Here is a 72,089-nt window from a genome sequence, read left to right on the forward strand (position 1 = left end):
AGGTGAAAGAATAGGCTTCGACTTATATGTCATGCTACAAATTTGCTGGGAAACTGCCTACTAATTGATATATTTGGTAAATTATATTGATCCAATTGCCCAGAGTTGCAGTTGATATCAAACTCAGTGGAACAAGTGAGAGAAAAGGAGATAGAGGGGTTGAGAGTGTGTGTGTTGGAGAGAAAGAGAAAGATGGGAGAAAGAAGACATACATGTACATGTTTTTCTACAGTCAAAAGCACACACAAAAAGGGACAACATACACTGAATTTTCCCAATTATTATTTAATCCTTATGCCAACAAAACGAGAAAAAAGAACAAATGATTAAAAGAAATAATGCTTGACAGGTAATTTGAAGTAGGTTTCAAGCTATATTTCCACTTACACAATAAGTGTACACAGTCATAACTTTAGTTTACTGAAACTGATTTTCTAAAATGAGAGATGTTGCGTCGTGTGTAGGGTTCTTGACTAAACGTATCTCTGTCCCAGTTCACTGTCTAACAGCTTATGAACATGTAAGATGCTATGTGCCAATCTATCAGCATTTGAAGCGTTATACGAGGCATCCTCTGGGGTCATTTAGCAATCTTTTAAGAACTTGTCTTATCCTGTTGACTAATTCAAACAAGCCTGTGGATATATAGACCACATGAGCTATGAGTCCATTTCACACCTTGCAGGCCATAGAATTGAGTAGCTCCAAAATCGAGCTTACTGAGCCAATTACCGGTACACATGTTATCAATCCTTTTCTGAAACAAGTACCGGCCTTGAAAATTGAATATGTATTGCAATTACAGATCAGATTCATTTAGGGATCAACTGCATTTTTCCATTTCTCTTGAATAGGTATTCATTGTCTGACTTCTAAAGAAATATGGTCAGTACATGACTGCAATATTTCATAAGAAATCACATTTACATGCATGTGGAAATGTAGCTTGTGTGGTCCATGATCATGTTACATAGCAGCAAGGTATTTTGCTGTAATCTTTCAATTTGCAAGATGTAATCTGCAAGCTAATTGGAATGGGGGTGGTGGACTTTACTACCAAATGCAGTGTACGACAAAACATGGCATACTTATTGTTTAAATGAAATAATACTAGAATATAAGTGCGGATATGTAAGGAGTGAAGCTTGACATAACACAGCAACACAGATGAAACACTAGCCCAGCATGTCAGTGAGGTGTCATTGCATCTACTTGCCAAAACATTTGTAATTGTATCAAGAATCTGCATGCAGCTTGTCTATGTGGATAAGGTGATCGGACATTGTTACAATTGACCACAGTACATGTTTATTTCTCCTCTTCTTCTCAAAGTCTGCATTATCTTCTGGATTTCAATTCTAAATGGGATTCTTAGTTGAAAGGTGGGGGGGGGGGGTAATAAAACCTGTTGAAATATCTTTAGGGATTCCGACTTTCGAGCTTTTGTCCGACCTCCTGGCCCTATCACCATTCTGCTACAGGGCTTTTTATTATGCAGAACATAAGGGGTTCCGATATATATCTGGTTCTCATTCCAGGCTATTCAGGTATAACCCCAACTGGCATCCCTGCTCTAAGTAGTAAAATGATCCTCACAAAAATACACTGCATGACACATTGCAGGGTCTTGAATTTACATCTATAGTCTCGTGAAGAATGAACATGAGAAACGTCCCTTATGGTGAATGATTACAAAGTGAAATGACGAGCGGGGCATTTTTGTTAAAATTGTACAGGAAAAGATTCTTTCAATTTCCTGTACGAAGTAGTTGCTTGTTTACAGCACAAGTATGCATGATGCAATACACATGTAAGGTGGAGGTGACAATCACTACACTCACAACGTATAACATCTTTGTGTTTTATTACTAAATTGCTTAAAATTTTGCACAGCATTTTGATGGATGATTTTTCTCCCACTTTACGAGTTACCTGACAAATTGCAGATCTTACATTTTATGCAGATTATTGGTTTCAATACTCTTGTGCTATTTTGAAATGATGTAAATATTAGCATGTGAAAACTAAAACTAAATATAATTGACTTATAAATACAGTATTAAAACAAAATTTTAAAGTGCCTATGATAAAGAAATTGAGCGAAAGTTCAGGAAGATAAAACATTGTGTAATATGGATTTAACTATCTTAAAAAACAAATGTACTTATAAAGCTTGTTTCTAACAAGAAGTTATTATATTTTATCCACTACCATTGCAGTCAGAACAAAAAAAGGGGAGATTTCGAGGTATACATATGCCTATTACATTAGGTATACTGCCATGAATCTATGCCTTTCCACTGATGTGCTAATATGAGAATACGCTATTTATAGCTTAACATTTTAAAAATATCTGAAAGTAAAATCAGTGTACATGTATAACATTTCCCCTAAAAATAGATTCACTGCTAGATTCTAAACCCAAGTACCAAATAAAAAAATGAAAAATAAAAAAACCTCCCATTGGTTCCTGAATAAGGCAATATCCTGAAACCAGATTTGCAGCTGTTTTTGCTCGTTTTCTCCAAACCACATGTTGACAGCTGCATTCTTTCTCCAATGAACACTACTACTTCTGCCTTTAAGGTGTGGAGTTATCAACAATAAAATAACAAAACTTTTGACCATGAAGATAACAATTTATTCAGCTATCGTAAAAATAAATGCTTGTTCAGATATGGTGCGTTGAACCGCCGCAAAAAAGCTGCTGTGTTTTCTTTTCTCCATGTAAATGTGTGACGACTGCGCACAACTTGTGCGTATCACTGAGTTCTGTTTTATGGGATACAGAAATGATGCGTATTACAAATCCGTCATGAAATACTGCCCGGGTTTCACCATGTCATAACGAGCAACCACTCATTTTAAACACACTTATTAAACACTACTAAAGTTCTTAGAAGGAAAAATATGAGAAAAAATAAGAAAATAAGGTTTTAATTTCTAATATGTACAGCAGTTCTGCTGATGAGCTTTAAAAAAAGACGGCTATAACCGACGACTTGTTTAGCAGCTCTGTCCCACTTAAACTCACTGGTTGTTATGGCGATCCATAACGTCAGTGGGGCTGCTCAAACAAACTTCCCTTTCTTTCAACTGTCTTTTTCTGACAGTCTCTCCTTTCTATTCACTATCAAGTCCTTAACAACGTTGTGATTTGGCCTATAGATGGTGGGCGTCAGAGTTAACTCTTAACTCTTTTAGAATATAGAATTCTTCTAGACAGTGTTTCATACCTAAGAGAAAGACAGAAAGTGTCTTACCCATATCCACAACAGGCTTTAGCTATATGTAGAATGTATTCATACTCTATCATATAGTCCCCTTGAAAATTTTGAAATTTGAATGTAGAACTGCCATTGGCCACTGTCTCTTTTCAGGTGTGCATCCTTCTTTGACGATACACATCCTGTATTTTGTGCAGCTGAGAAGTCTCATGAACAAACAGATAAGCAGTCTAGCTTGGCAAAAATTTCTGTCAAACAATATCATTTCTGGTTACCAACACCTGACATAGTTTTAGATACCAGTCATGTGTGCGTCTAGAACTGGGATTCAATGTCTTGGGCAAAAAGTGGGGTACCATACAATACTCTTTAAAAATACCACACCTCGTAAATAAGTGTCTACAGACCAAATCACATCATGATGAAAAGGACGTTACTTGATTCTCTGACCCTCGTAACACATTTCTAGTCTGGAATCTAACAGGGCTAAGCACAGGACTTTAATTGACCCATTCTGTCATATAACACTCCATAAGGATTCTTTTCTGAGCCCTTAGTTTTTGTAATAACTTTTAATTATATCCATTAAAGGCATGAAGGCGGTTGGAGACCTACATTTATCGTAAGCCACTTCCACATGGTTTTGAACCCTCTATAACGTGACATGTTTATCACCTTGCACATGGTTTTTAGAGGAACGATATAACAGCAACAGCAGAATTTCTATAACAATACACCATCATACAGGTCAGATTTTGGTACTGAGCATACGGTACGCTCATAGCCTGTTGACTGGTAACCATCATATAGGTTGTCTACTGCTACATCCGTTAGCTTAAACTGTTTTAGCCGTACCACTTCACGGCTCAGGCTCAACATTAACTGGAGTTAATGAGCCTAGAAAAATATGAATGTGCTTGTTTTCTCGTACAAGTTGTGTACCCATTCATGCTATTGTGGCTGATTTTTCTTAGAAGTTTTATTAAAGACTGTTTCTAGCCACCGGGAAACGAGCCTTGCCCAAATTTCATGGAGCAAGTATATTGATGGCTTTTATGTATCTCATGGCTCATATTTTAGCCCTTGTAGTTTGCTGATATGTACAGCAACATAGCCCTACAAGATATTCCTAGAAATGGCTCAGGATGGTTTTCTCCTCTTCCTCCTTCCCTTCCATCTTTTCTACCTTCCCTTCCACTTTTCATCTGTTCTTCTTCTGGCTGCTTCTTTGCCTCGTCGTCTCACATTTATCTGCCGCTTATTTTAATCATTTTTTAAACAAAACACCAGCGCTGCCACTTGGTGAGAGTGGGCATGTCTTTCGTAGACAATTCCTGACGATGTTGATTTTTGTTCTCGCGGTTGCCTCTTACTCTCCTCCGATCTTGCGGGTGATGTTGGTAGATGAGCGATGATTCCTTTGCCTCAGCTTGATGGTATGCAATTCTCTCCGCTATATTCGGGGGGACTCCCCCCTTTCTCTCTAGGAACTAATAGCCGAAACCCTGCATGTAGTTGCGGTCTCCCTGGTATGTGGAGTCCTGGGAGAGGGCGGCATCTAGCTGAGACTTGAACTCAGACTCGCCCATAAAGCTTTCCTGTAAAACATAAATTAATTTTAATTTCAAAACTCCCCTGTAAAGTGCCCATATTATCATTATTTTCATTTCAATTCAATCATCCATTATCTCTTTTTTATATAGGAGCAATGTAAAATCTTCCTAGGGAGGAAAGCCATCCAGAATAATTTCCTCCGGGATTATCTTTGGAGGTGAAAGCTGAGAAATTATACTAAATATTTTTGAAGTGAGGCAACAATTGTATCTCTTAACCCATTCTTTAAAGCATGTATAGACAAATTTTGGAAATTGTATATATGACATGTTTGTCGATAATTTTGTATCTGTCAAACATTTTTATTCAACAGTATTATGTATGAAGACGATACCAATGCATATCAATGGAAGAAAGAGAATGTAGAAGAGATAAAATCATTAGAAATAATAAAAAGATTTTTAAAATGAATACTTAATTTGTAATATAGTATACTGAAAGTTATGAAAATAGCATTCTATTAAAGCCTGTCTACACTAGTTTGGCCAGGAGGGATTAGACCTCCCTGCAAGGTCACTGACAGGTGGTTATCTCATCAAATCAGCTCTCACTTAACATAAGAAAAAGAGGATCATGGGGGACCAATGGTCACCGATTAGGCATTGTTTGCTATATAGAGGGCGCAAGTAGCGATAATTAGTGCAGTGGGGGCTTTAAATAAAAAATTTAAAAGATAACACTATTTACCTGCGAGAGCTCAGGCTGGGATAGTCCCGGTTGGGACAGACCCATTTGAGAGAAGCCTGGTTGAGAGAGTCCCGGCTGGCTCATAGGCTGAGACATGGACATGTTACCCTGGGTCAACACACCCTGTGAGAAGGACTGTGATACGTCAGGCTGTGTGTGGAGAGAGAGGGAAAATATATTCATATCCATGTTGAGCAAAAGATAGTGTACATGTATGCATGACTTGGTAAACAGCTAAGTTGTCTATGATACAGTCAAACCTGCTTTAGTGACCACCTGCCCACAAGGACCCCATTTTTTGTTTCCCTTGAAAATGTTTTCTCATTGAAACATGTACGAAAGGGACCTGTCTACAAAGACCACTTTTTGTGTTCCCTTGGGCAGTCGCTGTAGACAGGTTTGACTGCATTACAATGGATTACTGAGTAAATCAGATATTGTTCAGAGATCCTTCTATTGGCAACAAGTCCTTGCACAGCATATTTATTCTGTTTACTCTCTTGGTTTGGTTTAACAAGACAGGGAAACTATCATTTGATTGTTCAAGGTAGGCTTTGTAATTTAAGAGGTAATGTACACCTTTTAGGTAATGAAAGATTAGAGTTTGAACAAATCTACACCCTAATACAATGTTGAACAAATGATATATATATTTTTAATTATCCTTCTTTGGTACAAAATAAAGGTCCACTTGTCGGCTAATATCACTCATTGTCATATTAGGCAAAGCTTCAAGTAATAAAAAGAAAAATGGGACCCGTTTCACAAAGCCTTTTTTCAATGACAAATGACAAATCTGCTGATAACCAATCGGAAGCAAGGATTTCAGTAGCTTATAACAACTACTGTCATTTGTCACTGATGACAAGTTTTGTGAAATGCCTCCCTGGTCAGTATCAATGTATAGTTACCTGACTGTTCTGGGTGCTGTTGAGAGAGAGGTTGTACTGTGACATGTTCTGACTGCCACTGGTACCACCAGGTTTGCCATGTCCATTGCTAGCTGCGTTATTATGCTGCTGACGAGGATGCTGTGAGCCTTGGTAACCACGCCCCCTCTTACGACCACCTCCTCCTCCTCCCGGGCTGCCAGAGAAATTGGGGCCCCTGTTGGGACCCATGCCACGGGCGTTTGGTGGAGGGGGCTGGTTGAAGAAGCCGGGGGCACCTGGGATGGGCGGGGGCATGAACATGTTGACAGGGATGGGGAAGTTGGCCGCAGCGATGCGGGACTGGTTTGGTTGGATGTACCCCATCTGGTCATGGACACGTCCAGGGTTGGCTGGGAAGTGAGATGGACCTGTCGAAATGGAGAAAAAATGTCAATTTGTAATATTCGGTTGTGCATCTCCTGCATGAATGTCAAGAAAGTCTTTTTCAAGGAACGCACAATGCTTATAATATAAGGAGCCTATCCACAACAAGCTTTGCTTTTCCATAGGCTCCGCCACTATATCTCTTAAATTCAACTCAGGGACAATATCCTGAATAGTGTGTACCGGTATTGTATGTACATGTATATTATAATCATTGTCAATATGATGTTACCCTCTTTGTAAAATGAGATATTGTGGAAACCAGTAAACTATCAATATATATATATAGATATATAAATATATATTTCAATCATGATCATACATTTACCTCTAATGGACTTGGAAATGGCTACAAAAATCTGTGAGACTGTGATCAAATGTAAGTTCCGATATGAAACCAGGGGCCCATTGCATAAAACTTACCATTAATGGTAACTTTGCCATCAATGGTAACTACCATGGAAACCTTGATTTTAATTGGCTGTTGAGCCCTGTTACCAGTATAGTTGCCATTGATGGCAAAGTTCGCATCTATGGTAAGTTTTATGCAATGGGGCCCAGTACAAGAAACATTCTAAACTATTACCTCCATTGGACATCCTGGATCTATCAAAGACACCACCAGGAGCTAGGGCCTCCCTGGCATCAAACATGGCCATACTCATGTAACGACCTCCCTGTACATGGATAAGCAGAAGGGAGAAGAAAGAAGTCACAACAAACATTCATCAGCATAGCAACTATAGCTCATAATATAAAATACAATATGACTGACACCAAATGTTGTAAGAAGTCAATTTCAGGTTGATCCAAATTGTAATGTAGTTCTAAGTGAAAATCCAGTACAAAATATGAGTACCCAAGCCACAGGGTATGAAGTAAGCCTTCAAGTGGTTAAAATGACGAAATGAGGAGCTTATGTTTCTTCAATCGAGAGAATTGAGATTCCCTACCGTACTATCAATTTGTAGGACCAGTTATGAGTTTAACCTACAATATATAAAATTATACTTCTTTTAAAGCCTATCTGCACTAGTTTGGCCAGGCAGAATTAGACCTCCCTGAGTTGTCACTGGCAGGTGGTTTTCTCATCAATTCAGCTTTCAATTAACATAGTAAAAATGGGACCATGGGGGAGCAAGGGGTCACTAATTAGGCATTGCTTGCTATATAGAGGGCGCAAGTAGCTATAAGTAGTGCAGTGGGGCTTTAACATAACTGCAATAAGTGACTAATTTTCACTTTCCCGTTTGCATAGTTGAATAACGTGTAGTAAGCTTTACACCAGCAACACACATAGAGAGTTAAGAGAATCACCATCACCATCACTGCCTTACCGGGTTAGATGGGTTGATGAGCTTGCGAGGTTTGCTGAACTGGATCAAACTCTCCTTGAGGTTGTTTAGCGGACCTTCGACCAGGACCTTCTGTTCCTTGTAGTATGACAGGAGATGGTTCCATAGAGGGTGACGAGACAGCACCTTGGGGTTACCAACGATGATCACTCCATACCTGCAGGACAAGATAAATATTTGTTTAGAAATATTGAAGGGATCCAGCAACTTTGTCTCAGATTCTGAAACAAAATCCTGGATTTAGCTCATGCTGCAATCAAATTATAAACCTTTGGGTCATACATGAATCCCATGACTTTCAAAAGCCAATCGCATGTCTGATTATCAAGATATTTAAGATTGAAATTCAAAATCAAATTTTGCGTTTTGCTAACGGTTTTTGTAACACTACAGTCTATTGTGTAAAATGAGTGTGGTAAAACCAGTCACTCAAAGATTTTTACTTTTTTGAGGCACTTCATGATCATTTTGAAGCGCAATTTTTTTTTAGGGCTTCAATATCACACCATATCACAGACACTGACCATGCATCTCAGATTTAACATTGTTAAACGATGCCTTAAACAGCTGTAACAACTGTGTAAGAGTTATTTAGAAAGAAACACTGGCCTGCAAAGAGTTTAACGTGACATACATTATTTAGGTAATATGAAAAGATAAAAATGGTAAGAACAGCCTCACTTCTATCCAGGGTCATGGACTTTAACAAGATTTTGCTTTATGGTATTATGACTACAGTTCCAAGGAGTGAAAGCGATGGTTCTTCAGAGCTAACGACAAACGAATGAAAGAGGCTAGTAAGGAAGCAGCCCCTGATAAAAGTATTACCTTGTAATTTCATCTTCATTCAATTCTCCCATATACACTGTGGCCCAAATTCACAAAGGAGGTTTAAATTTAACCCATAGTTTAAATCTTCATTCACAAAACCCATGGTCTAAAATTAAGCGCGACACAGTCAGGGGTCCTAAATTAGACGCACGCAAGGCAAGGTACGCTTATTTTGCGCTTATTCGGGCAGTTATGGCTGCCATGAAAATTTAGCAGAAATTCCAACCTACCTTCCTCTAGTGAGGGCGACATTGAGACGTCTGGGATCGTTAAGGAAACCGATGCCTTGATGATCATTAGCCCTGACGCAGGACAGGATGATGTAATCCTTCTCACGTCCTTGGAAGGCATCCACGCTGGCAATCTCCACCTCCTGGTAGAGCTTGACGTTGAGGGGGCCGCTGTACTGCATGTACTGGACGATGAACGCACGCTGGCCCTCGTAGGGCGTGATGATGCCAATCTGCTCTGGCTTGACTCCAGCACGCAGGAAACGGGTAGTCAGCTTCTCAACGTTGGAGGCTTCAGTCCTGGACAAGAAAAAAATGATGGTGCTAATTAAGAGCTGCAGTGTGAAACAGATATTAAAGGGATTGGGTCTCTTTGTCTCAGAAATCCCTTATGTAGCTCATGCTGCAATGATAATTATAAACCTTTAAGTCCGTCAGGAACCCCATGACTTTTACAAGCCGATCGCCTGTCTGGTTATCAAGATATTTATGGTTGGAAATCGAAATTTCAAAATTTGTTTTCCTAACAATTTTTATAACACTACAGTCTATTGGGAAAAATGAGTATGGTAAAACTGGTCACTCAAAGATTTTTTACTCTTTTGGGGCACTTCCTGATCATTTCGAAGCATGATCTTTTCAGAGCTTCAATATTACACCATATCACAGACACTGGTAACATGTAGGACCGTGCATCTCAGATTTAACATTGTTGAACGATCCCTTTAAGCAGACTGTAAACTACCATATGGTGGAAATTGTAAAGCGCTTTGTAACTGCAAGAAAAAGGGTGCTATATCAGATACTCTGTGGACTGAATTAGATTGGATTGGATTGGGCTTTACCTGTTGAGATAGGATGTACCAGAGCTAGCAATCTCTTCCTGGCCAGTGGTAGCGTAGAAGAACATTGGCTTGTCAGGTTGAGGGAATGGGAAATCCACTGCACGGTTTATCCTCTCAGCTGTAGGAAGAAAAAAGAGCACAATATAACAACTTTTTCCTTATATTTATGTTGATCCAAAGTGTCAGAGGATGCTTCTACAAAACCAGTGCAAATACAATACAATACAAAAACCAATGCAAACACAAATACATACATTTCTTTATGAGATGAGAAGAAGCCAATCATAAAATTAATAAATTTCTTTATGATGGCCCATCATAAAATTTATTTATGTCTTTATGGCAGCCCGCTTTTCAGGATTTAGCACATAATGAAAGTGAAATTTGAGGACAATGGCTGGACCTATACAGCAAAAACAACTTTATCTGTGAGCCAGAAGGGTGTTAAAGCATTTCTGGGTCTTAAGAGATGGTATCTTGTAATGTCCTGTCATTGATCATTTATTGGGTTATTTATTAATTATGCAATAATAATCCTTTTAGTGACAATCAAATATCATGAACATTTGACATGAACATATAATGGACACGTAACATGACCTATAAAATGAGAAATTTTAAGTGCATGATAAAGAATTCATGGTATGAAATATGTCAATCACAACGGACACAAAACACAGAAATTTTGCATTCACAAAAGTTTCTTGAAGTAAAAAAAGTTTTAAAGATCCCCATAGTGTTTGGTTTTAGAATATTTTAGTTTCTTGAATTGTTAATGATTGATAAACTGCAAGAAGAATACCATTTGTATCTCCAGCTTACCTGCCGTGACCCCATTCTGTAGGGAGCCCTCATAGAAGATGTTCGACGGGAACGCGCTGAGGGAGGGGTGCATACGATACTGCACCTGCAGCCTGATTGGTCGGATGCCAAGCACGACCAGACGCTCAAAGAGAGATTGGCACAGGCCTGCGTTAGCTGCCTTCTTGCACATGACGACGGGACCAAGCTGGCAATGGTCACCAACTAGAACAAGCTGGAAAAGAAGATGGTGAAAGAAAAAAAAAAGGGGGTGCCATAATTCTTTCATCTTTTAGGTGATAAAAGTATGCTCTGTGCTTGGATGAGAAAAAGCATGCTAACATTACACCTGATAAATATCAGTCTCAAGATAAAATGCAACTTTGGAAATTCATTGTTACTGCCTTTCCATTGAGAATGAAATGGGGTATAACAGGTTAAGAAGAAGTTATCGAAATGCTACAGGTAGAAAATCCTATCAATTAATTTTTTTAAATTGTTATTTTCTTCAAAGATGTCTAAAAAGGGGGCTTGGTTTTGCTTGGTTTGAGCAGATGTTGTGATCATTGCAAGAACAACGTATTTGAATTAATTTGTGACTTTCAGCATTAAACTTCAATAAACAGCGGCTCTTTGTCATACATGTTAACAGCCCCGTGAGAAAAAAAAAAAGGAGTAAATTCGTTTAGATCTGTTGAGTCACTAAGATTCCCTTGATGACTCAACCATTGAGAATGAAATGGGGTATAACAGGTTAAGAAGAAGTTATCGAAATGCTACAGGTAGAAAATCCTATCAATTAATTTTTTTAAATTGTTATTTTCTTCAAAGATGTCTAAAAAGGGGGCTTGGTTTTGCTTGATTTGAGCAGATGTTGTGATCATTGCAAGAACAACGTATTTGAATTAATTTGTGACTTTCAGCATTAAACTTCAATAAACAGCGGCTCTTTGTCATACATGTTAACAGCCCCGTGAGGAAAAAAAAAAGGAGTAAATTCGTTTAGATCTGTTGAGTCACCAAGATTCCCTTGATGACTCAACAGCCAGGGTTAATTATAGAATTGCACCCCCCTGCGTAAACAAGGCATGTTGTTGTTACTGTTTGTTGTTGTTACACCTAGTAAAATCAACATGACATTAATTACCTGTCTAGATCCAAGCACAGCTGGGATGAGACACTCAGGCTCGGTGGACTGGGTACTCTCATCAATCAACACAGCACGGAACCTGAAGCGTGCAAAGCGTGGGTCACCCGCTCCAACACAGGTACAGCAGATCACATCGGCATTCTACAACAGGAGAAATAACAATGTCATAAACAGTGTCATACTTGGATTCAAACAAGCTTGGCTTCATGGCTCATGAAATTATATATTTATCCATTAAATAATAATAATAATATTTTTATATAGGGCTTAATGCGTCGGTTTTGTCTGAGTTTCTAAGCGCTTTACATTATTACCCCGGTCATTGGATTTTGGCTTGCCCGCACACAATGTATGCACCTTCTCCACTCCCTGGGGGCATTCCATTAAGAGCTACTAGGCTCAAATTGCTAAGCATACCACATTGGCTTTCGCATCCTACCGGGTACCCATTTAACACCTGGGTGGAGAGTGGCAAATGTAGATCAATGTCTTGCCAAATGACATTGATGCCGCGGCGGGACTCGAACCGCGGACCTTGTGATCGACAGTCCGGTGACGTATCCACTCGACCACAACACATCTACCAATCCTTTATTAAAGCGAGATACATTTGCATAGATGAACAAACATTTACTCTAGGAGGAAGCAGTAAAATGACTGGTTGTCGTCTATGTAGATGATATCTACATGTATGTTTAACAAACAAAATCTTTTAATGATTTAAGGATACTTTGCAAATTTCATTTCTCTAACTAAAAACAGCAAAATAAAATGGGGAAAAAAAGGATCCATCATTCTTCTATTAAGGATTGACAAACACATATTAATTGGTTGAAACATTTAGATGATGTTTTTTTTAACCCTTCCTGTCTTTCTCTTAGTATAATTGAAACTTGAAACACAATATTTAACACAGCCCTACAAATGCATAGGCCTGCTCTGACAAAATATTCACATACCTGTAGCAGCTCTCGCTCACAGTTTCTCTTGAGAGTGCGGTACCTCTTCTCGTCATTGCTGGACAGTTCTCCCATCTCGTCCTTCAGGGCTTGGAGCTTCTGCATCTCTTCTGCACCCTCCATGTTACGCACCTGATGGCAAAACAATGAGCAAAACTTTTAATCTTGAGGCAATCATCCCACATTTATTCCAGTGACTCCAGTCTGCTCTGGGTCCTTATGGAAACTTGATATCAATAACAAGCCAACAAGCTACTGTTATAAGCTACTGAAGTCATGGCATCTGATTGGCCGAGAGCAAATTTGTCATAGAAATTTTTCAGTTGTTATAGATAATCATTTTTATGAAACAGGCCCCTGGTGTGTGTTTCATCAGTGATATACGATGGGAGTTTAATAAGTTGTGACCGGGGTTTGGGTTAGGTCTAGCGTATGCTTTTGGTGATATGTTTTCATGTTAGGACCAGGGATGAAGTTAAAAATTTGACTTGTCCTAGATATTGGCCCCTGGACAATGGACAAATGAGCATATATCATACAATCTCCACAATTCCATTCAAATTCATGATCAGTGATTCTTAAATGGTCTGCATCTCATCTATCTGCAAATACCTAATTAAATATAGCAATATCCACCAGAGCATGTCTTAGATCTCATAGAGCTTTGGCAAGGTATCAATCTCCATTCGCCACACTCGACCCAGGTGAGGTAAATCAAAATGGTAACCTGGCAGGAATTAATTTCTTGAATTGCTTGAGCGCTGTTATGGTAGCTAGGGTAAAGCTGGGGTAATAATTAGGGCGCCTCAAAATAAAATGTCTAGGTAGACGGCGCTATAGAAATGCCTATTATTATTATTTACCTGGTTATGCAGGGACAGGAAAGAGACCGGTGAGTCGATGGCCTCCCTGCTCTTAGCGCACAGCCTGACCACCTTGAGACCAGTCTTATGGATCTTCTCAGTCAGTTGGTCCACAGCAATGTTACTAGGTGCACACACCAGCACTTGCCTGAAATAAGATCAAACAAGTTCACTCTTTATTTGCCATAGATCAAGACCCTGGACAGCCACATTGGTTTTGGTTGTTTTTATACATGTACAATATGCATGTGACAAAAGTCGAGCGTGGCATTCCTGTTCAATTTTGTTTCCATTGGTTGACCAAAGCTGGTAAACAGTGAAGTCTCTTTAGTGAAAGGGAAGAGTTCTTCAGTTCAATGAATATGACAGTCCGATGACCATAATTCCTATGGATCTGTCTCGGTCAGCGGATCCATATTCATGTTACTGGGAGCACACACTCGTACATGCATTAAACAGGAATGAAATGATTCAATGTCTCATGTGATGAACTTGAAAAGATTTCTCGGTCTGATACGGCAGTTTTTAAGGATCTCTTCAGTCAGCTGATCTAAAGCAAGTTCTGCAATGTTACTAGGAACTAGCACATACTAGCACCTGCCTGAAATAGGACAATAATAAATTTAATGTTCCATGTCATAGTTTTGAAAGATTATTTGATTTCAGTGACACAATATTTTGATGCTGACAGCTTTCAACTGGAAACTGAAAGCTGAATCTTACAAGTAACAAATTTGGCATGTTGGAAGGAGGGTGTTTAATGTGATATTTCATCAAAGATATATGGCTATGGTAATAAAATATCATTTTTGTTTTCATGTATAAAAGAACAGACTATCATTAATATCATCATCATAGAAGAGCAAATGCAATAACTCACCCAGTTCCTTGCTTGGCCAGATGATACACGATAGAAGCAGAGGTGACCGTCTTGCCAGTACCTGGTGGCCCCTGGAGAGAAAAAAACATATGAAAGGATTCATGTTACAAAAAAAAACTAAGGTAAAAAAGGAAATTAATGTGTTGTAAAATAAATCGATGAAATATCAAAATTCATTATTGTATATTACTCTAGTGAATGCAAGATGGAAAGCTGCAAAATGTCTACGTTCAAAGTTTCTTGATGACTTGATCACAGAATGTTAAAACAATTGACATATGTCCACACACTGGAATGTTTAAACAAAATGTTGCCTACAATTTTGTTTTGATAGTACCATGAACCTGTGCATGCAAAGGCTGCTGAAGGGAGACAAGAAAAGTGGTAATTTTAGACAGGTTGTCTTGAAGATAAGTTGCTTTAGTGCAGATTTAAACAGGAAATAATTTTCAAGAGAAACAAAATGTGTGGTCTTTATAGGCAGGTGGTCTTTCTATCTAGGTGGTTACTACAGCAAGTTACTCCGAACTGTGATATCGACGAAAGCTTTACTTTTTTTACCATGCTAACAACCAACTGACCTGGATGAGACTTAGAGGGCGAGTCAACACAGTGCGTACAGCCGACACCTGGGAATGATTGAGCTCCGGTAGACCCTGGGCCGAGAACCTCTTGGGCAGGTTGCACTTGAGGACTAGGTTCTCAACGTCATGCCCCAAGAGACGATGATAGAGGTAGCTAGACACTGCCGTGTCATCCACTGCTAGGGTCTTCAGAGCATTTTGCATTCTGTACAAGAACAAGACAATGTCAAGTAAAAGAGGTAACAAGTCTCCATCTGCACTAGTTTGGCCAGGAGGGATTAGACCACCCAGCATGGTCACTGACAGGTGGCTATCTCATCAACTCAGATCTCAATTAACATAGAAAAAGAGGATCATGGGGGACCAACGGGTACCACTTAGGCATTGTTTTCTATATAGAGGGAGCCAGTAGCTATAAGTAGTGCAGTGCAGTGGGCCTTTAACTTTAAAAGAAGTACAGTCCTGTTTTTTAAATTACAGTTTTTCAAAACAACTTTTTTATTTTTCATAAAAATTACCATTGGTTTTGGGCTTACAGACCCCTTCAAAATGATAAAATCACCAAAACAAAGTATAGGATAATATGCTATCGAGACTCTGACAAAGTCTATTTAATTTGTTGATGAGGCAAGGAGTTAGAACACAGTATTTTGATCTTTGACATATGAACTCATGATGTAAGAATCTTATCATACTAACTCTCCATGACAATGCATACAATTTATCTCGTACTTAGTTGAGCATAAAAACTTATTCAGATATGACGCGGTAAACCACCAAAAACATTACCTTTCATTTCTTTTACATATAAATGAATGGGAACTGCGCATCAGAAAGGCCCACTGCGTTTTTACTGAGCACTGTATTTTAAGATACAGAAATAAGCTGCATATAACGCTTTACCTCATCATAACATCACAAATGAAATCCCTTTCACGATGTAGCACACAAGGAAATGGATGCACAAATTGACTGCCCCCCCCCCCCCAAAAAAAAAAAAAACTTCAGTAGGAAGTGAATAACTCACCTGTCAAAAGATGTTGATTTCCAGACAAAGTCAACAGCAAAGTTGGTGGTGAACTTGACAGGGATGTTGCTGCCGCTCTTCAATTCCACACAGATCTCATCACTGTAGTCTAAGAGGTTCATGGTTAAAGGAATAAATAAAGAAATGTTTCCCACTAACATATTGCGAATGCTTACATTTACATGTATCACGATGCGTGTCATTTTTTAAATAACATGGTTCAAGGCTCCTTGTCCTTTGATAAATTCAAGTAAGGCGAAAACAGTTAGATGTAGACAATATGTACCCGCCAGTCATTCAAAAATGCGGACGATATAAGGAGCACTTTCAAATAACTAATTACACATTTTTTTAATAAATGCGTGGTAACATCATGTCAGAGCTGCCAACCTTGTGCGACCATAAAAAGGAATCATGATGGCAAAAAAAAGGAATTTCAAGCAAAAAAAAGGAATTCATAAAAACAAAACTTGCAACCACGTGCGACACACTTCCAATGTAGAAATGTTCATTCATCATGCTGTTTCTTCCATGCAAGCAGGTACTTTGTGTGTGGTTATTTTGGTATTATCGGCATATTTCATTCTTTTTGAGAATATTTTTCTATTCAAGTATGTTCTAAAATTAGTGTTCTATTGAATCTGTGATCAAATCACCATTTTAGGGCAGTTGTTTGCGGTATGTAAAAAAAAAAAAAAAAATTTTATGAAGAAAAAACGTAATACCGTAATTTGGAGGAATAAACGGAGTAATTCCGGCAAAAACGGAATGGTTGGCAGCTGTGTCATGTCCACTATCAACCAATCATTAAGGATCTGTGTCACTTTCCAACACTGAATGGCTTCCTCAGTGCTGTTTGATCCAGTTGAAGGCCATACTTTATACAAAACTAGATGGAACTTCGACTGCGCGCAGTCTAAAATGATGCATCCGTCATAGAGCAATTTTACAAACCATAACAGAAGACATTTTTCAAATTCAAGTTCGAATGTAATCCATTAACAGGTTTTCAGAATATCGTGATTACAAGCTATTTCTCATATACATGTACATGTATGACCCGTTGATCTTTGACCTCATGACCCCAAAATCTACTCAGTTCATTGGCTCTGCAACATACATATGTGTCTTGAGTTTGATGGTAATCCATCCATCAGTTCTAATGATAATGCGATCACAAGCTATTTTTTGCATACATAATGAGCCCCATGACCTTTGACCTCATGGCACCAAAATCTAATCAGTTCATTGCTTCAGCAAGATATATACATGTCCTGAGTTTCATGGTAATCTGTCCATCTGTTCTAATGATAATGTGATCACAAGCTATTTTTGCATACATAATGATCCCTGTGACCTTTGACCTATGACCTTGTGACCCCAAAATCTAATCAATTAATTGGATCTGCAAGATACATACATGACCTAAGTTTGGCCGGAATCCATCAATCGGTTCTTGTGATAACGCGATCACATGCTATTTTTGCATACATAATAAGCACTGTGACCTTTGGCCTCGTAACCCCAAAATCTAATCAACTCATTGGCTCTGCAAGATACATACATGAACTAAGTAGGGCAGGAATCCATCAATCGGTTCTTGAGATAACGCAATCACAAGCTATTTTGCATACATAATGAGCCCTGTGACCTTTGGCCCCGTGACCCCAAAATCTAATTAGTTCATTGGCTCTGCAAGTTACATACATGACTAAAGTGTGGTAGGAATCCATCAGTCGGTTCTTGAGATAACGCGATCACGAAAACGGGAAGTACGGAAGGGACGTACGGACGGACGGACAACCCGAAAACATAATGCCTCCGGCTACTTCGTAATGGAGGCATAATAAAACATCATTCAAGGATACTGTCTGGAGTCTTAACAACATGGGCTAAACCAGACCAAGGCTCTCGTGGATCGGTGTAGCGGACCCTCAGCTCATCACCGTGCATCAGCTTCAAATCTGTGTGATAAATCAAAAATAATACGCAGAATGTCAACCTAAATGCATTTTCAAACAGGAATCATTGGGCAACTTTGAGCCGTCAAAATAAATAACTGAATCAAATTAAATGAAATGAAATGAAAAGTACAATTATTGTATGTCCTTGTTCTATATCACATAGTTGCGTTCAATTCCAAACCAAGGATTTCCATCATGCAGTATCCCATGACCTCAGCCTGCAGCCTTGGGTGAATTATCACATCAATTGGTGAAATTCTGAATTTGTCAGTTCATATACATAAATGTGTTCTACCGAACAACAGAGCATGTAAAATAGTCTTACACCATATTCCTAACGGACTGCTTTTAAAAATAATTTTAAAAAATGTTAAAGATAAACTTGAGTTCTGGTAATGCGATTGCATTGTGAAAGAAAAGGGGTGGAATGGATCAGAAAAGTTGATCATATAGCATGCAAGTAATGATGTGTAATGCACGGTTCTGGAGTCATCAAAATCATCATAAATTTGGCAGAGTCTTGGTAAAGTAACAATCACTTACACAGACAGATGTATATGGGACAACACACATGGTGTCGGGGCTAGTACTACCCCCCCCCCCCCCCCCCGATTTCCTTATTTTTCTATGCTCATTACTCAGCCAGTATACATTTTCTTCCGAAATTGTTTGGCACATGACATTTATTTGTAATCTTGAACATTCAGTGTAAGTTTTGTTAGATTCTGTGAGAATTCATTTTCTTTTTTTACCAGAACTCAAGTTTATCTTTAAGGTCACATGTCCAAAACTGTCAGGATATTCATCCATTCTCTATGCACTGTTCAGCCTTAAGCACAAAACCATAGCTAGCATGAAGAATATCTTTAGCTCGTTTCCATGAGGTGGGATTGAGGAATTAGAAGGGGGTGTGAAAGAGAGACGGGGGAAAGTCAACCTTTGGAAAATAATACAGCGAACCTAAAAATCTCCTTGAGCACTACTAACCTTCTTTCTTGGGGAAGTTAAAGGTGGCCCTGGTCTTGCGATTGAGACCAATATCCCAACGGACAGTGACCCCTTCCTGGGTCTGGGTCTCCTTCAGCTTCCTGTCATAGTCAGCTTCCATTTTGACTAGAGGTCCAAAGATGTTCTGATACATGTATGCATCCTCATACCTAAACAAAAACAAAGTTAGAACAATTTGTTTGAAACTTCCAAGGTTCACTTCATTTATGGATACTACCCTTTCTTCGTTTACAATAGCCCCCGGAAATCAGGAAAGAGCCCCTGTAAATTTGAATAGAGTTCAATGCAAAACAAATTTTAGAATGTTATTTTCAGGCAGGCAAGCTTTAAAAGTATCCCCCTGTATTTTTTTTTTTTTTTTTTTTCCTGTTGATATTATTCATTGTTTCATACTGTTTTGAGGTATGGAATATAAATCACAATGATATTCCATGCACTAAATGTATACAATTTTTTTTCTAAGCCTTGCCTGAAGGATTGTCCTTAGCTTTTTTTGGTCATATTATCATGTCAAATGGATTAATGACAGACAACTATGCATGATACTAATGTATCATGTATGTATGGTCCTCAAATTTTGCAATTGGTCATGAGTTCTGAAAAGCTTTCCTCACATGCTATCCACAACGTTCTTCCTTTTGTAACTGCATTTGGGATACCAATACAAGAATACAATCATTACAATCATTATTTTCTATATGCCTAAAAGGCAAATAGGCTGGAGAGTCATTTCTGAAGTACTTCCTGGAACTGATACACTATACAACATGACCCAGGACTTCCCAAAAACTCTTTTCAATGGGAGGTCTGGTTTCAAATTTTTAGGATCTGTGTGCTGAGGGATCCTATTTGAAGTTTGAAATTCTTCTGGGCCTGTTGCACAAAACTTACCCTTGATGGTAACTTTGCCATCAATGGCAACTACCATGGTAACAGGGCTCAACAGCCAATCAAAATCAAGGTTTCCATGGTAGTTACCATTGATGGCAATGTTATCATCAATGGTAAGTTTTGTGCAACAGTGCCCTGGTCTGGAGTAAATATCATGGCCTAGCACCAAGGCACACAGGACGTCTGTTTCTCCACAGTACTAAAGTCAGTATGAGTCGGGCGTTGTGACGTGCACCTGTAATCCAGCCAAAAATGAGAGTTACAAACTGATTTAGCCGAGGACGCAGGTTCAAAACTGAGTCACGTCTTTCGGATGGTGACGTTAAAGGTCGGTCCCAAGACGTAAATAATCATATCTGATTGATACACGTCTATAAAAACCCAATTACACACACACATACACACACACGTGTGGTCACCTGAGCATGACAGAGGCCGGCTCCTCGTCTACTCCTGGTTTCTCCAGGTCCTCCAGAGTGGCCTCTGGGTTCTCCTTCCAGAGCTCCTCCAGTCGGTTGAGCTGAGAGGCGGAGATCTGACGGGCTCTCAGCTGCTCCTGCTCGGTAGGGATCTTTACGAGCCACTTGAGGAAGCAGCGGTCCTGGATCAGAGGCTGCCACTGGCTCGGATCCCTGAGGAGATAAAGGAACATAACATAAATCAGCAATCAAGTCATATGCAATGCACTGTGTGTACATTAGTAGACAGTATCATGAAACTTGTCTGTCTGGGTGTATATATTTGTATACAGATCAAGGATTTCCACAGAAATTTGAGAACCAAATTCCATGACTTTCCATGGCCCAATTTTTTTGCATTTTTCCATGACCAGATAAGTTCCACTTTGGTAGGGGTTGCCACATCCAAGCGAAGCGCGATACCGGGCACTTTGGGGTGGTTTTAAAAAAAAAAATCATTTTCTATGACTGTCCAGGTTTTTTCTCTTTCTGTGACCGTGGGAACCCCCCCCCCCCCCCCCCCCCCCCCGAGATGAATTCAATTTTATCATGATTTTACTATATCCATCTGGTATGATTTTGGAAGCAGAACAACTATCGCCCAATATCGATCATACCAACAATCATGAAGGTACTGGAAAAGGCTGTGCACTCCCAGCTTCATGATCATTTGTTAGAGTTTGACTTGCTTAATGCTCAACAGTCGGGTTTCTGAAAAGGTTACTCAATGAATACCTTATTGACATATGTTAGCGATAACCTGCACAGGAATATTGATGTGGTAAATTAACAGGGATTGTATTTTTAGATATACGAAAGGCCTTTGATTCCGTTGACCATAGCAAGTTGCTCGAGAAGTTATACACATATGGTGTACGTGGTAATACACTATCGTGGTTTGAATCGTACTTAAGAGGTCGTTATCAGTGCACATTGGTGCAAAGGGCAAGATCTGATTTACAGGTTCTCCAGTCAGGAGTACCTCAAGGTTCTATACTCGGACCCCTGCTGTTCACCCTCTTTATGAATGATCTGCCCAATAGCGTTGAACATAGTAAGGTGATGTTGTATGCCGATGATACGGCAATTATGTTCAGTGCCTTAAACCAAAAGGAGATAGAGAGTACAATGAATAGTGATCTACACAGGGTTAAATCATGGCTTTGCCATAATAAACTATCCCTTAATATGGACAAGACCAACTTCTTACTTGTAGGGACACCCCAAAAACTACGACATATCGAGGCACCAATCGACATAAAGAAAGATGGTCTGCAAATTAGACAGGTAGAACATGTGAAATATCTTGGGGTGTGGTTGGACCAGCACCTTAACTGGAATGAACACATGAAGCATACTTCCAGCAAAATTGCTTCAAGGTTGGCACTGTTGAGACGTGTCAGAAAATATCTAACGATAGACAGTGCCAAGTTATTAGCAAATGCACTGGTATTACCATATTTTGATTATTGCTGCACTTCATGGTCAAATTGTAATCAAGGTCTTCGGGATACACTGATTAAATTGCATAAACAGATGGCTAGGATTGTTCTCCAAATGAATGTACATGTACTTACACCAAGTTCAGAAATGTTCTCCAAACTCAAGTGGATGAACATGGAAAAACGTTGGCAATTCCAGAAATGTAAACTTATGTTCGAGTTTGTAAACGGTATTTCCCCCTCATATCTTCAAGATATGTTTACTCAGTCTGCAGCAACACATCGTTATAGCACTAGAATCGCTGATATTCGTGGATTAGTCATCCCCAAAGTTAAAACTGAAAATGGTAGAAGGGCCTTTTCCTTTGAGGGTGCAATGACATGGAACAACCTCCCAAGTGAGTTACGAAATGCACAAACTAAGCAGTCATTTTGCACCAGCTATTTTAGAAAAATGTAAATATAACCCAAGTACTCGCAAATAAGTAGCCTCTATCACAAACTTCAATATTTAGTAAATTACCAATTGCAGATCACTGTATTTCTCATAAATATCCTACAAATTACAAATAATTATGTTTAGACACACTGTCACCTCAATATAATATTTTTTCTTCTTCAAAATTTGTTTATGTATGATTTACTTGATGACTTGATTTTATTTGACTTGATTTTTTTGTGTGGATTTTTGTTTGTTTACTTGCTGAGTTTAAATTTACATTTGAGATTTAATCTGTAATTCTTTCTGGTATGTTTACTACTCACCATGTGATGATGTTATCATGTATATGTATGTCTATATCTATATATGTATTTTATGTTATGCAGGGCCCCCAAGAATAACAGTATTTTAACTACTGATGGGGCTACCCTGTTGAAATAAAATAAAATAAATAAATAAATAAATAAAATAATGTCAAATTTTATAGGATTGTTTAAGCAGAGTCTAGCAATTATAACACTATTTCTTGAATAGTATTTTATTTTAGGACATCCTCCCCAACTTCTGCAAGCATGAATTATACATGCTTCATCACTTTTAATACCAAGTTAATCATACTGTTCTTGACAGAACCTTCTAGATATTCATTTGCAATCTATATTATTAATACGCAAAATCGCCGCGGGGGGTCCAACACGGGCCAAAACGGTTCCTCAAAAACGTCTTTCCCCGACCGCGCTTGCCTCCGCCGTGGCGCGGGGACGGCGGCACAATTCCACGAGGCCTGTCTCCCGTAACCCGCGTGCCACCTCGACCCCGCGATCGACGTCCATGCCGTTAAACGCGGTTTCAGGGTGCCGGGGAGGACGGGCGGACGAGAGCACGGCGGGCGTCGTGGATCGCGAGGAGGTGACGAACCCGCGAGAGCGAGTCGACAAGGCGTGCATCCGCCCTCTGTCTAATTATCAAAGAGAGACGAAGAGACACACGATGGACGAGAATCCACTCGCGTCAACGGATGTAGCAAGTCTCATTGTAAAGGCTGCGGCATATTTCGAGTAAGACCTCTTGCTATAGGATTTGCTTTGTAGCATGTAAGAGAAATACACATTAACCGATGACTCACCCGGGTGATGAGATGTAGTAAATCTACGCTCTGACGGGCTGGGCTTACCCGTGTTATGGATCTTGCAATAGGGTATGCTTTGTACGCCAGACGGCCTATGCCTGTACGTGTATGCGATGATTTTACGCTCATGTCACATGCACAGTCGGTTTGCGACTTTCATTCTATGATTGCCGTGATTTGTGATTTGTATATAGTTAACGTGAATTAGAGGTATGCAAGCAGGGTTACTTTGGTATTATCCTGTTTATGTTTACTGAATTTTGAAAATCATTCTTCAAAGTAAAGTTTTCACAAAAAATTCATCGTAACTGACGGTTCAGTTGCAGTTGCAAAGTAGCTGTAGTGAGGCACGGGCAGTGCAGTGCGCCACTGCTGCCGAGCACTGTCGGAACTGTGACTGTGTGTGAGGTGAGGTGAGCTGAGCTGAGCTATTATAAAGTAGACTCGACAATATTTTGAAATTGCTCTTATTGCCCCTATTTCAATATAGTTTCGTGACTATAGAGGTATGAAACCTGAGCTTAGATTGTGATTATTCTGTCCATGTATAGTTGTATGCTGAATTTCGATAATCATTTTTCAAAGTAAATTTTTCACAAGAAAATCAGACGGTCGTTTAAAAACATAGCCATTGGCATTGTCTATAGCTGGATAGAATACTTTTACTATGATACAGTTCCTTCATCAAATCAATGCATTAAAACGGGTATTACGGTGCGCCATTAATGGTCAAACAGCGTTATAAAAATCGTCTAGATTCTAGGCCTAGACCTTATATAAAAATAATCAAATTTTATTTTCGATAGCACATAGGGTCTAGGCCTCTTTCTATTTACCCCCCCCCCCCCCCCCCTCCCCTGCCCTCCCCCTAGAATCCCGTGGATTTTCCACGGGTCCTGCTAGTTTTCTTTATTGTACATACATGTAATACGCTGTCCTATCATCAAACATCCTTCTTACTGATAATAGATCATTCTCTATTATTTGCATTTGTTTCCATCGATTTCATGATTCCTTTTGCAAATGACTGATGGTTGATACTCAATGACAAGAAAAGTGGCTGTCACATCCCTTTTAAATGTAGGTAGGTTTTCAGATTTCCTCTTCTAACAAATTACATGTATAGTACATGGTGGAAAAACACCTGATATAATGTAGGGAAGCTAAGAATTTGTTTGCCATTCCTACCAGTTCATGTCCTTCAGGTTGCTCTGTGTGGCGCAAGGCTGGCGACAAAGCAGAACGACCACAGAGTCAGCCTTGGCTGGGATGAAGCCTAGCAAGAAGACGTTGCGACATCCGCAGTTGTAGCATTCCAGGACAGTCTCTCCCAGGGGGCTGTCCTTGTGAAGGGTCACCTCCTTGCATTTGGCTCTCACAAGGTGGTTAATGATGTGGCTGGATAAGAGAAAATGGAACAAAGAAGTGACGAATCCATGTAACTCATATGAAACTCTATGACCAACATATTGACAGCAAGAAATGTTGGTTCATTTCCTGTATGACTTTTCTGTTGTTACATTGTGACAAATACATGTATCACAATATTCCTGACAGGCATAATAGGCATAAAGACAAATATTCTGGAAAAGTATTCATTAAGCAGGGCTTGGCACCAAACATGGCCGCCCAAAATCGAAGTCTGGTCGTCCGCTGTCCGGTGTCAAGTTGCATCATTGGTATTTTAGTCACATTTGTGTCAGGCTTGGCCCAAGGCCTTCAGTCTGGCAAGCTTAAGATTGGTTTGAATTCTGAACTACAGCACTCCGAAAATGTTACACACAGTCTTCAATCAATCTATGAGCATGAATCAATATCAATTTATTTAAGATTACTTTACTACACTACATGTTTGTTTACATTGTACGTATGTACAGAGTGTAAATAATAAACAATAATCTGAGGAGCTACTATCTAAGAGTTTCTGTTGACCTACCTGCCAGAGGTGTTTCCTCGTCCATTGCAGAACCACTTCTTGGTACCATTGCAAAGAACAACTGCAGCTGGGTCATGAATGCCACAATACCTGATGGAAGAACAAATCACAATAACAATTCAATATCAGATTCAACATTTCCTGTGAGTGCATAGGAGTCAGTGGGCATCCATGGCTTACATAAAGAAAACAAACTTCAAAACTCATGAGGTCCTTTCTTTCTTCCAGTTGGTTGCCTGAATGAACAAAAACTACATTTGAAACACTTTAATAAAACAAGTTTGCAGGTCAGGTGTTCTTCTTCTTTTAATGTCATGACCATTCAATTTTACTTGACACAAATCTGAACACAAGTGAATCAGATAATTGATAATCACCATTCACGTTATTATATCTCAGACACATCAAGAATCTATCAGACCAAAAAACAGACCAAAAATAGACCAACAACAAACCACACATAATAGTACAATACTCCAAATACATGTACCGAGCCAAGATTTTGTTAAAGGTATTACAAAGTTTTGGGAAATTTTGAAAAATGGGTGGATAGTGATTCTTTACAATTTTAATATATTTGGATGCCCCTGTGGATGTATTAAAAACACCAGAAATTTTAGCCCCTAAAACACTTCTGCTTTCGAGAAAAATTGAATATAAAGATTTACCGGTGCTCCCGATAAATTTCGATAAATTTCAAATAGCTCATACGGCCGTACAATAGTAGCTGCGACCATGAAAATCTCAGAGTATGTAGTTGTGGTATATAATTTCCGAACGAGAAAAGCTAATCAGTCAATTTTAGTCAATAAACATTGTTTTATAGCTTAATTAATATCTTGACCTTGAGAGGGAGCTATTCAGCATAAAGTGTTTATTATTTACAATTTTATAACTTTAGAGTCGATTTCGACCGCGACAACGATCACTGAATACTGTAGGATCGTATATGCTTCCAATATGTTCATTTGAACCAAATTTATGACCCCATACCAAAACTTTGTATTACCTTTAAGGTTTAGTCAGTTTGGGGTCAATTGGGCAGGTAAACCCAGGTTGACTGGGGTAATAAGGACTGTGGCTACTTACTTGCAGGCATGGTTAGGCAAATCCTTGGAGAGCACCGTTGCATCTTCTTCATCTTCCTCAAAAGTCAATTCCTTGACTTGCTGTTCTACAGCAGCTACAGCTTCATCTATCCCATTGGTTTGGCTAGCGTCCACCTAGAATCAAAATAAGGTAATAAAACATTAACAATTGACTTGAAATCATGTGTACACTGTACACTCACATGTGTTAATTTTGATCTCACTTTCATGACTTTTCTGTCAGACGTAGAATTTCTAGAAACAAAATGTAGTGTGCCGTTATCTCACATTCTATTGCAATATTGCCAGATATCTTTAATTTGGTAATTAAGTTTTTAATAGCATCAATCTCTTGCCCAATTTTGCTTTCTGTTTGGTATCAATGGATCTAGATCTAGTGATGAGTAATCTTGGATCAAACACCACGTCCAGTTTCTAAAAACTGTCACTTTAGTATTTACCTTTTTGGACATCCCATGCATGTTGACAAGTTTGTTGAAAATTAGCACGCGTTTCAATGCAATGTCCACAGACTAAGACTTATATTTAATGTTAGACCGAAAACTTCAGTCTCTCTAATCGTCGGTTGTTCCACTGAGACTACGTCTGGCTCTACTAGACCTCCGATTAGAGAGACTGAAGCATGGCCTATCGGGACTGTAGGGGACTGTAGGGAACAAATGGTTCGGTTCGACCGGACCGCGATGAATGAGATATGCAACAAGATTTTCACTCTTTACATCCTCATAACTGCTGCAATATTACAATAATTATAATAAAAATTGAAAATAACATATATATAGCTTATTTGACTTACGATAGCTTGCTCATTTAGATCCTAAATTAATGATTAATCCGAGAAAGTCTCGTCGTCAACATTATCTGTCTTGGTTTTACAGTTGATGAATATTCATTTTTTCTTTTCGAACGTCCAATAGCTACCGTAGCTTCGTACGAGTCAGCCCAGCTTGACCAACGAACTCCCACGAAACGAGTGCTCTGATTGGCCATTGGCTATGTTTTGGTATGTTCGAGTGCATGAACGTACTACTACTCAGTTCTGAGATACAAATTGGATAATTCATATAAGTAAGTCCGTAAAATATGCATTTAATATTAAGTTATCAAATTTTGATAACTGTAATTAGGACAAATGACATACCAACCTAATTTACATCTGATTTAGAAATCAGAAAATTAGATCTAAATAAAGAAAATTGGGGAGAAAATGTCGCTAACGAAAAGAGGTTCATCGCTGGCTCTAGCTACCCCCACAGTACGAGATCTCTGGGTTACCGTCTGTATTGGGGAATGTCAACAAATTTCAGTTTTATTAAAGAAATGACCCAAATCAGACGGTTATTTCTGTCTAATTTAATGTAAGCAACCATGCCTGGTAACATGTAAACTAGATCAACGACGAGTTAAATAACAATAAACATTGATAAAAAACAAGACTTGTAAGAAGTTTGGATAACCCATCATAATTCTGATTAACACGGCCAGTGAAAAAAATACACGGGGGCTCGGGGCGAATTAGCCCCGAAATGCTAAAAAGAGCCCCCGAAAATCAGAAAAGAGCCCTTGTAAATTTGCATAGAGTTCAATGCAAAACAAATTTTAGAGTGTTGATTTCATGCAGGCAAGCTTGAAAAGTAGCCCCGAAAAATGAATATTAATTTTTTCCCTGAACACGGCATTGCTGCCAGGTGCCACACACATTACATGCATTACAGAGCTACCAAGTATCACGCATTAGGCGAGACATCACGCATTTCGAGGGTCTGAAAATGCTCGCTCTTACGCACGACGCGCGCGCTAGTTTTTTTAAAAACCGCTATACCTTGTGTGTTATACCCTCGCAGGCGCACTCACGCGCCGAATCATAAAAATGTCACGCACTGCCGATCTTTGAACTTGGCGTCTCTGGCATTGGACAAAATAAATGATGGAACTGGAGCAATCGTTGCGTTGTCAAGGCCAAGGCTCAAGCTATATTTTCGACACACAACTTCTTTTTCACTTTTTCACACATTCACATTCACTTACAATTTTGTTATAATTATGTGGACAAAATATGTATGTTGAAGGTTTTGTGTAATCACCTGACTCTGAGACTGTGAAGCCAAATCCAGCTGAGATGCCTGGCTTTGAGAAGCTTGTGTCTGTGAAGGCAATGTAAAATCCCCTACATTGTAGTCAAAGTCTGTGCCCTGCGTATCAGCGCCCAGCAGATCATGTTCTTCCGCATCCAAAAACGTGAGCAAGCTCTGCGAGCTGGGTCCGTAGGCATCCACGCTCGAGCTCATTTTCTCCCTCTTCTTCCTTTTATCACGAGTTGAATTCAAGTACAGTGCGCACCAATGATACGAAACAGAGTGACTCTAAATCTATAAGGTGTAAAATGGATGTTTACCCCTAATATTTGTAGAAATTCCTAGTCCGCTGTCCAGGTGACATGTCGCAATTCAATTTTGTACGCGTTTCAACGTTCTGTACTTTCAGTTCGCACGCATGATATATGCATGCGCTATGCACGTTTTGAATGTCATACGTGTCTATGCGATATGCGTGATGAAGAGGTGAGATGCGCGCGCTGAGTTGTTTCTATGAAAGGTAATCGCCACAACCTGTGACTTTAGCCTCTATCAAGTCTATACAATTCATCAGTCTAATTAGATTCTATATCAACATGGCCCATTTACCAAAAAAACAAATTTAAACACACTCAAAACTCTCATATTTATAGTTTAATTGAAACAAAACTCAAATTTGACAGAATCGTTTGCTAAAACTACTTTTTTTTCCTCGCGTGTGTTAAAAGTCAGAATGGTAAGAGACTAACACTCTGCTACCATTCCCAGCTCTTTGGCTCCATCCATTCCAATTTTAAACAGGTAGAAGTTTATGAATAACCATTTTTAAAAGCAAACCAAATTAAAAAGAAAAGATTCCCCCCCCCCCCCAAAAAAAAGAGTCGAATATTGATGAAAGAACGCACAATTTAAGTTTTCTGCGATCAACAGAAAAACCCAAATTATGACTTTGTATTATTTTATCAAGTGTCTTCAAACAAATATATATTTTTTTGTTTGTTTGGGGGGGGGGAGGATCTTTGCAGAATTGGGTCTTAAATGACATCCTTTTTCATATTATGATACAATTAAAGTGTAATTTTCCATCTAATTGTTGACGAATTTGGGGTTCCCAAGTCCCAACACTGCATGAAGAGTGGCTTTATTTCTATGTTAAAGCAGTATGATTAATTGGCGCCAATCTAGCTCCAAACAGAATAAACGATAAAATTATATTTCTGGTAGTCCTGGAATACAGTGAGGGAATCCTTTCATAATAGAGTACCCAACTCTCTCTCTTTCTCTCTCTCTCTCTCTCTCTCTCTCTCTCTCTCTTTTGTTCTGCTTTCTCTCTTTCTCTGTATCTCTCTGTCTATCTCTGTCTGTGTGTGTGTGTGTGTCTCTCTCCCTCTCTCTCTCTCTCTCCCTCTCCCTCTCTCCCTCTCGCGCCCCCCCTTCTCTCTCTTCTCTCTCTCTCTCTCTCTCTCTCTCTCTTTTCTCTCTATCTTTTCTCCCTGTCTACATTTTTCTCTCTCATAAGGCCTAACCAAAAAGATGGATTGCCCTTTAAGTGCCAAAACATGGGTCGGTCGATCTCGGAAATCTATTTTTTTTTAACTTCCTCTTTTGGCTGATATTTTGCAGTTCATGCTTAAATACATTTTGTTCTATAAAACGGTCATTTAAAAAAAAATGGAATTAAAAGCCGACCGTAGATTTCAAGATTGTTGGGTCGGTCCCAAAGGGCAAAACCACATCTTCTCTTTTCACCCTGCGATAGATTTAGAAATATTATATCAACATCCGAATGCACTAAAAGAAAATATGAATAACTCGATCGCTATCCGAATTATTCGGGCAACTCGCTGCCCGAAGAAGAAGTGGCCGTTACCCGAACGTTGGTATAAAACAGAAAACAGAAAACAAATAAAAACAACATTGGTTTGTTCGCTCTCCTCTCGCTTTTCGCACCTATAATGTCGTAGGGATATATCCTTTTTTCTTCTTCTCATGTACTGTTTAGACAGAGGCGGCCCTCCCGGGGGGACAGGGGGCGGCACAGTGCCCCCCCCCCCACTTTTTTCAGATACCCCCAAAATGCCCCTTTTTACATAGGAAAAGTGCCCCTTTTATTTTGTAAGAAGTGCCCCTTTTACATGGGAAAGGTGCCCCTTTTACTTTGACAAGTGCCCCTATTACTTAGTAAAAGTGCCCCTTTCCCCTTTTCACCTCTGACAAGTACCCTTTTTATTTTTGACACGTGCCCCTTTTCCTTCGACATGTTCCCATTTTCCTTTGCAATAAATGTTCATTTTCCATTCTCATGAATCTTGAAATTATCTTGAATAAGTGCCCTTTTTAATCTCTAGTAAGTGCCTCTTTTCAGGTACGAGAAGTGCCCCTTTTCACTTTTAATAAGTGCCCCCTTCACCTCTGATGATTGCCCTATTTAAAACTGAGAGGTGCTCTTTTTACTTTGACAACTTCCCCTTTTTTCCTTTGTAAGAAGTGCCCCTTCTCCTTTTAATAACTACCCCTTTTTTAAACTCGGATGAGCGCACCTTTCATTTTAACATGTGCCCCTCTTATTTTCTAATAAGTGCCCCTTTTCCTTATGATAAGTGCCCCCATTAAAAAGAGAGAGCTCCTTCCCCTTCTCATAACTTCCCCTTTCCCTTTCTAATAAGTGCCCCTTTTCCTTATGATAAGTGCCCCCATTAAAAAGAGAGAGCTCCTTCCCCTTCTCATAACTTCCCCTTCCCCTTCTCATAACTGCCCCTTTTAAACATCTGAACGGTGCCCCCTTTTCATTCAACAAATGCACATTTTCCTTTATTATAAGTGCCCCTTTTACATTTTCATAAGTGCCCCTTTTCATATCTGGTCAGTGCCCCTTTGCAACTCTGATAATTCCCCTTTTAATAATGATACGTGCCCCTTTTCCTTTCTAATAAGGGACCTATCCCCTTTTCACCTCTTATAAATGACCCTATTAAAATCTGATGGGTGCCCCTTTTCCGTCAACAAATGCCTATTTCCCATTTTCGTAAACGCCTCCTTTTCATCACTGGTGAGTGCCTCTTTTCAAGTGAAAAAATGCCTCATTTTCACCTCTTATAATTATCCCTTGTACTTATACACGTGCTCCTTTTCTTTTCTTTTCTAATAAGTGTCTTATCCCTTTCGATAATTGTCCCCTTTTCATGTAATCATTAAACGTGCCCCTTATTTAAAGCGACTAAGAGCAGTTTCCCCCAAAGTTCGCTCGCTGCGCTCGCTCGCATTTAAAGATTATATAATTATGTTATTTATCAAAGGTCTTTTCAGTCTTCCGTTATGAGAATGTGCTTATATCCCCATCACGATTGGCTTTTTTCCTCTTTATAAGATGTAATTTTTCGCACTGCGACCTCACAGATCTTTAAAAATTTTCTCGCTCGCTTCGCTCGCTCGTAAATGCATATTCAGACATCACACCCAACTGTAAAGTTTGATGCTTAAGCGATATCTTGTATGATGTATGAAGAGAAACAAATATTGAAATCATCCCTGATAATGTAATCACAATGTAGGGGTATATACCAATGTCTAAAAATTGTATATTTTCGCTTTGAGATTTCCCACTGTAGGTGCCCTTTTTCCAGAAAGTGCCCTTTTTTGTTGGTGCCCCCCCCCCCAGTTTGAAAGTCGCTCGGCCGCCCCTGTGTGTAGATCACCCCCTCCTCCCCACCTTACTACTGGCAAAGTGCTGCTTTGTAGGTTGCCATTCAGATAAAATACTCAACACCGGATGGCGTACATTTCTTTTTAGCGCCATCTGAAGTCTGATTTCTCCCCATCTGTTTTTAAGAGGGCGAAGACGGCCAAAAAAGTTCATCCTTTGAATGTGCGATGGGGAGAATTACGAGCAAGAATAACCATCACATAACCGCAACGATTATATTCATTTTCCAAAACATACCTTATTTTACTAAAATCATCTACCAATTACATTTTTTTTTTTTAGATACTTATCTTATAGTGCATTGATCATGTTGATAATATCTTGAGAGTGCAGATTGCTGTCGAGCGGATGTAAGGAGTGGAATCGGATTCCTCCTTCTCCCCAGCAGACGAGACAAAGTGTCAATACGAAATGTATTACTTTAATTCCTTGTGCTGTATACCCGAACTAAATTGTGTCTATGGTTTGTTGTTGTTGCTGTGTTGTGTTGTTTTTTGTTTTTTTAAATCGTGGGCCGTCATCATAATTATGATGGATACGTCACTTATATTCTCCATCTAAACAACTTTGCGTCTACTTCTACTTCTACGACGATACTCAGCAGGATCCATAAGTCAGGATGTAGTGCTGAGGAATAAACTATCTAGTTCTTGGTCTAGATGCTGGGTGGAAGCGCTCCCTAGAAGCCCTCCAGTGAAGTAGCGTCAAGGGTGATCTTTGAAAGTGCATTCCACGCAGTTACTGTCCGAGGGAAAAATGAGTTCTGGTAGAGCTGCATGGGTGCGGGATGGGATAGCCAGCAACTTCTCTGAGTGATACTGTCGTGTGTTGCTGGCAATCATGGGTGCTGTGTAATGGTGTGCATTGATCGCTACTGTGTCGTTTTGGATCTTGTACATGAGGTGGAGGCTTGCAGCATTTCTTCTCCTCTCCAGGCTCTCCCATTTCAGATGTTGAATCATGGCCGAGACACATGGCCATACGACGATATCTCTGGAGGGTGAATCTTGCTGCTCGCCTTTGTACTGCCTCGATTTTGGATATAATTATGCTTGTTTGTGTGAGGGTTCCAGACCGAGCAACAGTATTCCAGATGAAGTCTAACAAGAGAGAAGTAGGCTTGTTGGCGGATCTTTTGTGAGGTTTTGCGGAGATTTCTGCTGACTAGTCCCAGCATCCGATTGGCTCGGGATGTGATGTTGTTCATGTGGCCTTGCCAGGACAAGTTGGATGAGAAAGTCAGCCTAGATACCGGAGATCTGTTACCAACGCAAGAGGAGTGTCTCCTAGCGTGTATGTCGCGGTGATGGCTTCCGACGTAGGGAGAATGTGATATGGTAGCATTTCTCGATGTTGAATTTCATCTGTCATGTGTTAGCCCATGAATGCAGCCTGTTGAGATCTTGTTGTAGGGCTTGGCTATCAGTGACATCAGTGATCGGACGGTATAGAAGACAATCATCAGCAAAGAGTCGGATTTTGGAAGAGATCCCATCTACTATGTCATTGATGAAGGATATAAACAGAAGTGGGCCGAGAACTGTGCCCTGCGGTACCCAAGAGGTGACTGGAACCCATTCAGATGACTCTCCATCTACAACAACACGTTGTAACCTTTCAGTTATGAACACCCTGATCCATCTGATAAGGTTGTCATGGATCCCATAGTGATGGAGCTTATGGAGGAGGCGGTTATGGGGTACACGGTCAAAGGCTTTGGAGAAGTCTAATGCAACTGCATCAACTTGCTCTTTCTGGTCTAGAGAGTGTGCAACATCTTGAGATGTAATGATCAACTGGGTCTCACAAGTCATGAATGGCCAGGACGAAAGCCATGCTGAACATCATTGAGAATATTATTTTCGTCATAATGATCCATGATATTGCTGAAAATGACATGTTCGAGCAGTTTACTGCAGATGGACGTGATTGATACAGGGCGGTAGTTGGAGGCCTTGCTCCTGTCTCCTTACTTGAAAATTGGTGAGATGTTTGCAAGATGCCAGTCAGATGGTACTGTTCCTGTATCTAGAGATTGTTGAAAGATAAAGGTCAGGATCGGCGCAATGTCTTCAGCAAAGAACTTCAAGATCCTTCCTGGTATGCCATCTGGTCTGTGTGTCATAGCTGCTTGGGGAAGGGGTGGCATATTACAACTCACTCACACCAAGGCTAGATAAATTCTGTATGTTTTTTAAGGGCACTTTTAACAAAAATAATCATCGTGCAGTTCATGTTGAAATAGTGAATGAAAGTAAGTAAGTACAACCTGTCCGACATTTCGCAACTACATAAAATATGAGGCCTATATCAAAATGAAGCATTAATAGCCTATCGCATTTATTGTGATACAATAAATCTTTTTTTCTATCTTTCGCACGGCAGTGTTATTATTTTCATTGAGTTGGTAATATAGTCATTTACCATGAGGACTGCAGCCTGTTTGATGATATTAATTTTTCGGGCGGGGGGGGGGGGGGGGTGACATGCTTTCGAGTAATAGCAATTTCAATTGCTTTTGTCACCCCTGACCAGCAGATTGTATCCTCTCTCTCTCCTCTCCACTTCCCTAAAGCTGTGTGTATGTATTTAATATTTCTATGTATTATCTGATTGTTATACTCACTGTATGTTTTCCGATGGGTCAAATAAATAATAATAAATAATAATAATAATAATAATTTTTCTGGATTAAATTTTTTTTTAAGGGAGGAGAAGAAGACAGTTATAGATTCTATAAAGGTTTTAGGTCCGTTAAATATCCCTTGTTCTTTCTCCAGTTTATTATAGATTCAAAATATTACCTGCACTGATTTCATCATTCTTCCATTATTTCTGTTATTTCCACCTCTCTCTTGTCACAGATGATCAACCTTTGGTTACCTTTCTGAATCACACTTTGATTTTATTTATTTATTTATTTATTTTTTACCGGGCGGGGGTGAGGTGTGGGCTGACGTGTATGGATTGCAGCCACGCGTCTGGTTATCAACCACCACCGTCGGAAGAAAGTTCGAAAGTCGGCACAACGGAAGTTGAATAAATAAAATCTTTCACGCGTTCTGTAGATGGCCAATTTAGGAGGGGAAATGAGAGGCAAGTTACAGTTGAGATGAATATTTCATGACATCCCCGGCCTCATGTTATTTGACCGAAACCTCAATGAAGCGATCGTTAATGCAGAAAGGTAGGTTCTTAGAACCATTCCTTCGATGTTAAAGAACGACAAGAAATTTAGTTTTGCATAAATCGATAAGTCACTGCGCACAAGACCAGTTGCAAATGCTAATTGAAACCAGAATGCTTGTATGTTACCTCGGTCAACGGTTGTTTAAATTCATGGAGACGTGAAAAAAGCAATAAAAGGATCGTTCTTTCCAGTACTTGGTAGATGATATACCTTTGATGTTCAACGCTTCTTATGATGGTCTTAAATTTATCATTTTTATGGGGAGGGGGCGTAGAGATATATCTGGAATAAATTAGCCATTTCCAATTTTATTTGTTTTGATTGTTCTCAAATTTGTCATCACCAAAGCTATATTTTTACCACTATTTCCATGCAAATCCATTGCACCAAACTATAATCATTTTGGGATTGACTTCAAAGATCAAACGTATTTTTTATTACAAATATCCATCTATTAAAATATACCCCTGGTTTAACCACAATACATTTGTGGTTTAATTACAATTTGTGGCCCTTTCAATAGAAATCAAAAGCTTAATGTAACGTGAACATAAAATTATAGTGTCAAAAAATAAATTGAACGTGAAACTTAACTTGTATAATTTAACTTATGCTACCACTTTTGTCATCATGATCATGGTAATCCTTAAATAAATTCAGGCACGATTCAACAAGTTTTACACTAGGAAAATAAAAATTAAAGTACCCTCTACTTCATCGAAAAATTGACGATACTAAATTATGCCAAACAAGATAAAGCTATATCAAATCATATTTTCCTCACCACACACACATCATCCCAAAACATTTATAAAAAAAACTTCACCTCATAAGAAATAATCATTATTTAGTTTAATCATCAGTGACACAATTTTATTCGCCGTCTACAGAAGTAAGTACCCTCTCGAAATTATGCTCTTCAAAACCGTCTCTAAAGAATCACAATTAGTATACAATCTCTCGTCAAGGCGACAGAAACTTATAATGTAAAGCACCATCTCGGATAACTGCATAACTAAAACTCACTTTTCAGAAACCGATGAGCGAAATGCATACGCTCTCATGCAGAACTGAAGTCTGCACTTCCGCCGTTTTTGACCGACTTTAATTTCCCGCCAAAGGGCAGATATTCGATATTTAACCAAAATGTGCCAAGCAACCTTTGAGTTTGGATTGCCATCATCTCGGATAAGATGGAGAATGGTATCGTGAGAAATTACAAGTACATGGAATACAGCTTCTTGTTGTAGATTATTCGAATACATTAAGGTTCATTTTAATAAAAACAAATTGTGCAACGATTTGACTGGGCTATCCTTTTTATAATTAGTGAAAACCCGTATCAATATATTTGAATACAATTTCGTCTGGGGCATTGAAAGTATATACACTGCATGTTTAAATGATTTTTCTTTGCTTGCATCCGCTGCACGGTTGCAGACGAGAATACTTCAAATTTCGAGATTTATCAACCTTGCCATGGGCGGAGTAAACGGGGACGTGGAAAACATGTGCCCTTTTATTTTAGGTGTTATCTGACTCTCTCTCTCTCTCTCTCTCTCTCTCTCTCTCTCTCTCTGTCTCTGTCTCTCTCTGTCTCTCTGTATCTCTGTTTCTTTGACAGCAACTGTGAATTGCTCAGGGCTGATTTCTTTTTTTTCGGCGGGGGGGGGGGGGGGTGGGGGCTGGGTAGGGGCCTCGATGTACACAAATCGACTCTGAACATAATATGTAACAGGAAAGGCTTGTTCATAGTTTTGTAGGTGCAAACAATTTCCAGAGTACATAGGTCTACATTTCTTTTTTTCCTCGTAATTTGTTTCCTGCCTTTTTCACGTAGAAGCTTATATTCCAAATTATCTTCGGCAGTTGTAGACATTCATCCGTGTATTTTTTGTATTATTTGGAGCCATTTTATTTTAATGAATAAAATGGGGGGGGGGGGTGGCATTTATCTTTCAGCTAAAGATCACGTGTGTAAAATTATGGAGGGGGGTATAGGCCTGTCCTTTCTTTAGATGTTCAGCTAACGGCTTTGCCCGACCATGGTTAACCCATTGAGATAAATAATTTTTCAACTATCACAAAGACTGTCTTTCTCGTTTAAAGTTTTTATATTTTCTATTCTTTTAAGGCAAAAGCAGTGATTTTCTTTATTGCCCTGCGTTAGGTTTATGGGCTAGATGTTTTTAAGAGCTGTAGCCATTCAGATTTTTCCGGCGGTTGTCGTTTTACTATCAGAACATTAGTGGGGAAAGGGATTTTTTTAAGGGAGGGGGTGGATAAATATGCCTTTACACGAATATTTGTTTGTTTAATAATAATAGTGAACATTTAAATTGCGCCATGTCTGTCAAAAATGACACTCGTGGCGCAGTTTATTATGATCCTTGGAACAGTACCAACCAGAGCATGCAATATTCCAGATAATAAACTCTCTCATAAGCTTCTTGCCATATTCATAAAATGTATTCACTGACCTTTTAATTATCCGAAAAGATGAGTAGGGGTCGGGGATGGGGGTGCGGGGCGGCGGAATAATATCATCTGCATCCCCGATTATTCTCTGTCTACCTCGAACTCCGGTTAGATCCAGTGAAGCTATACTGAGGTCGCAAGTCTTTTAATCTCACGCCCTATTAGGCGAGCATGTTACGCTAATTTTACCCCTGTCACTCCACTCTGTCGAGTAGTCCTCTGAGAACCAGACGACAGATATGATAGATTGGTCTTCATGATATTATCTGAGGGGTATGTACTAACCATGGGGGGGGGGGGGGTCGGACAAAATTTGGCGATAAGATAGCCTGAATTTTAAGCAAGGACAACGCATAATGTCAAGTGGTTATTTTTATTAAATTTCTTATACAGATGAAAACAGAAACTAAATTATTTTCTTTTGTTGAGACTGTTGTCAGATTCCTTGGTTTTTATATTCCTGCGTAATTTTAATTATTCTGTTTATCGGCAAGTTTTATTAGTAGAAAATGATGTAAAACCAATATGTCATGATAATGAAATCTTAGCACTAAAATAAAACAAATACTAAAAAGAGACCTTACATCACTGCGTCTGAAAACGACCTCCTCAAGGATGTATGCACATGTCCCCGTGTAAACATCGAACAATGCACAAATTTATGATCAACTATTTACTTTGAGTATTTTGATCTATACAGTGAAAAGGAATGATACTTTAAAATAGCCTACAAAGCAAAACGCAAAAATAGCAAAAATATAAATGTCTGTTACTTGAAAAGCAAATCAACTCAGTGTGCATCGGTCCTTAACCATAATATAAACATTTGCATAATTTATGGATATTCATGATGTTGAAGGGTAACGGCATGTTTCCTTCTTTAAAGTGATTTACTTGTTACACGCTAGAATTAGTACTTCAACTTAAGCATGCTACGTATAGAGATAAGTAGATTACGATCACAAGATTATAAAATGGCTCAACTTGATCCCTAATCGGATTCCAATATTCTACATGTTCATTAAATAAGTGGATTACATGATCAGTCATGTGATTATATATCAATTTTGGCCGAGACAGAACACCCACCCAAGGTAAAAAGTAAGTCATACAAACAGGTTCATGGTCATGTTGAGGAGGCGCAATAGCTCAGTCGGTAGAGCGGTGGTCTCGTAATCCGGTGACCCGGGTTCGAAACGATGCGCTAGTGCCCTTTAGTATGGCATGAATCCTTATTACCAGGTCCCTCGGAAAGGACCCAAAGCCGTCAGGTCATGCTGCTTACTTACAAGCATGTATGCTTTCTTAGCAGTCAGGTAGAATAACCATCATCACAATTATCTATGACTGTATTGTAAGATAAGACGTTGTATAAAGTAATTGCAGTTTTTGTGACACAAATGGTATTCAAGAAACTGAATGTTGAGTATAATTCATAGCACGAAATATTATTGAAATCATACTATAGTATAACTGAAATTTAATCAGTTAATCTAATATTCTAATTTAATACCCACTCGTGCCTCCATTTCATTATGTGACTCATTTCAATAGCAATCGTTAGCTGTAAAAAAAAATAATATTAAAAAGCACCCCCCCCCCCCCAGATAAAAAAAAGAAAGAAAGACAATACTTGAAAGCTTTTGACACAATGCCTCTTTAACATCACATGTTTGGGTAGAATACAAAGTGCAGCCAAAACATGCTCAACACAATACTCGTTTACGTATTACACATTGCTCAGAATGCAATTTCCGAGCAGAGAGTTTAGTAGAAGTTCATTTTATGAAAGAAATAATCAAGAAAGACAACCTCTACATACTTTGATATAAAAAGCATCAAATAAGATGATTGAGATCTTCGTAATTCGGGGTTCTTCGTCTACACATTAATATACGATATAGTGGTAGACCCTGGGTAGACATTGTCAGAATGCAACTTGCGAGCAAAAATGTGAGTAGAAAATGATTTCATGAAAGAAATAATCAAGAAACGCGTCCTCTACATACTTTAAATAATAAACATCAAATATGAGGGTTGAGATATTCGGAATTCAGGATTCTTCGTCTACACATTAATATAGGACATAGTGGTAAACCCTGGGTAGACATTGTCAGATTGCAACTTGCGAGCAGAAATGTAAGTTATTTAATGAAAGAAATGATCAAGAAAGGCGACCTCTACATACTTTAAATAATAAACATCAACTATGAGGGTTGAGATGTTCGGAATTCAGGATTCTACGTCTACACATTAATATAGGACATCGTGGTATAGGCGGACTGATGCAGATAATAAAACTAGGCATCGGATTCGCTTCTCCTCATCTTTTATCATGGAGATACTAGCCTTTTACTGATAAAGCTTAACCTTTAACGTTTTCGTCTGTCATTAATGTATCAAAATCGAAATACCGAGTCTACACACACAATTCTTCAAAGACACCCTGAATCAGGAACAGTTATTTTCCTTTGCATTGAGGGGAAGTATTCGGCTGCCTCTTTTGAATTAAAAATGAATAGTGTCCGCTATTAAATGCTTCCCAGTATTTACTGTTTTTTCGGGAGGGGGAGAGAGTTTTTATAATTTTACATATTCGGGCCCCTTTTGACAATCCTGTAGTTTTGGCTAACTATCTATTATTCTCTTTTGCAGGTGTTCGATTTACCCTTAAAATAACTCTCAGTCACCTTAATTATCAGATTAGTTTAAGTTAATCTGTTAATGCAAAAGGAAATATTTCTGGCTGTAGTATGAGGAGCATTTTTAGAGTGCAACATTGCGGCAAGACGAAAGCCCCTTTTCGGATAATTATACAAAGGCCACCTCACACCAAGAAATTTAAATAGGGATAGATTTGGAGCTTAATAGTAAAATCTTCCCAAGTGAGATCCTGAATTGTATTTTGAAGAGTAATTTAGAAATTAAAGGGTGTCGTATTAAGTCAGAGAAAAGAACCTGACCAGCTTCGAATTGCAGTGGCGTGATGCCGGTCGCACGACTGGCCACCGACTGGCCGTCGATTTGGTCTTATCTCCGATTAGGCAGATAATCCAGTTTCGCTCAATTTGTTTTTAAATTCTTTAATCAATTCACTAGCTTACTTTTTTTAATGTGTCTATTTAGTTATTGATTTATTTATTTTACTTGCGTCATGGAACACGCTAATCAGCGCAATCATACACATATGAAATATTTAATTTACATGAAAGAAAGGGTGCTAATTTGCAAGTGTCAAAAACAAACAAATAATTTCCTGTCTGTCATTATTGTCTTCGGCTGCGAGAGGAACGGAAGCACAGGAGGAGGTGCCCCTCATCAAATGGCTACAAAGAGAGAGAGAGAGAGAGAGAGAGAGAGAGAGAGAGAGAGAGAGAGACGGCACTACGATCCTTCCCGGACCCCTAAATACTGGCCATGTCATCATCCGTGTAAAGACCCCGATGATCCCCCCGATGATTCCCCCCCCCCCCCCCCCCCCCATGAATGTGGAGCCCGACGTCAATGTCTGGACCAACGCTACGCCATCGGTGATCTTTACTCTCCAGAGTTCTTAACCGTGTCACCTGTTCCCTGCTGCACTTCTCAAAATGATGTATACATAGCCCCGTTTGTTTAGAGTATTTTAAAGCACATTTACCAACAAAAAAGTGCTTAATTTGTGTTTAGGGTTGAATTCATCATATTGCTTAGAATTATTTCTCATAGTTATGCCGTATATTTAAATTGTAGTCGTCCATAAAATTGGCATTGCTCTGTTTCTGAATGTTGTTGTAATTATTTATAATAAATCCAGTTATTTTCTTAGGATTAGTTGTTGTAGGTTCTTCCATTTCAATGAACTGAACATAATAAGAAGAAGCTTGATGTAAACGGTTTATCCGCGGCTTGCATTGGGACGAGACAAAACTTTGACAAGGATGAGATATAATTTGCATACTTTACATCGTTAATCATTATAATGGTATTATAGTGTGTATGCTTGAGCTAAGAACTCCTCACGTGTCACATCCAAATCTCATACTGTATGTATTTTATCCCATAAAGATAGATAAATCAACTTCAAGAATAACTCGAGGGGTTTTAAGCAGGATTATGTAAATATTATCGGATTAATGAAATATTTGGCGCCAAGAGTTGGTTAATCGGGGTAAGAAATAATCCACAGCTTATAAAGAAAAGCTGTTTCGTTTGGCTGTACTATAAGAACTGCACATCTGGATAACGCCGTAAGAGAGAATGATGTACACGCTGATACGTACAAAGCGAGGAATCAGAAATAGGACAAGATATTGACAGAGAAATAAAGACAAAGAGAGGGTAGATAAGATTTAAGAAGAGATAAACAGAGACATAGAGGGACAGACAAAGAGACAGAGAGAGAGAGAGAGAGAGAGAGAGAGAGAGAGCGCGAGAGAGAATACTATTGTCATAAAGAATAGAACAGATATAGATATTAGTATTGATATAGTTGTACAATTTGTAAAGAGAAGAATCTAACCAGCCTTTGGTTCTCGTCATCCCTTTTGACAACCGTAATAACTCTTCCATCATAACATACATGCAGAAAGGACTAGTATTAAATAACACGTATCATTATTATACATCCTGTATTCTTTATCGTTGTTTATTGATTTTAACTTGCTTTTATATTTTATGGCCCCGGTAAAAGGGCTCTGGACAGCCCGTGTAAAAGGACTTCAGCTTTTCAGCACGCGCAAAGAGACACTTGAAGGTCGTTTTACTGCTGGTGAAAGTTTCCGGCCATCTTAGTGAAGCATTAATCATGTAAGAACTAAATGGCTATCTCAAGACGTAGATCGTTTTACCAAGATTCCAATGCGATAGTCGTGTGGAGCAAGATTTGATCGGAGTTTAATCATTATTCTCAAGTACATAGGACATTATCAGAAAACCATTTGAAAAAGCGGATAACTTAACAGAATGAAAAACACGCCTACCGGTGTTACAGAGGTTATCATGTGAAAGATCAGTCTGCTTCAAAATACCCAAATAAAGTGCGGTGTGAAAGGGAATGAAAAAAGATTGCCGTATTTTGCCTCATTGAATAAAAACATCATCAGTCAGCGTTCTGCGCGTAGATGATCATATATTTTTAGAAATCGTAAATAAATGTTCTTGTTTTTCAAATGACCTTGTCTTTCCACTTCCTTGTAATAATTTTTCTCCCAAGAACTTCGAAGAAGCTGTAAAATTCTATTTTTTCAGTGGAAGCAGGATTTCTGATTATAAATAAAAAATACACTTGAATACGACTGGGCCACTGGCGAATGGTAGGGTGGGGAGATGCAACTATGACCTGTCACCCAATTATTTTGAATCCCGAATTTCGTACCTTAAAGATAAAGACCAGTTATGGTTATGCGATTGCATTGTGAAAGAAACGTTGTGGAATCGATCAGAAAAAGTTGATCATCTAGCATATCAGTATTGGTGTGTACTGCAAGGTTCTGGAATCATCAAAATGATAAGAAATTTGGCCCAGTCTTGGTAAAGTTACAAGCACTGTACACAGAAAGATGTATGTGGGACTATGCGACACGTGCGCGATATCTATCAGGTCCACATAGATATAATATTTTACCAAAAATAACAATTAATAGTTGGTTTTGGGGCAAAATTTGTATCATTACGTATAGTCAAAACATATTCTTTCACATGATTGGTAATAAGAGCTTCCATTTCATTTTTTGAGAGGGGCGTTTCCAAAACTGGTCTTTGTACATTCACAACCCCAAATGTGCCTCTGCCCCTAAATTTTTCTTCCCTTTTTTCATTTTCACTCATTTGCTAGTCAGAGCATTCTGAAGTTAGAAAAACATTAACAATTATAAAATGGGTTATCACATTTTTATGCCTGGTTACTTAAAAATTGTCGAAAAATGTTATCGAGCTAAGGTGGATATTCAAAATATAAACAAGAGAATTAAATAAAGAGAAAAGGTTCATTGTACAGACAACATTAATGATTCTATCTTCAACCACAGTTCTTGGATGCTTTAAAGAGGAAGACAATCTGTAGAAAACTACAACTCTTGTCGGCTGCTTAACCTTTTGTTTAAGTGTTCTTGCCCCACTTTTAATTCAGTTTAGAAGTAGAATTCCATTTAGCGCTGACAGAATTCAAAGTATGTGTCGATATTCGAGTTTAATGTACTTTCTTCAGTGTTGACAAAGTTTGGGATTTTTCAGATCTCACATTTTTTGCGGGGTAGGGATGTAAACACCCACCCACATCAACCTCTTGTGTGTATTTAGTATTTTGTCCGCAAAGTTTCTTTTAAAAATGAGATAACTTTTGAACATTGTATAAACGCATTGGGAATTTAAACGGTCAACATTCTTGCTAGTTGGGACGAGTAATAGATTTCCTTACAAAATAATAAAACTACTATATATTACTACTATATAGGCCTGCACTGTAAACACACGATTTATCTTAAGAAGTTGCCTTATGAGAACTCGTTTGTCTTCTTTACTCCATATTTCTAGGTCTTTCTCTTCTTCCTTGGTTATGTTAGAGTTCTCATTCTTTTACGACATTCCTACTTCTGTTTCTATCTATGCAACGTATTTAGCCGGCACTTCCAAAACGATTAGCTATTTTACGAGAGTCTTTTTACATGGTACCTCTCGAGAACTGACCTCATCGATCACCAAATGTTGCTGTAAAAGCTCTGTCGAGGCGGCAACCAACTATTCGTTCGATGAGAGCTTGACTAATTATTGTGCTGTCAATCGTTTGAAGGGTATGAAGCTTCAAACTTTTTCCTATATATAACCACAGTTCTGAGGCCCATGGCTTTTTGTTGGTTTGTTTCCATAGCTTTTTGCAAAACTTATCATTGACAGAAGTGAACAAATACAAAAATTAAACATGTAGAACTAAAAATCAAAAACAACAGCTATAAAAACAACTAGCATTGGCTATTCGTCATTCAGGATAAACCGAGCCCCCCCCCTTCCCCATCCCCACCTCTGCACACACACTAGGCCCATATTTTCGTTGGACGTAATATGCTGATGATACTAAGCAGATTAAACTCAATTTGGTAAATTACTTCAGGAGCAAAGTTTATGAAAATAGAACTAAATAAGACTAACTGTCGTCTTTTTAATAATTGTAGAAATTCCTCAAGGATGATATATTCCTTCAGCTCCCTGACTGATTTAACAAATGACTTTGTCTATATTTTTAAAAGTTTTGTTTTTTATTCAAAATTATTTAGTTGTAAACCTCTGTCGCTATTTCAAGTCGCTATCTCACCTCACTTTCTTTCTACTTTTCTCTCTTTCTTTTTAACTTTTTTTATTCTTCCCCCCCCCCCCCCCCCCCCTCTCTCTCTCTCTCTCTATATATATGTATATAATACATATGATATTGCACTCTTTTTTGCATCATATCCTCCATTTTCTCCTAAACCGGCCTTCTCACACATTTATCCATGCATCACTCTTTTTAGATTGAGTACATCTTTGCATACAAACTATCCCTGTGTCGTCGGAGCATCTCGTCGTCTTCCGTATGTCCAGGGAGGTACTATGTGGTGAGCGAGCATCGTGGTTCTGACGGTGAGGCGAGCGCGCTTGCCGAGATAGCTGGTGAAAGCTGATAATGTGGTGCTGTGTTACCGTGTAGATCAATTAGCCGGGTGAACATCTTCTGCAGGTTTTATTTGATCTTACTTCTCCTTTTCGCACGATGTGTGGAGCATCCGACAATTGCAGTTTATTATTGCAAGGTCGGTTAGTGACAACAATTAGGTATGATATAACATCATTATTGATACCTACGAGAATTAAAAGACTGGCTATTTGACATGACCTCAATATATTAAAAATAGACGTTATTTTTGTTGCTGTATGCATGTATTTATTTATTCATTTATTTCTAATTATACCGTATTTTTTGTAGCATGTATACTTATCCTTTACTGTAACAGTGAATTCGTAGATTTTTACATCGTCAACTTGTCTCCTCTATTATCTTCATAATTGTAATTGATTTTGATACTGATAACCAAAGTTCATCAATAAAATGCTATCCAACATCATATCTTCATCTTGGAGTTTGAAAAAAAATGTCCTTTGGACAAAAAAATAGCACGACCCTTAAAATCCTTATATTCAAGAACTGGAGTTCTTCAAAAAATATAACAATATAAAAGAGGTGAAGAAATAAATCTGTTCGTTTATTTGATGTTATTAAAGGCTCCACATTCGGGGAAAAGGGACCCCCCCCCCCACGCCCATCGAATTTAAATTGCAGCTATTTTCTAGTTCGTCTTGAATATCTGATTTAGGAGACACAGCACATCTTTAAAGGGACACGTATAACTGGTTTTTAATACAAGATTTTTAGAATTCACAGTTTAACTGTGCATTTTAAAAAGTCCCTAAATATTAATGATCGTCCTAAAATAGTGAACAAAGTTTTTCATGATTATATTGTGACACTGCTCATTACACAACCATAATTTTTTTTAACGGACGAAATATTTCATATTTCAAGATGTACAGGTATATATTTTTTCCTTTCTCGCCATCCCTTAAAACGATTCCTGAATATTGCTTGGAGTATGTTGTGGCAAAGCATATATTTGTTTTTAACACCTTTTAGTTTCTTTTTGTTGCTTTTTCCCCTCTGTCGTTCCTTAAGATCAGATGCAAGTTTACATTTACAAAATGGATACAAGAGGCTTTATGAAATAAAGCCAAAGGAAATTGGGAGGTGGAAAGCTGTCTGAAACAGTTTTAAAAAACTTTGGTTTTAATCTTTCTTTTTTTTCTTCACTGGCTTGGGGATTGAAAGGGAGAAAGGATTTTCTAGAACATAGCAAAGAGAGAGAGAGGATAGATATTTGGAGAGAGAGAGAGAGAGAGAAAGAGAAAGATCGTATGTCATGTTTGTGAGTGTGCGTGTATGCGTACGTGCGAGGGTGTGCTTGCGTTGCCGTGTGCGTGTGTCAAAGAGAGAGTGAGGGATAGGGTGTGGGGGATTCGATAACGAGACCGAATTAAAAACTGAAGCTTTTCAATCTGCAAAATATGTATGCTAAATGCGATAGGCATACGTTGAATTTTCCAAACATAACACGGTCTTGGGAATAAAAAACAAACACCATGGTGTTTGGAATGAAAACTGAAACAACATGATTTGAGTTCAAATGTACGTTTCGGGGGATCAATGTTGGGAAAAAGTGAATAATTAAAAAAATTAAAAGGCTTTTTGAAAACGACACTGTTGTTTGTTTTTGTAGGCACGTGTGTTTCTTGAAAGCCACATTTCTTTCATGTTGATAAAGAAATCCAAAACTTTTTGGGCGTAGCATGCATGCAAACTAGAAAAACACAAAGCTTTCCACCTGATTTTAATGTTGTGCGCACTAGAATTCGCGGACGCTGCGGACTGACTGAAAGCGTTTTCGCGAATCTGAATGAAACATTCTAGCCATCTGTTATCGTTATCAAAATGGCCTCCTGTTTAAAAATTGTTCATGCATCACGATTTTCAAGAACTTTACATACCCTATTGTATAGGGGAAAAAAATCTTTGGATTATTGTAATATTATTGTTCGCACAGTCGTTTCAACATATTATGATGCACACGGCTATTTAGGTTGAATTGGGTTGATCATTTTAATGATAAAGAAAGTCTTTACCACCATGTTCGTTCAACATGTTCAAGGTGGCAGTCCGATATCGATCGGAGACTGTTGTTATAGGAGGACCTGGGAAAAATTAGAACAAAACTACTTCCACAAATTTTGCTCCTCTAACCAACGAGGTTTTCATTTGCAATGTAAACTAACGCCATGCTACTTGAACCTCCTGCACTTGCTATCCGTCCGCCCAAGGACGACGGAGCATTGGCACTTTCCCGTTCGCTCCGTCGCATCAACATTTGCCCCTTCTCTCTCTTTCTTTCTTTCTTTCTCTCTCTCTCTCTCTCTCTCTCTTTCTCTCTCTCTCTCTCTATTTTTTTCTCTAGCTCACTCTAACTCTCTCCTTTCACTGTCTATGTTTCTCTCCCTAATCTATACATTTATCATAATGCCAATGCCTAACCAGCCTCTATATACAAATTGGGACAACTACCCGTGAAGACGACTATCCAAACCACTACATCCGGTGATGTGATATAGGGTAATATCTCCCCAAAGTTTCGAGGGGATCCACTTTTCCGCCGGTAGGCCCTGTTTTATAGTATGGACAAGTGTTTAATAAATATGTATATCGATACATTTTCGTCTGAATTTTTTGGGTGGTGAAGAAAAGTCCAATTTTGATCTGGACAAAAATTATGTGATATTTAGAACAGTGGGCCGTAATGTATTGATTTCTTTGCTGATCGATAGGAATGTTTGTGTGTCAAACGCAACCCATCCAGTGTAGCTGCATCATATTGCATATGTCGGAAAGTAATTCTCTGAGTCTGTAACTAGATTTGTAGGCCGTAGAACTATTTAACAGACACACAAAAATACGATTCCTATATCAGTCTGTCCAAATCCCTCGTGTTCAAAAGTGGTTTCATGTTCAGCATAGCCGTTTTAAAAGCTGGTTAGAAAACGACATGGCCAGTTTTATGGATTGCTTTTTCAGAACAATTTCGTGGCTGAAGAAAGTGTTCATGTCTTGATATGAAATGACAATGTAATATGCTTTGGGAATTTTATCTGGGTAAGGATTCACAATAATCTTCATAATAGTGCAAGAATGCGGGTATTAGCAAATTTTCGCGGAATGTGATCCTTGTGGAGAACTGGGAAGGGAATTAAACAAGGATGGGCAAAAAAATATGAAGGAAATAAGAGGTAGAGAGGTAGAAGAGAAAGTAAAATAGAAAGAATGGACATGTGGGCTAGAATGGTCGATGAATATAGGCCTACTGCAATTGGCCAGAGATATCCCAGTCAATAGACCAACAGCTCGCGAGACAGACAGCCCGCGAGTTAGTTAATGCACTATCATGCAACGTAAATTTTGAAGAAGAAGAAAAAAGAACGATGTCATTCTCATACGGCACGTCAACGACTGCACCAGTCGCTGACGCAGTGATGCGTCATGCAAATGACGCCCCGTGTGCAACGGGCATTTACATACTTAATTGCTTTCATTCTTGCACGTACTATATCATGCGCGTCAAGCACTTATATCATGGAATATGGTTTTAAGATGTGCATCCCAACATGGCGACGTTTTCGACATCTGAACGAATCCATGCATGTTCTAATGACCGCAATTGGTCAAGCGCTGAATACGTGTTTCCCGAGGGCGTATAATCACGCCATCCTTTATTCCAGTTCTGAGTCCCTACTGCCTGCAGTCATGAGGTCTTTGTAATTGTGGGCTGTGTATTTTTATTTCAAAGTGTGGTAGGTATATACTTTAAATGGGGACGATTTTGTTCTCTTCCAATTATGAATGATCATAAACGAGTAACGTATCCAACAAATCGATAAACGATAGGAGGGGCTCCCCTAAAGAGCACATTTCCACGACTCAAAGAAAAATGGTAAGCTCGTCAAAATAGGCATGCAATTCCGAATTGTGTTTTCTTCAATACTTTGTTTCGTTAATCATTGCCAATTTTGTATGTGGCATGTTTTATATTTTCCAGACTATATTAGAATCATGATCAAGTGACAAATACATGTAGGCTAGGCCTATTACCATTTGGATCGTCATTTGATAAATATCATGACGGGCAGGAGTACCCAAATCTCATACCATTTCATAACAGATTTAGAAGGCTAAACTCACCTGGGGGTGTTTCATAAAGATCATAAGTCGAACTTAAGTCTAAGTTGTACTCAAACATTATGGAGCGCCATTTGTAGTCTTAAAATAAAAAATATTCAAAAGCGAAAATTCAAGTATTTTAGATTTGTTTTAATAAATTCCACATCAGGAACGTGAACATTTGACCTTGACCTACCTTGACCTAAGCCTTCCACACCATCTGGGAGATACTTACTTATCAACTCATGCCAGATCTTCCTATCTTGTGACGTTCTGGTCGCTTCTGTGAGGGATCCCAGACATCTAGTAGAACAATCGGCCTTTACACAATCTAACCATTTCTTGGCTTGTCTGCCCCAAGGTCTATCACCATGGATATTAGAAGTTAGGAGTATATTTTTGGTATCGTGGTGGTCTCATCCTGTTAACGTGGCGGAATCGCAGCCGTTTTTTGGCAATTTTGTCCAGAATGGTTTCATCCAGTCCTAGAGTCTTCCGAATTGTTGTATGTCTTATTTTGTCTAGTCTGGTTACACCCAAGATTTTTCGGAGGAAAATCATTTTGAAGGTAAATGGCCTGTTCTCATCTTCTTTGGTCAGTGTCCATTTTCCGATCCATACATAAGGATGGATATGATGAGTACCTTATATAGTTGAAGTTTTTGTAACATCTCTAATGTCTTTGGATGTCAATATGCTGTGAAGACTTTGAACAGCACCCAGGGCTTTTCCAATCCTATTCTTTATGTCCTCTGTACATGTTCCTGATTGAGTGATGGTACCTCCCAGGTAAACATCAAGAACATGAAAAATTTTCTCCTTGAAAATAGAAAATATGAATGATTTGAATCAACATTTAATGCCTTTAAATAAAAAAATAAAAAATTTCAAAGATGCTCACGGCTTTCCATAATTGTCAAGTCCAACTTTTCGTGAAACACCCCCCCCCAGAAGTAAATTGCTTTAAAGCCGATGCTCAAATTTCACGTATTGGCGATAAATGATGAGTAATCAGTCCTCGTCTGCATGTTGCATTGCAGATAATGTAGTGAACACATGACCGGTGCAAATTTCAAAACCCTTTTGTAAGCCCGCTTAAATGGAGGCAAAGAGCGACAGCTGGGAGTCACGTGACGCAACTTGTCACATGATACCAATATTTTCCTTTGATTTATCGGGACTAAGCTGAGAGAGGGAGATCTTGGAAACAATATCACGTGACCTGGTTCTGATGCGATTGATTATATCGGACACCTTGCAACGTGGGTGTTTCCATGCACATTTATTGATATTATTTTGCGTCCTTGAAAAGAAACTTTTAGGGATAGAATGTTGGAGCTTTCATTCTCCTGGAAGTAGATACTTAATAAGAAATTTTATACAATCCAAACACCTCCCAGAAGTATTCACATCCGTACGTGTAGGCCTATTTGAAGTGCAGATTATATCTCGTGGTGTAACTTGGTTCAAAGATTGAAAACAACTATTTAATATGCAAGTCATTATATACCTCCCTCCTAGAAAAGGAACGAATATTTTTGGAAGTTCTATGTGAGTGTGTAATGTGTGTGTGTGTGTGTGTGTGCATGCGTGTGTGTTTGAGAGAGAGAGGGGGGAGGGTGAAAAGGGCAATCATGCTATTTCATTTGTAACACGTGCGTCAGAATTCAACATTCTTATTTAGTTAATGCTCCCCGGCTAAATGTCACGAGAAAAGTGGTATGGGTTAATGCCCCTATAAAGTCCTAAGCCTATTCTTCGGGACGAACTCGTTGAATGTTATGCCCCCGAAATAGCGTGGCCATCCTTACATGTGTTAAAATTCGAAATAAAAGTGCTTGATAGCTTTGGTTCCTCGCGTATGTTTCCTCGGATTTTGTTTGCATTAATTTTGACAAATAGCCTGTTTAACGAAAAATGAAAACTGTCATAGAATCTTGATCAAAAGCAAGATTTCCAGAATAAAGTTTCTGACTACTCTGACTAAAATATTTTTTCGCTGATACTTAGGCCTCTATAATAGTTGGCAGAAGGCTGGAGCTGGGAAGCTCAAATTTGGCCCCCAAGTGCCATTTTCCTCTAGATTATGGCACTGTGCATGTATACTGCAATCTACTGCCACATTTGTATCCAAACGATATGCATTTACCGAACAGCTACAATACTGACAATAATCTGCTGTAATCAAGTTGCCTTAGTCAAGTAATAAGTAAGACCTCGATCGATCAGGCACTGTAACTCGTTGCATTTAATACCCAATGAAATCAAAACCTTGCTTCAAATTGAAGATGCCCTCGGTTAAAAACAATATAATGAAACGATATATTGGATCTATTATAAACGTACTTGATTCGAAACAGGAAGATGTAACTTATAACAAGACAACGTGACTATTCATTACGGCAGAAGTAAAGGAATATAAAACAGACAAGGACAAAACAAGTGTGTTAATAGTGTTTGAAACATACTCTGTAATGTAAGATGATATGTCTTCTTTTTGTTGTTTGTAAAATACTGCCATAGTGATAATGAAAATATTGATTGGAAGATGTCGAGAAAATAGTAAGACTTCATTCTTCAAGTTCCGGGCTCTCGGCAAATGACGAATGTTAACCAATTACAAGAACGATGAACCTTTTTTTTATCGGAATACATTGCACATAGTGACGTGTTCAATGTAACATTTTTACAAGAACTGTGGAAAACATTGTTTGGATAACCTTTCGGTTGTCGGAAATTTAGGCTCATGGCTTTCAAGATATGTTTTGAGGGGATGCAATTGATTTATCACTACGGTATAGATACAGATTCTGCTACTGGTCGACGACGGAAGAACCCTTTTTATTAAAAGAAAAACAACTTGCAATTTTTTTTTTCGTTTGAGAATTCCCATTTTCTCTTATTCTACACGTGAATGAAGTCTAATTATAAGCTTGGATACAAATTCGTCAGGGAGATTTTTCCTTGTTTAGTAAAAAGTGAAAAAAAGATACTTATGTGCTCACTATAAAGATATAAAATAAAGCTAAATCATTTAACGATAAATTACTGTCCATGCCTTTTTTAAATATATAAACGAATATTTGGTGTTACTTATCATACTTTAATTTTGCGAAAACGAAGAATGGCATATGCACTAAAATACTCAAGGTGACAATTACATAAAAAGAAAATTAAAAAGTGTCATGTACCTGATAATTATGTGGGGAACTGAATTGTTTGTCATTTTTGTGGAAAAATCATTTTCAAACCTCCAGTAGGCATATTAATAGAGGAAACATTATCGGAAAATTATTTAGTACCAAAAATTGTGAGGTATGATATAATCAGATGATTTTCTAACGAATATAATATGCTCCTTCCAAGAGATGTTGTGAAGTATAGACGGAGCCTAACCTCGTCGCGTGAGTCGACTCTGTAGAGTGCTCCTAGTAATTTAATAACATTATTGATGTAGAATGTCAGGCACAAAAACAGAAGGGAGAAAAACGAGTCAGGCATTGCCTTAGCAAATATAATTTCTTTGATTTTTTACTGGGTCTGAATTTCCTCTCCTCTGCTCAGATTCTGCTCAGACAACTTTTCACAGTTTTTTCAGAAGTATAAGAGGTAGTAAGGGAAGAAGGGAAGCGTTTTTTTTTTCTTAGCGAAGGGAAAGTTTAGGGTGGATATCCAAGGTCCTCATCTTTATCGGCGTTTCTTGAATTGCCCTTTTTTCTAGGCTCATTTGAGCATAGCTCCTCAATAGACTCTATCGATTTATTTGACGTAAATTTTTATTTCCTACCAGATAGGTGCATTGATTTCTTACCGCTTCGTTTATCCAATCTTTTGGCAGCCAGGCTAACTCGATGATTTTCGCTCTTTTGCGAAGTCGCCATTCCGAAAAGTAATCTATTAATTGGTTGATAAACAGCTGCTTCCCCCTTTCTTTCCCGAAGTTTCCTAAATTGCATTTTACACCCTGGTACTTCCTATCGATTGGTAGCGCGGGAGAGAGGAAGAGGCGGGAGAATAACACTATATAATAACCGATGATGAGTATAGGAAGAGAGACAGAGAGAGAGAGAGAGAGAGAACGAGAGAGGGAGCGAGAGAAAGGGAGAATTTATGTGCGTGTGTTTTCGTGTATTCGTGTCGTAGAGAGAGAGAGAGAGATAGCAAGAGGGAAAAGAAAGAATTGGTATATATATGGTGGGTTCGAGCCGGTGTGTACAGGGGATGCGAACGAAAGGGGACAGGTAAGGTGGAAACGCGAGAAAGCGAGGGAAATAGAGAGAGAGAGAGACAGACAGAGACAGAGAGACACAGAGGGAGAGAGAGAGAGAGAGGGTGGGGTGGGAGCAGGGCGTAGGGTGGAGGGTGGAGGGACATAGGAGTAGAAGGATATCAGAGGGAACGTACTATTTTCATTTGCGCATGTATTATTTTCATTTGCAAAGTTTTAATGTTAATTGATTTGATGTAATTTGTAATGCAAATTCTGTTTTCTTTACTTATCAACTATTTTCCCTCTAAACCGCTTCGGGCCATTTTGCAATTGGCGGTATAGAAATATCTTATTATTATTATTATTGTTAATGGCGATTGCGATATACATTTATTTTCAAGTAACCCATAACACGTTAAAAGGGATTGAATGAAAAATGTAAATCTTAGAACGATTGCAAAACAAAATAAACTCGAAATAGCACGAACGATGTTTACAACAACAATACATATCACAAATAATAACATTGAAAAATCAACTTCGTAAAGACAGTAATAATATTGATGGAGGCTGACGAACTTCAAATTTCCACTCTATAAATCTACCAACGAGCCAAAGTTGCGACTCAGTCTATTTATAATTGAAATTATAAATACTACAACATATAGACCCACATCACGAATTCACCGGTGGCTGCAGCCTCTACACCTCTCCCCCAAGCCTTGTTAGACTAAGGCCGTAAGGGGGGGGGGGGGGGTAAATATTAGATGGTAATCGTCCTAGATGATAAGACTTCTTCGTGGTTATTGTCCTAACATTGCTTAATGTCTGGGTAATTATTGTCCCAGATCACTAATCTTGTAGATTAGACGGCAGTAATTCTCGATGGGGGAACCGTCAAGATAGTAATTATCCTAAATTGACTAAACTTTGGGTGATAATAATTGTCCTAGATGGGTATTTGTTTTCATTGTTAAAGTCTTAGATAGTTAGATGGATATATATCTGGCAAGTAATTGTCCTCGATTTGGTTAGGTGGGTAACTTTCTGTATCGTATTTCTCTAGGAGGTTCCTTGACGAGTAAATAGTTCTTGTTTGCCTTGTAAACTTGTATGGATGCTTTTGGCCTAGTTGTGTAAATGTCTAGGTCTGGTGGTTTTTGTTGTTGTCGGGTAACTTTGTTTTGGGTGTGTGCCCAGGGATGGTGCTCAGGAATTTACTTATTTTTTAGCAATCCTGAAAAACAATAAAGGTTCTGCTATATATAGGACTTGCATTTCAATACGGGCCTTAGGCTATATGGCCTGGAATTACTGTTTCTCAACATACTCGAGTGCCTAGCATTTTGAGTTTATTCAAACTAATGAACATGGGCTATTTATTGTATTCCCATGGTTATCCATAATTTAACAAGGCCGTTAGCTTAGTAATCTTATCTCGTTCTTTCGTCCCCCGGTGTCTGATATCACATCGTCAACGAGGGGAAAATCAGAGGGGAAAACGGAGGGGAATTTAATCGCATAGATTGATGAAATGATTGAGGAAACTAACACAGATAATCTTTCTTCTGACTCCTCGAGGGTCTTTCCTATCCGTCAGCACTGCCGGTTTATTTTTAAAACTCTTATTGTGATTTTAAGAAAACGAACTTGAGGAACAAGGCAATAGGGACAAAGAGTCACCCGTACCGTAGTAAGAAGGGAGAGTTATGGATTGCATAAAGGCAATGACCGGAGGTGAATAAGAAATACAGCTACATCTAAAGTAGATGTGGACATGGTTTTGGCGTAGCTACGGGTGTATTTGTGACACGTGCCCCCTCACAACGAAATAGCTATAAGGGAAAGAAATAAAGTACCAGAGAAGAGAGAGCGAGAGAGAGAGAGAGAGAGAGAGAGAGAGAGAGAATTAGAGGGAAGGGAACGTGGAAAGAAGATGCCTCGGCCCCTCTTATATTACAAGCTACTTTGTGAAGTACTTTGTGAAGTATATAAAGACAAGCTTGAAGGAATCCTTGGAGATTGAATCTGAGAGCCATCAATTAAGAGCTTTAGAAGCGTGGTTTAACGTGGTTTATTCTTTAAATGTTCTTCTTCCTCAGGCTATTATCACAGACAGTGTCATTGGAATATGCACATACGCTTAAACGGAGCCTGTCTACTATATTAAAATAAAGGAATTCATCAAAAGAAGTGAGGAAATGTGTTTTTTCCGACTGCAAATTGACAGAATGATATGGTTTGCTGCAACACACAAGTCACAGTAACCAGGGCCCTGGGAACGATTTTTTCACTGGGGCTGCTGAGATATATATACTGCGAAATTTTCGCAACGACTCAGCTAACCGCTGAATAAGCGGGGGGGGGGGGGGGATGGGTCACCAATTACCACAATTTTTTTTTGTGTGTGACAATTTTGTAAACGAAGCATATAATGCTATACATTAAATATATAATACCAAACAAAATTGCAGGGGATGCTGTGCCCCCCCCCCCCTGGAAAAAATCCGGGGGTGCTGCAGCACCCCCAGCACCCCCGCTTCCCAGGGCCATGACAGTAACCCTATATTTAATGATCGCAATTACAGTATTTTCGCAAAACACTGCTAAGGACAAAAACATAGAGTTAAAAGTTCCTCTAGCTTTCTTATATGAGACACTATTTATACCCTCCTTTCTTGAGAACATAATCTTCGTGTCCTATAAGTACTTGACAAATCTCGTGAAATTTGACACTTTTGTTTATTTTCCCGTTTCCTCTACCCCTCAGTTTGAACCCCATTCCCGTTAAGAAAAGTGTCAACAGGGGGAGTGGGAGGGGGAGGGGGTTGTACTTGTGTAATCTCTTTGTGACAATCATTCGGCCTAGATGTAGCAGGTGATTTTGTGGGGGCATCCCTTCAACGGGAGAAGAAATATGATTGTAGTTACTTACTTTGCAATATTTCAATCACGGGATTCATGGAAAAGTGTCTATCAAATTCTTTTTTGTTTTGGTAACAGATATGCAACTGATTGTCAAAGACAGAGGGCGTCTTGTTATCAACCGATATAAAGGGTAACATGATTGGTTGGACACATCATGATTACGTGACAATGACGTGGTATGACGCTATATCACGTGAGTATCACATGCCTGATTAAAGGCAAGCCAGATAACTTGTAATTGGCATTCATAAAACTAGCAATTAAGGATTGAAACTAGCATTTGAAGGAGTCATTGTGAAACAATGAAAGAGTGTAATGAATGTCGGATAACTGTGTAATTATCATAATATGCTTTTAAAACAAGAGAATCGCCTTTTTACCAAGTCAGTCATACATGTGCAATTATATGATTGCTTCTTTCTTGTTTTAGCTTTATTAAATAAAGTAGCCTGTGGAGGGCTGAATATCAGTATAACAAATATTATATATACTTTTAAAAATCTCGCAACTCTCTCTTTTGTCCGGCTCTTTTAATTGATGTTCAACGTCTCTCTCTCTCTCTCTCTCTCTCTCTCTCTCTGTCTCTCTATCTTGCTCTGTCTCTATCTCTCGCATTTCTATTTAGATTGTATGTACTCATGTTTCATAACATTATGTACAAATATGATAACATCCTAATTATAAATGACTAGGTGTTTGTGGCCGGTACTCACTAGTGTACGCTATGTAGTTAATCAAAGCGATTTTCTTCTTTAAATTTGAAGTTATTCGTTTCATATTCACACCGTTAGAACCGAAGAAATTATTCCATGCCGTATCAGTAATTTAAGCCTGATAATTATATTCAAAAAATAAAAACTCGATAAGTTAAAAACTAAACTGTATAGTCTTCACAGTTCTTGTCAGTTCGATATTTTGAAAGAAGGTTGGTAAATTAAACAAAGAATTTTTTACAGTGCATTAAAGAACCGATCCATGAACCATTACTTCACATTATCTCTACCACCCAACATAACCCCTTTTCTTCTTTTCGTTATTGTGCTTTTAAACAAATATAAATCCCAGTATACGGCAGAATTCTTTCGGCAAATCAATAACACGAAACGGCACCGGAAGAGGGAAAGGAACAATTCTCTCGTTTTCTTTTAGTTCCTTGTTGCGAAATTACTTAGAAAAAAGAAGGGGCCTGTATAATTGCGCGTCTCTGATTTTCGTCTCAATTTACTCGTTGGTTATTTATGTCATTGACCAGATGCCGTAGCACTGAATATACAAAAATAAAAGAAGAATATGTTCACTGAAAGAAAAGATTTCAAGTAAGTGTAGTCATGTTCATTAATTCTAGAAACACCAAGCTTTCGAAGAAGTCCGAAGTGTTTTAAATGATTCATTTGTTTGAGTTACGTGTACTGTCTTGTATTGTTTTAATTCACATTTCGATTTTTTTTTTCTTTCTCCTTATGGATATTCTTTACACCTACCTTTAATGGTCACCACATTCTCACAACTAACCTACACCGTGCCCCCCTAAGGTGTGTTCGAAAATGTGAATGACTCAATTAGGAGCAAAACGAAAAATCGATTTATTGTTGTGATGGAAATTCACCGTTGAGCACCTGAGACTTGAGGCCATGACCTGGAAGAAAAACTGGGTACCAAGCGGTCAATTTAGATTCCCTTCAACGCCATGAGTTCGCATTGCCACGTTCTTGCGCGCGCAACGTGGTAAATGCGTTTGAGAGTTACGAACGCGCTTTGATTTGCCTGTAGGTGAGTGGGAGTTACATCATTGATTGTTGTAATAGAATTGCATGTAAATGACACACGGAATAATGGGAAGAGGGCCTCAAAACTTTGCACCGGATGTAGGCTGGAACGTGCTAACCAAGGTGATCTAATTTAGATGGAAACTTTGCCTCTATTCACATCGAATTTCTATTGAAATTTCACTTTTCAGAGGGAGATGGGAATATGTGATTCTTGGGACGTAGGCGTGTGTGCGCGTGTGTGGTGGTGATGAGCACTGGACAAAATTCAAAATTTAGAGTGTTGGACTCGATAGGCAGGTACCTGTTTTCGTAATTAGGGGGTGCGGAATAATTCCAAAGAGTTTTTCAGACTTCTTATATATACGAGGAAAAATATTAATGAATAAATAAATAAGAAATAAGGAGACACTTGTTTATAAACATGGCTATTTCCGTTTGAAAATTATATATTGCAACTACATATTCTGAGATTTTCATGGTCGCAGCTACAATTGTATGGCCGTAAGCGCTATTTGAAATTTATCAAAATTTACCGGGAGCACCGGTAAATTTTGATATTCAATTTTACTCGAAATCAGAAGTGTTTTAGGGGCTAAATTTTCTAATGCTTATAATACATCCAAATAGGAATCCAAAGATATCAAAATTGTAAAGAATCACTATCCACCCAATTTTCAAAATTTCCCAAAATGTTGTATCACCTTTAATTTGTCGATGGATGAGTTCAAAGTGGTGTGCGAAGTGTAGAGTGGGCGTGGCAGGAGCCAAGATGTGAAGTGGAAGAAGGTGCAAGGAGAAGATGATCGAAGTGGTGATCACTGAGATGGAATGAAGAAAAAACAAAATAGAACAGAACAAGAAAGTAATTGGAAATAATTATGTTTCCAAGAAATTCAGTGTTGGATGGGTAAAACCATGAACCTAGTACTAAGAATGGAGGGGTCACTAGAATCGTGGGGGGGGGGGGGGTGATAACCGACTTAATAGTAGGATGAAATCCGAATTAACAACGGCACTTATTATGGTTCTTATATATCTTATCGTATTTTTACATTCCCTGTTCCCCTTTCCCTTCCCCTTTCTTTCCTTTTCTTTTTTTAATTTCACCATACGATTTAGACGGTATCGTGACTCCCTTGAAATTTTAGCGTTAACGCCATGTAAAACAAATACATAATGAAATCTAAGATCCGTTGAAATTGCCGTACCCCACCCTAATTCTAACGTGTTCAATTTGCGGCTATTGACATGCTTGATGATATAATGTTTCTTAATGCTTCCGGAGTCAGAATTCAATAAATGTATAAAAACAAGTAAGATAGATGTTCATGTACTGATTCTCGGAAAATGCCATTTCAGGCGTATATTATAGACGCTAAAAATTTGAACTCTTTAGCGTTCAACAAAAGACTGACCAAATTCATTTCTCAGTCACAAAGACGAGTCCGACATCAAACTGACATATATTTCCCGTTATTTATTGTTGGCAATTTGAAACTAGATTTTGTAGAGCCACTTCTAAAGAACCACTTCAAAAGTTTCAAGTTAATTGACGTTGCTGTCCGCTTCGGTTACACATTCGATCCTATCATATTTACACACTTTTGTTGATGAAGGGATAAAATATCTTCACGTAGGTCTTATGAATTTCATGAAAAATAGTGTACGGTATTTCAGCGTACAAGTAGGTATAGCACACCAAAAATAACTACAACGAACACATGTTATTTGATGGTTGCAAATGATCAAGCTTTATGAAAGCTTCAAAAATCAAAAAACAGAATTGAAATCGGTCAATGCGTTGTGATTTTATACCATTTTTTTGATATCGCAAAATTACAGAAAAATCTGCCAGAAATGGCCAAAAATGGCATAATTCGACAAAGTTGACAACTTAATTCATCACTTTCTTGGACACAAGTAATAAATTAAATTATCAGACACTAAAATATCATCTTTGTGGTATAAATTACAAAAAAGAGAATTCATATATCTATTACAGTTTTGAAAACAGAAGCCCGCAACAAAATAAGTAATTTTTGCCATTTTTGCGAATCTGCAGATATGAAAAAGTTGTGAAAATAACTAAGTCCGCCTAATTAATATGCGCATATGTAATCAAATCAAAACCGAACATGATACATCAGTGAAGCCTATGTATATCAGACAGGTATGGAAATATATTTCATTTGAAGAAAAAAAATCATGAATATTCATCAAATATGCAAATTAGGTCATTTCAGCTATTTATATATTCGCGCACTCATTATGCAAATTAGGAAAGTCAAACTGTTTATTTGGGGGGCATTTTTTAAATCATATTATTCATAGATCATATTTACACCAAATATTAACATTAAATTCCAAATATTTTTGCAATGCCAATAAAATATGGCGATGGAAATTACTTGGATCACCGTCACAGTTATTTCCTCATGTGTTTCACAAATTATTAAAAAAAACCCGATCATATCATAAGAATTTGTAGATCTTCAGTTACATCACAGTATATTTGCCTATTTAAAAGATGTCAGATTTGAGGATTTATGACGATTTTCCGAGAAACCATTAAACAGGCTATAACATCCCACAGGGACTAAATTTTTGAGTAACAAAAGCTTTGGTGATCTTAGTACAGTTGTTGTAAATAACAAATTGATTTAATGAGTGAAACACATGAGGATATTGCATTTTTGTAGGGGAGTTTTATACATTGAGGTGCATTTTTTTCACCACGCAGAATAGCAGCGCGAGTCAATGGGCGATCAGCGGGCCATGTCACACATGGCTGAAAAGACAATATTCTAATTAAATAATTAACATACTTCCCACATGCCTATAACAATGAAACTACACAGAATTGTAGCTTGAAATATATTTGAAATACAAATTTAAAAATATTGTTTAGTTTTTTTGAAATACATTTTTAAAAATTGCTATTTCTACCAACTGACTGCTGCTGTGTGTGTGTGTGTGTGTGTGTGTTCGCTGGGCAGACTGTTTGCACAGGCAGTGTGATCACCCTAGTATAAGTCATTTTTTCTCAAAAGGTCCTATCTGTGAGCTTATGCTAAAAGTTAAGTTCAACATGAACATGATGACACACTTGCTAGCTTAATAGATTTTAAAAATGATCTTGCCAAATGATATCATACTGTTTTATCATGTTCATTACGAATATCACTGCGGTAGCGTCTTAAAGATACTATGTCCCTTTTGCAGCCAACCTCAAATTCTGTAGAAATTTGCAGGAATTTTGAATATGTCATGTATGTCTTATCTGTGAAATTTAAACGTTAGCAGTGTCCTAATATGCAAATTATACAAGGAAACCCGTTTACTTGCTAGTTTTCACTCTCATACACTATTGTCAGTATTGAGTGACTGACTGGCTTTTTTCTTCTTCTTTGGTAATAACATACATAAAATGAGCTGTAAAGGATTTGTCTACATCAATAACCCACTTCTTGTAATTGCCAAAATTAAACTGATTGAATCTTTGCGCAGCATAAAATGTACGACCATGCGGTACAATGGTCTGAAAATCAAGACTATTACTTATTTTGTTAAGGGGAGTTCTAAATTAGTATTATCTTTCAAATGCCATTGGAATTTAACCTTTTCATTGTTGGGCCTGCAAATGGGACATAGTACCTTTAATACGCTAAAAATGAAGAAAAATCGATAAATAGAAAAGGTTATACGAAAAATATTCCTTAGCCTTTACCGTTTACCTGTGCCCGAGAAGGGGATGAGCGAATCTAATTACCATATGCCACTTGTCTCGCTTCCTGGTATGACTGATAGGGATGTGCCGATGGGCTACCGAGGGAAAACCCCTACTCTTGTAATAAGACTAAAGGCATCGTTTAAAATGTTAAATCTGAGATGCATGGCCCTACGTACTATCAGCGTCTGTGATATGGTGTATCATTGGAGCCGTAGCGAATTGCGCTTCAAAATGATCATGAAGTGCCTCAAAAAAGTAAAAGTCTTTGAGTGACCAGTTTTACCGTGGTCATTTTCCTCAATAGACTGTAATGTTACAAAAACCGTTATGAAAACGGAAAATTTGATTTCGATTTCCAATCATAAATATCCTGATAATCAAACAGGTCTGTAAAAGTCTCGGGGCTTCTGATTGACCTAAACGTTTGCAGCATGGGCTAAATCCACGATATTGTTTTAGAATTTGAGACAAACATACCCAATCACTTTAAGAGTGCCGTCGGTTTTAACGCGCGTATGACTCTTCTACGCCATCCTGAGACCTCCATTTCACCATGGAGCTATAAGAAATTAAACGTTCTATTTGAGGGACCGCGTTTTTTTTTTCTCAATTGTAATCTATAGTCTGCGTGTATGGTATAGGGAAGGGGCACGTTAACACAATAACAAAGACTTCAATCATTCACCTGAGCTGGATTCGATACCTCCATATTTGTTCCTACATTTAGACGATCTATATCAAGGCATGCAGCCACTTCGCATCCATTTAATCCATCTATTCCCCGTAAAGGTTTTAAAATATTATATTCGTAAAAAGGTCCATGTTCTTCTGTTAAGTAGTTTATTAAGGCACCGGAGCTAAATATAGATTAATCTCGCAATTGATGTAAACTCTTATTTAAATGGAAAAGAAAACAGTGCATTAAATTTACCTTGTATGGAACCGCGGGCTAACAGACGCATTACGAACACATTAGTTCTGGGTAATCTACGAAAGATAACACAGCTAATGCATATACCAGCTATTACTAAGAAAACATGTGACTTGAGGCTAGATATAGGCTCACAGCGGCGAATAGAAGGAAATATCTTTATTTTTACATACTTTTCGTTTTATCAGGGTGCGAACGGAAATCCAGACTTTAGTACATTTATGATGCGACTGTATAAGGAAAGTGCGAAAAAAAGAACCACGGAACTAGACCAACATGACCAAAGGCCATGTGAGTTGCTTAGCTTGTGCATTTTTTTTTCATCTGGAACTCACATGCTCAGAAGAGAGAGAGAGGGGGGAGAAAGGGAATGAAAGAAGGAAAGAGAGAGAGAGAGAGAGAGAGAGAGAGAGGGAGGGAGAGAGAGAGAGAGGAGAGAAAGAGATGGATATTAGATAGATAGAATGAGAGAGACAGACAAACACACACAGAGAGAGAAGAAAGACTGCCAAAGTGATAGAGAGAGAGAAACAAGAGACAAGTAAAAGGAAGTTGGAATGGTTTACGAAATTCAACCCACAATCATCCATCATACTAAAACGTCTTTGAATTGTCATCATGAATCTAAACATTACCTTGTCAATATTTTCCTCTGACATTTCCTTTTTGTCAAAACTTTTATAAAAAACAATTAATTACAAATTTCAGATAAAAAAAACAGTGCAACATGGCTTAGGATTATTATAGTGGTTTTCGTAGAATAAATTTTAAGTCAAATTCTGACCATAAAGTTAGAAGACTTATGATCAATAACACATATCTTGACAGGATCTTGGTATTCAGTATGTAGTCAGAACATGAACGCCGATAAAACAAAACTGTAAAATATACAAAATATTTCATTACTGTCGTGAAAAATGGAAAAAGACGTAAATCTATGACAAACTTCGTCACTATTTACACAGATTCAACTTTTTTTTTTATTAAGAATGATTCCCATTTACAAGCCATTATTTTTTTTAAAAAGAGTGTGGACAAAAGATAACAAAAACAAAACAAAAACTTCTTTAGTTAGTTCACATTTGCCAAAAAATGTATATTATTGAATTCTTCAAACTTTAACTTTTCCTGACAGAGGGTTGTCACTTTTGTCTTTTTTTTTTTTAAATAAACATTTTATATTTTTGAAATAAATGTAATCTGTAATATTTTCAATATGTCCTCATTCTCAGTGCAGAAATATATGTGCAAGTATGAAACACTTTTTTAACTACACCATTATGTTGATCTATGATTTCCGTTTTATTCGACAAAATACAGTAACCGTGTCGCCATACGACTTTTGTATTCCATTCGTCTCTTCGAATATTTTTTCTTGTTTTTTCTGGATAAAAGACACTTGTGTATGGGGGCGAGTGTCGAAAATTGATTGAACGTATCGACGTTCTTGATGACTTTAAAAATATCTTCCGGCATGAAGACTCATTGAAAACTTCTTCAACTGCAGGCGAAATAGATTCAAGTTATCCAAACAAAATTACCCAGTGTCATTCTGCTTGTTCAGCTTGAACTCATTCTACGGGGATGATAGATTGCAAATTAGAAATAAAACGTTTTTCTTGGTGAATAGTGGGCTGGTTTCAAGAATCTCTTCTCGGTTTGTTGTCTGTTTGATCTCCTCTTATCCCGGTGTCACATTTGTCTCTCTTGAGCCGTCGAGCTATCGAGCTGTGGGAGACGAAGGAAAGGCGCGCGATGAGCGACCACAAACCGGCAGTGCCAGCCAATGAAGTGGACATAAAGTCTCGAAGAGCTCACGAGTGTTGTTGGGAGGGAACTGCCGAGAGATGGCGGCTTTAAAGGTGATTACACACATTTCCGAACAGTCCAGCCTTTTCTTTTTATGAGACATAATTATCACTCGAAGCAATAGAAATTCTGTATTAGGAAATATAAATAGACCGGTCCGCCGCTTCGGTTCTCTTAAATGAATTAAAAAACAAGCTTTTTATTGGCTGTGTAGGCGCTTTATGCGATCTTGTATCGTTAAAAACTCTAAATAAAATAAATCTACAAATTAAAGAACTTTACAGTGCTTAAGAATCACCCTTCTCGGTTTGTCAACCTGTGCAAATAGCCAAAACTTCTTTTGTCAAATGGTTGCAGAGTATCACTATTTTTAGCTACACATTGCACTTGTGCCTTTTTAAGATCAACAAAGCCCACTCTATTAAACCTACCTTCTGACGCTAGGAGAAGAAGGACGTAAAACACAAGTGAATGATTAATGTACATTCCACGTCTACTTCAAGAGGTTAACCATTCGTTACTGTACAACGGAAACATAAATACGATACAGCTTTACACTACATGATCTAATTGACACACAATGTAGGCTAACTCGATTTATTCGCTTTCTTACTATAAAGAGATTTGATTGATAGAGTGCGAGTGTTTTCTTGATCTACATGGGTTACATTAAAGATAATGTTAACGTGGTTAAGATATGGAAGGAAAGAACAGCAAAGGGTTTAGTAACATCGGTATTTTGATTATTATATTTTACAGGAGATTTTACAGGACTATCGGTGAGCATAATTAAATGTTAAATCTTAAAGCATGCTTTGCTCTCAACTTGTAAACACTTATTGGTAATGAATTTTAGATAATGAAGAAGGGTTGCAGTTCAGTGTTGAAAACATAACAAAATCTTTATAGGCATTCACTGAGTCAGCGGACGAAATTTTTATTCGGTTATTTCAAGTTGTAACTTTAATTGTATTTTGTATGTTGTAAGGGGTCAAATGGTTTCAGCACTTATCTATTGATAATTAAAACAGGATAAGAATTTCGACAGCGGCGCTATCAATGGCCATAGCTAAAGTCACGTGTCAAATGTTCTTCTTCAGTTGTTGCAAGTACTTTCGTCTTTAAACAACACGTTAATGATAGACCCCGTTAAGAGATATCGGTCCGTGTTTTATCTTGACGTGAATTTTGTACACAAATAATGATAGATGATTTTCTCAGAGTGCGAAGAGAGCTTTCCGTATGTTGTGTTATTTTAATCGAATATCATCCCTTGAGAAATTTATATTTTGCTTCATTTAAAAGAGGCATTCCCTATTTTCAGGAATCATCGTTAAGGACAAGACCCTTTTAATCATTTTATAAGAGAACTAATTATTGAAATATTAGCTAGAGATTGATAGAGGACTATCCTGGGTTATGCCACTCCTGTAAAATCCGTCTCTCATATGCCATTTCAATTGGAGGCATTTTTTACAAATCCTTAAATGTAATTGAAAGGGTCTTTGATGAGACAATAACGCAATACAAGGTGATCTTGCTCTTCTTTTTTATTTTACAGAAACCCCTTAATGCAAACTTTTCTTTTGGAATCCACTGTATAAAGATAAGACCGATATTAAAGATAAAAGTAAGAGGTAAACTGGGACTACAAGTTACTACAAAGCATCTCAATTATATTTCACCTATTTTGAATGAAAGTAACCCACTCAACGATTTCACACACAAAATGCAGCATCTTCACGAAAGTCAATATCTTCATATTTATGAGAGAATTTTGTAATGTGCTTTATAGGGTCGATCAAAACTGTGTATCAGCTTTAATATGACATTAAAGCCTTGTACCGCAATAAACATTGTATGTAAGCCCTAGATAGAGACATCATGAGAATGCATGGAATTTATTCGCTGATGACAGATTAATGTAAGCTGCATTGGAATAAATGACCCAACAGGTCAGCTGTTAGCTATAAGGTGTCTAATGAAAATTATTGGCGAGTTCAATATGAATTGGTTATTAGTCTTTATTTACTTTATCAAAATGGGTATTGTCAGAACCCCTCAGATTTTACAATTTTGATAATCGGTACTGCGATGTCTGTCATCCTTAGAAGAAAAAAACATTTTTTTTAAAAATTTGTTTAAACAGAGTTTTAAAAAAAGTACGTTACAGTATAATAGTAATAATAGGGTGACAACAATATAAAAGAAATGCAGCTTGAAAATCAACAGTAACCTTTATTGAATAGATCATTCAAGAGAAAAACATTTATTTGATACGGTTATAATATTTATGAAGGCAATGAAATGGGTGGCATGACATCACCATTTGTAAGTCATTAAAGTAAATATTGCTATGTATATAACTAAGAAACAATAGTATAACAGTTCTCTGTAAATGTAAATTAGTAAAAAAATAATGACTAATTCTTCTAAAACAAATAACGCATCCTATTTGTTGTTTAGGCCAAATTAGATTATATCTGATTCGCTACATAAAAGCAACGTTAAACTTTATAATGGGTTCCCATCTAATGAAGATAAAGAATAAATATAGGTTAGTTTTCATGACACCCCCTGTACAGGGTGTAAACAAAATCTGGTCTGTTAAGCTCATTCAGCACTGCTAATAACACGTAACGGGGCTACACCTCCCTGACGGTGTAACCCACGCATGGAAGAACGTATAGCTAAACGAACATTTCTCTGATCGCGTGTTCAAGAAGTGAGGATGGACTATTAGAATTTCTTGTCATCGAACCCATAGATAAACGTTTATCAAGCTTCTTACAGAGGCAAACTTCGGTAAGATATGTCAATAGGTGCTTTTATTAAAGAAAAAGAAAAACTCACTCCCTCCCTCTCACTCCCTGCTCTCCCATTTTTTTTTTTTTTTTGTATTTGTATGCTGCTGATCATTATTGATATCCTAGTAGACTGATTTCTTTAGTCTGTGTTGGTGTCATTATACACACCTTTTGATACAGAAGCCTTGAAACGATATACGCAATAGCAATTATAAATATATATTTTGAGGTAACTTATCCTTCATCCAATACCCAACTATCTTCTCGATTTTTCACAGTAATTTGTCCTTATGTGTAATGGGCGCTCCCAGCATAATGTATATGTTGGCATTCTGGAGTTTTCGCTTCCTTCTGCTTTTGGATTGTATTTACTGTACTATTCTGTTTGTTTATTGTTTAACTTAATTATCAATGAGAAGGAAATTAATGTTAATTTCAATTCGATTATATTACACATCTCTCTCACTACCTCCTTCTCCCCCTCCACTCCCCCACCCCTCTCTCTCTCTCTCTGCATTATTGACACACACACACACACACGCACACGCACACACACTCAAACAAACAAACACACTTTCCCTTTCTTCCCCTTTCTCTTCGTATGGTTTCAAATGAAAGATACATGCATTTGGAATAATCTCCCCACTAGAATACAATCAATCAATTCTTTAAACAGATTTAAAGAAAATGTTATTCACAACTGAATACATTTTAATCATGTTCTTTAATTCTTTATACTGCATTGTGTATTTTGTGTAGGCTTTGTATATGTATTTTTCTTTTCGTGTCTTCTTTTTTTTTTCTTCCTTTTTTTTTGCGTTATGATAATTATAATAAAGTTATATTTTACACCTATTCTTTTTGTGAATGAAATATTATGTCAAACATGCCTTGCAATATACATAATTCATACTTTTTTTTACGGTTGGCCGTCTAGACAAAACCCCTTATTAGTTTTATATGGCCATCCTAATTCCAAAAATACAGAGGTTTTTTTAATTTGTACTGTATTATACTGTATATGTACGTACTTTAAAAAACCGTGCATAATGTATGAATACATTTCATGTTTTTACCTATGTATTTTTAATGTATTTGCTGGAATTGAAATAAACGAATTGAATTGCAGTAATACAAATAATATCTTAAGTAAATTGAATATGAACAACGATTGCAAAACGATTTCAAACACTTCAATTTGAACAGTGAATAAATCCACATATGACAGTGATGTGAGTATTGTGTAAGATATAAATCCAATGTTGATACTGTGATGCTCTGTTTTGTTTCCGACGGTCTAAAAATAAAAGATTGAGAGACGCTTTAAGATATTCGATTCTATTAGATCGTGCTAAAATTAAACCTTACAGGCCTTTATTATCGATAAAAAGCAAAGTTTTGCGTGTGATATTATGACGCCAGGGCTCTTATGTTTTTCTTAAGAATGAATGAACCTTCTGGTGTTTTCATGATTGATCGCGAAAGCAAAATTTCCATTATCAAATTCCCACTTTGCCGGGGGGAATACACTCTTTCTAACCTTTGGCGGAATTGTTATTGCAAGACAATATAGAAATGACGTGTTTTTCTATTTTATTTACTGGATATAATACGAGCTAAAACAGTGGGGAAAAAACAAAATCGTCGACAAACAAATTAACGGTCCAAAAATACAGCTAGCTGCTTCAGTTTGTATGTTCATCCATTATCATCTAAACAAACTGAGAAAATTCAAACAATATATTTTCTTTCTTTACTTTCTGTCGATGATATAAGTACATGTACATATATATTATGTATATGCCTATATGTATATATATATATATATATATATATATATATATATATATATATATAACCCTACATGGTACATTAAGCGGACATCATAAAAATCCTAACCCTAACCCTAACCCTAACCCTAACCCTAACTCTAAACCTAAACCTAACCCTAACCCTAACCCTAACCCTAACCCCAACCCTAATCCTTACACTAACCCTAACCCTAATGTCTACTTAATGACTCATTTTTCACTCAAAATGTCACTCCAATGACACCTTTAGTGGAATTACATATTTATAGAGAGATATATAAACAAATTGGGCCTTCTATGAGAAATAAAACGTAAAAAACGTTAAGAGGACACCATATTGTCCTTCTAATGACAATGTCTACTTAATGACTCATTTTTTTTACTCCAAATGTCCCTCTAATGACGCCTTTAGTAATATATTTATATATATATATATATATATATATATATATATATATATATATCAATATATTATATACACACACGCACATACTCACATACAAATATAAACTACCAAGGGTTAATGTTTAATAGGACCAATATATTATTGACAGTACAAAAGTATGATATTTGCTTCTAACATTTTAAATCTTCCCTGGACTGAGCCTAGTCATTTTCATTTAAATGAATGGTAACTGAAACGCACATGAGCACCAATTCATTCATTTATCAAAGATGCAATGAGAATGTCTCTTTTTTGTCTTTTCCTCCCATTTTTCGATGGATGGAAGGCAAACTTACAGGACAAAACAAATTAATATGCAATATTAAAATCATGCATTTAGCATTCCCCCTATTTATTCGTGTATAGTTATCTGGTGCTTGGTTGAGTTAAAACAAAAATTGTTTTCCTAACCGAGACAAAGGATGGGAATAAAATGTTATAACCAAGAAACCCAGTTTCTTTTACCAGACACCTATCAACTATCAAAGAAGTTATCGGCTGTTATTCATTATCCAATCTTCGCTTATTAATGCCCCCAAATCAAAAGACATTTTAAGTAATATCCCAGAAGAGAGGGCTGGATAAAAATCTGCAAAACGCATTTTGAAAGTACATCAGACAGGAATCTGGTTTAACCTGGTCGTTTGCGGACAACCCGCACAGATGAGCAGCTATTATAAGACATTAAGATATTTAAAATACGGTTCCCAAATAATACCTCGTTAAAATATTTGTCAAAACAAGAACACATTCGTGAACATCCAAACAATACTTTAATTATACTTAATAACACTAACTTTGTAATGTTTGGAGAAGCTATAGTTCACACATTTTGCAACAAAAATGAAGTTGATGTGGTAATTTCTTTGTCTTGAGCATAAGCTAAATTGTATCATATAGCACAACACAGCAGAGTGGGGTTCCTGTACGCACATCTGCTTACAACATTTCCTCTCACTTTCTCTTCTCACTCTGCCTTTGTAAATAACTAGACAAAATCAATAAAAGTATCGTTTTTTATGTCTTTCTAACCTCTAGTATTAGAAGCGGATGTTATGCTAACACAATACATCCTAGAGCTATGGAAACTTGGAGATCAATATGCATCATTTGTATGCAGAGTGCATTGTATGACGCTATGTAATGTGCGATTTCATACTTAGGTCACGTACCGTTTGACCGAAGACGAGAGAATGTCACTTTTCCGAATGTTTATATGTCGCGAAGCGCTCTGGTGTTAATCTAATTTATGCAACTCCGCTAAAAGCCTCCGATGTTTAGAAGTTTAGATCAATGTTGAGTAAATTTGACAAAGCTATGTCATCAATCATTTTGCAACGTCTGCCAGCCTTCCTGTGTCATTTTAATCATGTAAATTGTGAGGCTAGGAACTCTGTTTCCTTTCTAGCTGCGGGTACATGCAGTGGTGTCAATCTTGTATTTTAAATTCATAAATCAGTTATGTTTATATCAGTCTCAATCTCAACACACCTGCCTTTTCAATCGGTCTGGCAAAATGATGTATGGAATCTGAATTTTACTGCAATGTTTTCGTGAAGTTTCTTCTTCCTTTCTTTCTATCTCTCTTTTGTTGCTTTCATTTTTGTTGCTTATCTGCAAAGTTTAAGCATATGATGACAGCTTTAGCCAACTACATAGGATGCGGAGGCAAAAGCAGATATAAATAC

The 72,089-nt window shown here is 37.9% G+C and overlaps 1 protein-coding gene across 1 annotated transcript; it reads right to left on the reverse strand.

The window, feature by feature from the left end:
• Nucleotides 1–267: 267 nt before the first annotated feature.
• On the reverse strand, nt 268–29,291 carry LOC581723 (regulator of nonsense transcripts 1). Its single transcript, XM_011671934.2, has 21 exons — nt 28,833–29,291; nt 26,729–26,862; nt 25,640–25,729; nt 24,892–25,101; nt 20,652–20,864; nt 19,321–19,490; nt 18,238–18,333; nt 16,370–16,478; nt 15,340–15,547; nt 14,759–14,829; nt 13,879–14,026; nt 13,016–13,147; nt 12,054–12,197; nt 10,928–11,141; nt 10,106–10,223; nt 9,261–9,560; nt 8,182–8,356; nt 7,431–7,521; nt 6,440–6,828; nt 5,529–5,678; nt 268–4,825 (listed from the first exon to the last, which is right to left on the reverse strand). The coding sequence occupies exons 1-21, from the start codon at nt 29,034–29,036 to the stop codon at nt 4,718–4,720; spliced, it is 3,474 nt and encodes a 1,157-aa protein (XP_011670236.1). The 5' UTR covers nt 29,037–29,291; the 3' UTR covers nt 268–4,717.
• Between the last annotated feature and the right edge of the window lie 42,798 nt (nt 29,292–72,089).

This window comes from Strongylocentrotus purpuratus, unplaced genomic scaffold, assembly GCF_000002235.5.
Source record: "Strongylocentrotus purpuratus isolate Spur 01 unplaced genomic scaffold, Spur_5.0 spur5_scaffold_9, whole genome shotgun sequence".
NCBI classification, from domain to species: Eukaryota; Metazoa; Echinodermata; class Echinoidea; order Camarodonta; family Strongylocentrotidae; genus Strongylocentrotus; species Strongylocentrotus purpuratus.

Excerpts from the sequence above, each read along its gene's own strand:
- LOC581723 (XM_011671934.2), bottom strand. The coding sequence starts at position 29,036 with ATGAGCTCGAGCGTGGATGCCTACGGACCCAGCTCGCAGAGCTTGCTC. Across the intron at positions 26,863-28,832 it reads CTTCACAGTCTCAGAGTCAG|GTGGACGCTAGCCAAACCAA; the intron begins GTGATTACACAA and ends TTTTGATTCTAG. Across the intron at positions 11,142-12,053 it reads CTGTGCTTGGATCTAGACAG|CTTGTTCTAGTTGGTGACCA; the intron begins GTAATTAATGTC and ends CTTCTTTTCCAG.